The sequence below is a fragment of the Cavia porcellus genome, unplaced genomic scaffold (assembly GCF_034190915.1).
Source record: "Cavia porcellus strain 051 isolate PalLab524CR breed Dunkin Hartley unplaced genomic scaffold, mCavPor4.1 scaffold_32, whole genome shotgun sequence".
NCBI lineage: Eukaryota > Metazoa > Chordata > Mammalia > Rodentia > Caviidae > Cavia > Cavia porcellus.
Window position 1 is genome coordinate 46,420,988 of NW_026947515.1, and position 72,089 is coordinate 46,493,076.

A 72,089-nucleotide genomic window follows, 5' to 3' on the forward strand; every position below is an offset into this window, starting at 1 on the left:
AAATAAACAAAATTTCTTGTAAGTAAATCTATAAGTAAACAAAGCTATGGTGGTTAGCTCAGATGAGAAGTGTTTTAAAAGCAATTTTATTTCATTATAATTGACATATAATGAACTCACAGGTTTAAACTTCAAAATTGCATGAACCTTGACATGGGCCAGGGATATAGCTCAGTGGCAAATTGCTCCCTGGCAAGCACAGTGTCCTGAATTTGGTTCCTGTTACCAAAAGCAAAACAAAATGAAAACTAAAAAAAAAAAAAATCCTCTAGGAATCTTGACATACATGAGGCCCTTGAAAATTGTCACCCCAGTGGTGATACATACATCACCTTGACATTTTCCTTATGGCTCCTTACAGTTGCTTTCTTTCATCCTAAGCAATGCATTTGCTTTTTGTCTCTGGGAGACACTTTGTATTTTCTAGAGGTCAGAGGTCTGTAACCACCCAGGATGCAAGGTGATTTTTTTGTTGGATTTTGTTTTTGTTTTCATTTTGGGAGAGCTGGTAGGGTTTATTCAATCCCATAACCATGTTAGATTTCCAGTGTGCTGTTCCTTGTCAGTGGCTGAGCCATCACATCCCACTGTGTGGATGAATCACAGATCCTCATGTGTCCATCAGCTGAGGCCCTGTGTTGTGTTTCCAGTTCTGACCTTAAAAATAAAGTTGCTGCAGTCATTCTTGTGTTTTCTATAGCTTTAGCACTGATTTCCCAGGGGAAGATACTTAGTGTGAAGTTGAATCTTTCAGGTCTTGCATGTTTAACTCAGAAATTTTTTAGCTGTCTTTCAAAGTATTTGTTCAAAGCAGAGTTAAGATTTCTGTCTTTTCCTGTGTTTTTGAACCCTCTTCTTATAATTTTCAGTTTTTTGAGTTGATTTTATAAAATTTACCTAAGGAAAGGTTGTTTCTATTACATAAAATTCAGCATTTTTTGCCTATAGATAGACTTTTAAAGATGGAAAAACCCCAAAATACTGTATATCTGCATATATGTATATCACTTATAATTTTAACATCACAAAACGTCTGCTATGTGATGATTAATTTCATTGTCAACTTGACAGGCTTGAGAACTGTCCAAGAGCTTAGTAAAGTATACTTCTGGGCTCACCTGTACAGGTCATGGATAAGTGACCCTAGGTACTCCATCTAGTCTGTAGCCCCTTCCTCCCTGGCACTGTCCCTCTGCTCTGTTTCCTGGCCACCATGAACTGAGCAACTTTGCTCCATCACACCCTCCTGCTGTGGTGTCCCTGGCTTGGAAACAAGCAGGACTGAATCCCCTGAAAGCATAAGCCAGATTAAACATCTCCTCTTCACAGTTGTAGGTCTTGGATTCTGTGTCCTACTAATGGGCAAGCTTGACCAAGACAATTGTATTTATGTTTACATATGTGCTTCAACCTACACAGCTTTTATAGAATTTACCATAATGTCACCCTTACTTTCAGGTCAGATGTGGGAATTGCTATCATTTGTCTTTTATCCTTTTAAATGAGATGTTTACACAAACATACTGTTAAATGTATTCTTTCATGAGTTAGAACTTTTGTGACTAAAAAAATCAAATTATTATAAAATGTAATTATTTACTTATTTTTATGTTTCCATTTATATTAATATCCAGAACAGGCAAATCCTTAGAAAGCACAATAGTGGTCCATGGCTGAGCATGGGCAATGGAGAATGACAGTTTAATGAACCTAGGTTACCAATGGGCATGGTGAAGGTGTTCTTTACCAGGCATGATGAGGGTCTCACACCCTTGAGTGCATAAAATGCCACTGGACTGTGTGTCCAGGACATATGCTGAATTTTAGATAGAAAATTGCCTTAATAAAGAAAGAACCACAGATGAGGAGTCTCCTGACCCCCCACCACAGGCCTGTAGATTGGGACCACACTGAGGACAGCACTGGTCATGGAGACCTTTCCCAAATGCTTCTCTTACTCCATCCTCTGCTCAGAATGAAGCAATCAGAGATGTGTTACTGAGTATAGGTGAAGAATCAGATGTACATGGTCAGTAGGCTGGAAGTTTCAACTTTAAGTTCTGTCTTTTGAGTAATATATGGGATGTGTGTTATGATCAGGACCCAGGAGACTATCACTCATCAAAAGTGAACAGAGTGTCACAGAATTGTCGCTGAATCCACTCATCTCTTCTGTCCACTTTGTCATCTCCTATCTACTGTCTAAAATACGTTAAAATATGCACAACACAAAATCCACTGCTTTAGTCAGTGACCAGTTATGTGTCATTAATAACATTTACCTTGTGCAATTATCAGCACCATCCTGCTCCAAAACTCTGTTTCCGAACTGAAACTGTGAACTCTCGCATTAATAAGTTTGTTTCCCTTTCTTCAACTCCTGGAAACACCATTCTACTGTCTGTCTCTATGAGTTGGACTTTTCTGGGTCATCCCATACATGGAATCATATAATATTTTCCTTTTCTCTCTGTTTTGTTTCACTTAACATAATATTTTAGGACATATAGCTACCACCTTTTGTTCATCCACCTTTTGGGAGTTGTTTCCATGGTTTTTTAAAAAATTTTTTAAGAAGAAAAAAGAAAAAAAAAGAAAAAGGGTACAAGTCATACAGAATTTCAGAAAAAATAAACAGTAGGAAATCACTAGTTAATTACATATTGTCATCTTAGAAATAGTTGTTGAAGTTACAAAATTAAAGCATATAGAGGGGACTTTCAAACAGTGAGACTGCAAACAGCCTTGTACAATGATCTAACAAAACTCTGTAATATGGTTATCTATCTTATACACTTAAATATATATGCAGTTATATCTTTTAGAGAACTTTCTTTTCTTTTCTTTTGTACAATGACAATTGCACATTTTAGGTTTTATTACTCCCACAGTTCTTACTACATTTTTCTTGAAGAAAGTAAAACCAAATGTGACATACCAGGACAGAGTCAGTCAAATCAAAAGAATGGACATAATACATAATGTAAAAACAAAATACAAAGTGATCAACAATGGTTACCATAATGCTCCTTGTTCTCTTAAAAAGAATTTCCTATATCATCAGTTATAATAAAATTGAACAAAACAGTAAAGAATAAGACCAACAAATCCAAAACATTGGAGACATTAGAGGACTTCAAAAGAAGATAGTAATCAACCAGAATGGGTGTCACAATGAATCTTATTGTCTTCATAGTTGTTGCCTATACTTTCAAACTTGGTACTATCAAGCATAACAGAAGAGAGGAAAATCAGACAAAACACGATGGTGAGAGCAATACAGAGTTTCAAATCAACTTAATAGGAAATTAAAGTGGGTTACCATAATATATCCTGCTATTTTTATTTATTTTTCCCTTAATTAAAAGGATAAAAATGAAAAAGTAGATAATAAAAAGGAGATTGAAATAAAAAAGAGGCCATAACAACAAAACAGTGCAGGTCAAAACATAGCCATTTAAGAAAAATAGTGTTTCACCACAAGATAATCTCGACATAATAGTAGTTATCATAGTGTCTCTACCCTTAAAACTTTGGGTATAACTTCGTATACTGTAGCTTCAAACATACCAAGAAAATGTAAAACTGTTCAAGAGAATGACAGTACCACAGGGTATTTAGAATCAACTAACAGAAAATGAACAATGGTTTCTGTATAATCTCCTTGTCTATAAAAGCTTTTTTTTTACATTATCACATTAATAAAATCCAATAAGATACAACATGTTAAAACTGATGGAGACAGAAGAACAAAAGCTTGATGGGACTTCAAAACAAGAGGATATTAAATCAGCACTACCTATTATGATGTCTTCTTTTCTCCAAAATGGCTGTTCCTACCATCCAACCTTCTCTGGCTCATTTCTGTTGAGATCATTTTCTGTCATTAGTTGTCAGTTTGTCCTCTTCATTTCGCTTTCTGCTCCATTCATTGTGGCTGCTCTGCCACTATTTTTGGAATCTTGGTATTTTTCATTTTTAGAATATCCTGCAGTAATCTCGGTAGAGTTGAATTGGTGGTTGCAAATTCCCCTAGTTTCTCTTTATCCTGGAAGCACCTTGTTTTTCCATCAATTTCTAGGGACAGTTGTGCAGGATATATGAATCTTGGTTGGAGGTTATTATCTTTCAAAGCTGGAATTATTTCCCCCCACACACTTTGTGATTTGATGGTTTGTGCCGAGAAGTCTGCTGTAATTCTGATGGATGTTCCCTTGTAAGTGATCTGTTTCTTGTCTTTGACGGCTTTTAATATTCTATTCTTATATTGGATTTCTGGAATTTTGATTATTATATGCCTGTGTGTAGCTCTGTTTGGGTTGTAGGTGGCTGGGGTCCTGTATGCCTCGTACATCTGAGAATCTTTACCTTTTGATAAATTAGGGAAATTTTCCTGGATTATTTCTGTGAATACCTTTTGTAGTTCATTTGTTTGAATCCCTACTTCTTCTTTTATGTTCTTAATTCTTAAGTTACAGATCCTCTTATTATGTTCTAGTCTTTGTATTATTGCTGTTTGTTTTCTTGTTATTTTTAAGAAGTTTTTTATTTCATGCTCCCACCTTACAAATCTTTCCTCCAGTTCTGATAATCTATCCTTAGTTTCTTTCAAGCTGTTATGCCAGCTTTCAATAGAGTTTTTAGTTTACTGGTAATCTGTGTGAACCCGCTTCACATATTCTATGTTTTCTCTATTTTCTCCATCATACAGTTCTTCCCTTTTTTTCTGTTCTTCCATTCCACCATCTGTTTTTTCTTGGGCGGTGCTTAGCATTTCTCTAACTATTCTACTTATTTTTGGCTTTATTTCATTAAATACTTCATTTTTGAACTCGTTTATGAGGCTCTGGAAATATCAATTTATGTCTATAGGTGCCGTGTTTGATATTGCATGTTTTCTGTCTTCATTCTCTTTTGAATTTACCTTTCCTGGATCAGTGTTCTCAGGATTGGGGACTGAGGACCCTTTCTTCTCGCTCCCTTTTCCCATACTTTTTGTTCCTTCCATACAAGCATATGTAGGAGGCCCAGTTTTTTTTTCCTCTTTGTCTGTTACAGTTTGTTTGAATCTGCCAGCTAGGTGTTTCCACCCACTGCAGTGTACTAGGGAGACACAGACCTGGACAGCCTCTGCTGGGCCTGCCCCTCCAGGTCAACCTACTGAATCCTTCACTGCTAGGGTGCACCACCGGGCACAGGGACCTGATTTGGGCTAGCCTACTGGATCTTAGTCCACAGCATCACCAGGCCAAGCGCTCCCCACCACTCCCGCTTGAGAGAGGGATATGCGACTAAAGTCACTGCAGGGCCCTGTTCCAGCTATTCTGCTCATTCCCAGAATGTCCTCTGTTGGAGCCTCCTAGTCTATTAAAGGGTCCCCATTTCTCTAAATCACCACAGGTCGATGCAGAGTTCCCTGCCAGTCTCACTCTCAATGCCATTTGGTTCATGGATTCCAGCTCTCAGAGCTTTTGTGCTTCTCTCTCCCTGCTGTGCGGATTGGGACGCAGTAGCAGCAGCAGGAAATTCAAATCACGGCTTCCAATGGCACAGAATCCAGCTTCCGCACTGAGATTTTATCTGTTCTGTTATAGCATCAGGATTGCATTTCCAGTTGGTTTCTCTCAGCTTAGTTCATTCCTGGGTCAGCAGGATACATCTCCCCTCACATAGGACTCCTCATATGGCACTGCTCCTGGATTCTAAACTGGTAATATCAGAGAGCCTCTGTGGCTGCTGTTATTTGTCCACCATGTTCTCCCAGAAATCCTGTTTCCATGTTTTGATTCATGGGAATAATCCTGTCGTGAACATGGGAATGCAAATGTCTGCTTGAGCTGCTGATTTCTTTTAAGGTCTATAAGCAGGTGTAGAATTGTTGAATCACAGGATAATTCTATAGAATTTGGAGAAGAAAGCTATGCTGTTCCCTACAGCAACCAGACCATTTTACAACTCCACCAACAGGACATGATGTGTGGGTTTCTCACTTTAATCCTCCAGAACAAAGTGTGGACAGAATCTAATCAAGTTGCTGGCACTGATCATAGGCCTTGAGAGCCTCAGACTAACACTTCACCTCACTGATTAGTGTGGCACATGGGTCAATAGGAACAGAGAGGGACTGGACCCAAGCTGCACCTAAGTTAGGGTGGGTTCTGCAGTGATGTGAACTCTTTCAGGACTGTCCCCTTCTGCACTACAGTAACCAGTAGTTTGTGAACCACACCTTGCAGCTCCCCACTCCCCAGTGAAGCCCGGATACCCCACCAACCTTGCCTTTGCAAGTTGAGTGTATGGATGCTCCACTTTCTGTGTTTTAGAGGAAAGAGTTAGATGAATCAGATGTTGCTCCTACTCAGTCAGTAGAGCACTGATTGGCTGAGTCCCAAACTTAGTTCCTGACTCTCACAGTTCCCAGGGAACTGATGTTTCAGCCTGTGTTCTGCCTTGCGTGAGCTGGGGGAACCAGACCCTGTTTAAATGCCCTGTCCATGCCTGAGACCAGATGTCTAGAGGCCTGATGGGAGAGCTGTGAATGGAATCCTTGCCCCTCCAGCCTCCTCAATTAGTGATGGGAAACCTTTTAGAGACCAAGGGCCCAAAACCAACTTAATTATTGCAGTGACAACACTGCAGTTAAATCTAAATACTGAACTTAGGTTTTAGTTTAGAAAAAACAACTCATCCATTGACATATTTTGTCTTGAGAGAAAAACAATCACAAAGCTTTCAATGATACAAACAACCTTATATTGAAAAGTGAAAGTGTGCATTTGGTATGCTTTCACACAATATTATCTTTGCTGGTGTATGCACACTGGTAATTTGTCAGAGGTTGGCTCATACTGCATTAGTTTCAGAGCAACACATGCATTACTCAAGTCATCTGTTAGTCTGTTTCATATATCAGATTTAATATAATTCAAAGCTGAAAACAGCTGCCCACAGCGTAAGATGATCCAAAGTAACACAAGCAATCCTCAATGCTTTCATTGAATTAATTTTTTTGTCTTTTTGAGACAGGGTCTCATGGTACAGTTCAAGCTGGCATTGAGCTCACTTTGCAACCCAGGCTGGTCTCAGATTTGCACCAATCATCCTGCTTCATCTTCCCAAGTGCTGGGATTAAAGGTCTGTGCCACGACCATGGCTGATTTAAATTATTTTGCAGAAAATTCCACACTTCAAGGATTTCATTTTCATTTTAAAGATAATGAAATCCAACAAAGCAAAACTAACAGAATAAACTCAATCAAAGCAAAGTAGTGAAGTTAGTACAGAACTTCAAAGCAGGAAACTAGGAAAACAACAATGGCTACCATAGTATATCTCATTATCTTCACAATAGTTGTCCGTTTCATAAGATATAGCAAAATCAAATAAAAAAACAGAATAAAACTAATCAAAACAGAAATTGAATAAAGCAAAACAATTAATCAGAACAAAACAAAATTATGAGAACAACATTGGATTTCAAAGACAAGATAGAAGAAAATCACCCATATTTGCTAGATTGCATACTCTTATCCTCACAGTAGTTGCTCAGAACTATGGTCTCAGAAATGCAAAGTCAACCAAACAATACAAGCATTCAGGTGCTTTTTGGACCTCAGTTGCTATCCACTAAGACTGTCCTCCCAACCAGCCGCTTGCTTATGGGAGAGAGAGGTGTTGGTTCTCAGCCCACATGCCTGTGGGCTCACAGGAGGAGCTGAATTTTTCCCTCCTGGTCCCTGCATGGCTTGCACAACTTAGCAAAAAGCCTGGCTGGCTGGGTTCTTGGTTGGTTCCTCCCAGTAACAGCATGGCCCATTCTATGGAGGCACTGAGTTTTCTCTCAGGATTTCATTTACAGAACTACCAAATGTGCTGTCCTTTATCATCATTTCAGACTCTGTCTTTTCAAGTGTTTCTCATATGTCATAGAGTTTACTTTCCAAAAAGGTTTTCTTGAAATTCCAATAACTCCATTTCCATATTTCAAAAATCTAACCCATGTTACCATAAACAATCAAGTTCTTCAAATTTGGCTTTTTCTGGAGAAGAAAAAAACCATAGTGTTAGCTGGGTGTAGTGGCTCATGTCTATAATCCCTGCAGTGAGGAGGTGAGGCAAAAGGATCCTTGCAAATTCGAGGCCAGCCTGGGCTACAAAGTGATCTCAAGGCTAGCCTGAATGACACAGCAAGACACAGTGTCAAAAAATGAAAACAAACAAACAAACCCAGTTGCTGTCTCCATCTCACAGAACTGTGAAAGTCTGTTACTAAAATTCTCCTTTGGGACTACTACAATGATAGCAAATTGTTTATAGGTTTCCTGAAGGTTTGTAGGATTGTCAGCAAGTGCTGTAGAATTTTCTAAATGCATGTTTAGATTTGGAGAATAATTCAGCTGACTACTTTCAAGATCTCTTTGAAAAATCTAAAGTGTAGCATAAAATCTATGACAACACTGAGATTGTTATGCCAGGCCACATCACTGACCTGTGGATATTTCTGTCCTTTTTCATTCATAAACAGGCTTTCTTCATCTAAGCAGCTGCAAATCTTCCCAGACTCATCCTATGCTCAGCCCTGGAGCACCATTATACCTAAGTAAATCATTACACTGGACCATATTTTGCTGTGCACAGTGAAATCTAAAATCAGGCAGCTGTCAGATTATTGTTTTAGAATGATGATTATGAGAACTAAGATACCGGGAATGGTTTCACAGTTTTTCTTCAAGAAAACTCTCACCTTTCAGTTTCACCAAGTTTAGCAATACTTTTCTGGCTGGTGTCAAAGTGCCATCTGACACTTGATGTACAGCACCCAGCACTTTCACCACACAAGAGTGCACAGTGCTGTCCCACTGTGTGCAGTCACTCCAGGGACTCTCTTCTGGCCATCCTGGGGTGATCTTCCACTATCCATTATCAGGTTTTTTTCCCCCTTGTACACATATTTTGCTTTATAAGGCTTGGTGTCTACAAACACATAAAATTTTTTAAAAAATGAAGACCAAATAAAAACTTACCCCTACACCAAAAATAGCTAACACTATTAGTTAACACTAAATAATTGGGTGTTGCCTGAATGAATAATCTATGGCAGTGATTTTCAGCTGGGCTTTCTCTGAAATTTTCTGGCCATCAGCACAAGGAAGCAATGTTTTTCTGACCACCATCTTTTGGCTTGCTCTGAGTGCATTTCCTACCTTATGGAGCTTTGGCTAACATCACAGAGAGGACAAGCAAATACATATGTACATGAAAGGAGCCAGTCTCTTAATTAGAACCTCCCTTCACTAAATTTTAGATATTAAATTTCAACTTTTCATAAGAAGACTCAAAGCTAAAATCTTCCATTAGTAAAAACAGATGTACTGAAACTCACACTCAGTGTGAGTGAAGTCACAGACCAAGCTTAAAGTGCCCCCTGGCAACAGGCAAAGAAAGAAATTGGACAGGTATAAGTCAAGAGCTGCCCAGTAGACCAGCAGTCACCAGAAGAACAGAACAAGTCTCCTTTTGTGACTTCAAAGGGAGAATGACCACCTTAACACCTTGATTCTGATTTTGAGTCCCCAACCTTTAAAAAACACATTTCTGCTGTTTTACACCATTTGGTTTGTGGTTCTTTAAGCTATTTCTGGAAAGCGACTATCACAATTCATGGGGTGTTAGGCACTGTACCAAGTACTACAGGCAACAGTAGAAAGTAACCAAGACCCTTCATTGGGGGAGGCAGACCTGTCCCCATCCATCCTTGGTGTGAAGACAAAGCTCTTTTCCCAGGGAGTGCATGGTCAGGCATCATAGCTCAGCCCTCTGCTCATCTCCCTGTCAGGTTTTGTGCTTTGACATCCCTCTACCCCACTTATAGTTAAAAATTCAGAAAACCTGAGATCTTTTGTGTCACCACACAGGGCATGGTGCTCAGTGCCTGTGCTGAGTTAGGATTACAGTGGTCAGGTACACACCCACACACCGACCTTCCCTCTAAACTGTGATTACCAGATGTCATGGCTTACTAAGCCAAGCACCCTGCACATGCTAGGCAAGAGCTCTGCCACCAAGCAATGTGCCCATCACTGTCAGGGATTTTTAACATCACTTGTATTACTTAGCAAGGTGCCTGACACAAGTGCCTAAAGACTACTGAAGAAAGAGGTTAAGGGCAAATCTAACTTGGCATGCTACTGCATGCCTGGAGGCCCAGCTGCTCAGAAAACTGAGGCAGGAATATAACTCAAGCTTAGGAGTAAAGCTTGCCTCTCAAAAAACAATAAATCTCAAATAATCACAAGAGATCTTTCTGAGGTCATGAATATACTCTATGGTATGGGAAATATACAGGCAATATCAGATAATATAGAAGAAATATGTATAACCTGAATGCCACTCAGATATATATATATATATATATATATATATATATATATATAGGTGTGTGTGTATGTATGTATATATATATATATATATATATATGTGTGTGTGTGTGTGTGTGTGTGTGTGTGTGTGTGTGTGTGTATGTATGTATATATATATTCACTAAAAAGACATGTAGGAGTTCATCACCACAGAACTTATACTTGACCCAAACTAGCAATTACCCTAAAACCCATCAACCAGTGGGTAGAAGAGACCAGCCAAGAGAAGAAACAAATCAAGGTGAGAAACACAGAGCCATCAGAAGAAAGACATCCACAACTACATGAAACAGGTCATAATGTAATGGCTTTGTGAATGAATTGATGTGTAAAACTCACAAATACAAAGATAAGTGAAAAAGTCAGACCCTCAAAAAACACAAATTGTAAGAGCACATACACAGATATAAATGCACATGCATATGTATAACTGATGAAACAGAACAAATTAAACTCTGGATAAGATTTATCTGAGGGGATGAGAGAGGAAGCAGCCGAAAAGAGCATAAGAGGTGGGTGTTCATTTCATTTATGAAAATTCATTGAATTCAACATTTTTCTTTATTATTCCTTGTTACCAAAGCTTCACTTTCCTTGTTGCCCTTTCTACAAACTTCCCAAAATTGACTCACTTCTCCCTCTACACCTCCTGCCCATCTGTGAACTGCAGTGCTGGACTAGAGGGCTCCTGATGCAGCTGGGCTGAGTGAGAGGGATGGATGCTGGTTAATACTTTTGGAAGAAACAAAGCCAGCCAACAAGCTGAACCTTTTCAGGGTGCAAAAACCACTTTAGGGGCCTTTTGTTCAAGCACACAGCATCTCTCAGACCCAAAACCTGCATGTGGACTCAAATAGAGTGGGACAAAGTCAACAACCTAGTCACCACCCTCTGGTCACCATCTCTCTGAGGCACCCTAAATCCCACCTAAAACCCTAGTTTAGAGCCATCAATGTGATAAGATGTCTTCCTCACATCCTACATTTTAAAAAAACCTTACAACCTTATAAAAAGAGATGTATTTAATATACCTGAGATTAGCAATCATTAATTTCAACACCATTTAAAAACTTTGCATGCATTTACTTAGATTTGACACTTAAGGAAAAATTTTGATTTTTTAACAGACATCTCTAGAAATCTAATAAGTATAGAGTACAATTTAGAGAGAGAGAGAGAGAGAGAGAGAGAGAGAGAGAGACTCATTAACCAATCCAATTGTATCTTATTTATGCAATAACAAAATGCTTATTTAACAAATTCCAGTACATGTAGATCAAGCTTTAAGTACTAGGACCAACTTTAAAGAGATGTAAAAATATTTTACCACTCTTTAACCTTTTGATGTACACTGTGTGACAGAGAGTACCTGTTATTTTTGTATGCACTAAATGTATGCAATCTTAAATGTACCTGAGATTCTCCTGATCTCAACAAAAACTGTCCTGGGATGGGGACAGAACATTCAACCACCAAAGCAGTAGGCAGCTGCTCCCAGGGCTTTTCTTGCATTAGTTCAGTCAAGAAGTTCCCACAGTCCTCTTTGCCTCCATTTGCATCCTGTTTCTGTTGTCAGGAAGTTTCTAACAATATGGGGACCATCCTGAGAGAGCCAGGTCCCACTGCAGGGGTTGAACAGTGGAGGACAGAGAACTCCACAGGCACCTAGGAAATTTACGGGTGCACAGCTGCAGAGCAAGGCCAAGTCAGGGAGCTGACAACACTAAGAGTGAGTAGCAGATGGAAGGCAGCTGCTTCCTAATGCAGCCTAATAGGATGGCAGGCCAGGCTGGACAGGAGTGAGCTGTGGGATGGTAGAGGATGAGCCAATTGGATACGAAGGGTAATCAGACCTCAGGGATGGAGGCTTCAGCCAACTGCCTTAGCAGAACACTTGATAAAACTGGACAATGCAGATATGAACATAGAAGCCAAAAAAGAACTCTGCATGAAGAAGACGAAATAAATATAGGTTGAAAAATTAAAACAACACTGAGATTCCATCTCATCACAGAAACAATGACTATGTCAAGAGATCAACCAATAACAAATGCTGGAGGGGCTGTGGGGAAAAGGAACCTTCTCCACTGCTGGTGGGGCTGTAGACTGGTGCAGCCACTGTGAAAATCACTGTGGAGATTTCTCAAAAAACTAGAATTGCAGTTCCCATTTGACCAAGCTGTGGATGACAATTTAACTTAAACTAGTTTAACTTCTGATCATCACAGGGCCCTCATGCTATGCTAAGCCTTATCACTGTTTGTACTAGAGGAAGTATTATAGATGCATTGTGTTTAAGGTACTGAATGCAGAACCTTGAGTCTCAGTGGAATCCTGCTGGGACAGGACAACAAGCTTTGCTAAGATGTGTCCAAAGGACTAGTAAATGTGAAGGCCAGGTAGAGCCAGAGATGGTCCCTGGAAAGTTAAACAATTAGTTACCACCTATCTGACCTTTATTCTTCTGACATTTGCAGCTGTTCTTCTTAAAGAAAAGACTGATAAAAAGCCAGAGAAAACTGTACTTTGGGCTCAGTCCTACAGGCTGCTGCCCCTCCCTCATCCCATAAGTTGGTCTCTTGTTTTCTTTTCATCACCACACCTTGTTTTGGGGACTTGTCTCCTCATACAGTCCAACACCAGCTCTTACTCTTCTGAGTGTTTCCCAGAAGAATTAAAAACATCGTACCACAGTACTATATGTGTGCCCATGTTCATAAAACACAATTTTTAACAGCCAGACCTTGGAAACAACATGAATGCCAATGAAGTAAAGAATGAATTAAAAAGATGTGGAATTTTTATATAATAGAGTAGTAATCAGCCACAAAGGAGGATTAACTTGAGAACTTTATAAGTAAATGGATGCACCTAGAGACCATACTCACAAAGGAAATGAACCAGACTTGCATATGTAAACATCCAAATGTCTACCTAGTTTGAGAAGCTGAAAGAAATTATTTATATATATAAATATATATATTTATATTTGTATATGTATGTATATATATATATATATATATATGATAGCTAATAGTCATATTACTGAGTTCTTTTAGTTCACTTAGGAGAAATGTTTGTGCTAACATTGCTCAGACAGTTAAATGCAGACATATTGTATCCTGAGTAACTCATTTAAAGATGACAGTATGTAACATATTAACCGTTCTTACCATGTATTTATCATGTCTTGAAATTTTATTTTAATTTTTCCTCTTTAAAATTAAAAAAAAAGAGCGACTAGAGATTTAGCTCAGCGGCCTAAGCACCTGCCTTGCAAGCAGGCGGTTGTGAGTTCAATCCCCAGTACCGATAAAAAAAAATTTTTTTTAAAAGAAAGAAACATAGGTTAAAAGGAGACCCATCCAAAAATCATAATTTAAAAATTTCATTTATAAGAAAGAACTCCAGCTTCAGGATACAAATTTATCCAAAGTTACAATGTCTTTTTTTCCTTTCTCAGAAACTCACTCAAAAAAAAAAATCCAATGTCTTAAAGATAAAATAAAGCTTTAAACTTGGCCTTCTCTTGCCACTTACCTAGAAAATGGGCCATTACCTGTCACCTGTAAGTTGACTCCTGCTTTCTATAGATTCATAAATTCCACAGATGTCCATGCCCAGAACACAGAAGCACCCTAGACCTAGATGATAAGGTGCTTCATTCTCTGAGCACCTGCACTCTCTTCTGACTATTTGCCTCTTTGAGTCTGCTTACTAAATTTACCTGAGCCTCTCACAGGGATATATACATAGCAATTCTCCTACATGACAAGACAGGAACTTATACACCAGGCCCAGGATGAGTGGAGGTCGCCATCTCCTATTTGTGCAGACTGCTCAGACCCTGTCAGGGGACCAAAGGATCCTGATTAGGGTTTGGGCAAGGAGAGAATAGTTGTCAGACACAAATGCAAGTGACACATGTCACTACCCACTAGAAACCTTAAGAGTCAGGGCTGTGAAAGAAAATAAAATGAAATCAGGGAAGCTAAGACTTTGTGAGGAAAGTCAGGAAATGCCTACAGCAGAGTACGCTAACCTGCTGAAGGTTAAACTGCAGAATGTTCCCTAGACTTGGAGAACAACTGAAGATTTCTCCTCCTCCTCCAACACCTCACCCAAGAAGATCCTTGTTAAATTACAGTCACATGCATGTGTGACTCGTGTCTGCCTAGCCAGGGAGCTGTCTCTGAAAATAACTCTGTGGGAATCCCCTACAACAGATTTCACAGCATCTACCTTATGGAGCTGCCTTGAGGGGGTGCACCTGAATTGCAACAGGGTTTCCCATGTACTATTTATTTTGACTTCTGTTTTTTGTAGGTTACACTGAACAATTAGTAAAAATTCTTTTTGCTCTGCTGTAAGAAGGGCAGTGTCCTACTGAGGGGAAGGAAGTGCAGGCGATGTGAGTTAGACACCATTGTTGGCCCCTGAGGGCCACACACGTGACATGTTTTTTTTGGGGGGTGTCTGATGGTTTGGATTGTAATTGTCCCTCAGAGATCCTTGTGGTAGAGGCGTGGTCATCAGCCTGTGGCACCACTGGGAGGCCAGCATGCAAGAATGTAAACATAACAACACATACAGAGGCTGGACGATAAAGACACAATTGCTCTCTCTGCTTGCTGCCTGCTGCTGCTGTGCTGATGTCTGTCTCCCTGCTGTCTCTGGGGACCTCACAAGCAATTTAGCCCTTAGCTTTCTCAATTCTGATAGATATGAATGCAAGGGAGTAAAGTTCCCACCAGCAAGGAGGAGGTTCTGAGTAGGATGCCTATGAGGGAGTATTTATCTAAAGTTTTTAATGGGTTTAGAAAAGAGCTACCCTATGGAAGACTGCCTACTTTTCAGGGTTCAATCTATGTAGTGTTGTGGGGAAACATTCAGACTGCTTCACAGTTCAGAGACATCTAAAGACAACTGAGGACATGACCTGCTTGTCTGCACAGGCACACAGTGGGGGTACAGTTATGTAACCATGACTTAACACAGGTGAACTCCCATGTGCTGGTGAGAGCACTACACAAGAATGTAAATATGAGATAACAACCTGTGTAAGAATTATACAACAAAAACATTGGCTTTCTGCTCTGCTCCTTGCTGCCTACCACTGTTGCTGATGTCTTGAAAATGTACATTCTCTAACCTTGGGACCTCACCCATGATAATCTTCCTTGAGTCCCCAAAACAGGCCAAAAAGTGCTCACATAGTGCCCATGTACAGCCCATGTACCCTTCAGCCAATGGCCTGCCTGGTCATGTTCTGGAAAGGTCCTGAACAGCTGAAGGACAGTCAGCAGATGTTTTTGTAAGGTTCCTGTAGGGTCACAACTCAGCAGGCTCAGTTTTGAACATACTGACTCCATTTTGGAGCTGCCATCCTTAATGCCTGGTAGAATCCTAACTCTGTCTTCAATGACTCCTGTTAAAATAATGTAAACCTAATTAATCACTCTGGAACCATGTCTACACTAAATTATTTAAAGGAAACTGGAGGCTAATAATGTACCAATGATAGTTACCTGTCTACATAGAAAAAGAGCAAATATTTCTAATTTTTCTCCTTGTTTGCTGCACTTTTTGAAATATATAAATATTATCATAATTACTTAAAGAATGATTGAGGGGCAAACAGAAAAAGAAAAACTAGAAGATGGGGAGAGGATTGAGTGATGAAACTTTCAAAGCTCCCTTGTGAGGTGACCTGATTTAGGCCTCTGCTGCCTCCCACTGCAGGACAAGACCTTGTACTATTGTTTTCCTTAGGGAACCACAAGAGCCTTTTCCTTCATCTTTGAAGGCCAGAGATGCAAGTTTGAAGGAGCAGCTGCAAAATGGTTTCCTCTGGCCACTTCTCACTCATGAACTCCATGGAAATTCTATTTCTTACCTCCATTCTCTACACAGCTGCTAACATAAGTGATCATTTTTAAGTGAGAAAACTAAGTGTGGAAAAGTGACTGGATCTGTTCAAGGTCATTTCTGCAATAGGAGAGTCAGCATGCAGACCCTGTTCCTGGTGTCTGACAGCCCCCTTCCTGCCATCTGAAGTTAGGGGGTCATTCTGCTAGAGTACATTGCTTGGGTACAAAAGAAAACTTCTGTCAGTGATAACAAGATTCTTAGCCTTGGGCCTCTTGATTCATTTCCCACTTGCCAGAGTCTGAGCCTTGAATACAGCCAGTGATGTTTTCCCAGCAATCTAGGCTCTCCTTATGCATGCAAACCCCCAAAGGGGCAAGAAATTAGTAAGGGAATAAGCAAAGTCTACATTAGCATGTAACTGCACACATGCTTTAAAATTTGTTCAATCTCCTTTCCATAAAAAAAATAATTATTGACACATACTAGTTGTATAGAGTAAGGAGATTCATTATGATATTTTCATATGTGCATATACTGTGCATTGATAAGTTTGTCAACCCTGCTCCTACCTTCTCCCTCTCTCCTAACTGTCTTCTCAGGCCTGTGTAGACCCTCTTCTATTTTTTTTCTATTTTCCACATATTGGAGAAAACATGCAATATTGGTCTGTGTCTGAATAATTTTGTTTAACATGATATCCTCCACTTCCTTGAATTTTTCTGCACATGTCCAGATTTCATTCTTTTTTATGGTTGAACAGGATGTGTGTGTGTGTGTGTGTGCGTGTGTGCATCTGTGTGTGTGCATGTATGCACAAGTGCATGCCATGTTTGCTTTGCCCATTCTCCTGCACACAGATACCTAGACTGATTGCTTGCCATGGTTATTGTGAATAGTGCCTCTCTTGCTCCTTTCTTGCTCATTGGCCATTGTTGTAAAACAAAGCCTCATTGCAAAATTTTATAATTATTACTCAATTTTCTGGTTTGATTAGGCTCAGTTGGGTAGTTCTTGATTACAGTAGACTGTTGTATAACTTCATTGAGCTTGTGGCTAAAACTGCAATTCCCTGGTGAGTCATTTGGGCTGGACATCCACCATAGTACATTCCCATGGCCTAAACTCCAGGAATAAGGAAGGGAGGGTTGGAATGTATCTTGAGGTACAGCACTTGCCTAGCATGCAGGAGGTCCTGAGTTCCATGCCCAGCATAAGATTGTATAAAAGCTCACAATTGATTTCTAAAACCATATGGTGAATGAAAACTGGATAAAGGAGAATTATTTGCTATAATAAAGCAAAAGAAATGACAAGTTTAGTGCCTTCAGAGAGGAGAACTGATGAGACCATATTTCACTGCAGAGCCTTGGAAGTAGTGAAATTCTGTGTGCCACAAATCTATAATTGTATACTGTTTTTTTTTCTGTCAACAAGAGCACACTATTCTTTTGTCAGGCATTGAGTTGGGTACTCAGAAACACTGATTATCAGTTATCTTAGTTACTTTTCACTGGTTGTTAGGACAAAATGCCTGACACTCAGTATGAAAGATGGAAAAGGTTTATTTCTTACAGGTTGCAGGTTTCAGTCCAAAATCAGCTGGCTCCAAGGAAAAATGACATAGCTAAGGAGCAGCAGTTTATTCTGGCTGCAAACAGCAAGCATGAACAACAAAAGTGAAAGAAACACCTTCTTCTCTCAGGTACACTGTAGGCTGGCTCCACCTGGGCAGGTATAGCAGACATACCACCAATCTGAGCACTAGACAATGAAGCAATCAGAAATACTGGATTTGGCCACATCCATGATTGCATGAGGCTTGGGAGGGGCACTGAGATAAACAATGACACCCGTAGAGGCAAAGAGCCTGCTTTCATACTCTCACCATAAAACTTAGTCTACTGAGGTAGAGGGGATATTTATCAAATCACTATCCAAATATAGGCTGAGCATTCCTAATCTGAAATTTGAAGTCTGAAATGCTTCAAAGTCCAAACGGTTTGGATACTGCTGTAGTGCCAAAAGTGGTAAATGCCTCAACAAGAAATTTTTTCAAATACAAAATGTTTTTTAATTAAGAATATTGGCACAGTTTAGGTGTAAATAATGATCATGTTAATCATGGGAAATTTGCAACATACATGATATAATTTTTTTCTCCATTCCCCTACCTTTCCTTCAACTCCCTTCCCCTCCTTATTTATGAAAGCTTTGTTTCCCTCATTTCTCATCCTTTTTAATCTTTTTCCATTGTTCCTTTCTCCCTCCTCCTTCCCTACCTCCCAATCTCATTAGATAATATTCACAATATCTATTTTATTTTAGTCCTTTTCTACATTTCAGAGTCCCACACCAGAGAAACAACACACTACACATGTCAAACACAAAATTATGAAAAATATTGTATAAAATTGTTTTCAGGCTATGAGTATGAAGTATATATGAACTATAAATAAATTTCAGGTTTAGACATGGGTCCCACCCTCTAGACAACTTATTATGTCTGCGCAATTTCTCAAATAAATGAAAAAATCAGAAATTCCAAACACTTCTGGTCCCAATCATTTTGTATAAGGGACAGTGAATATGCAGATGTTTAATTAACAACTTCAAGGAAGAAGTACAAGGGCAGATCAAAATATACAGCTAATATTCAAACTTGTTAAATTTACTAAAATAAAAGATATGTGTCCATTAATCTTCCTTAAAAAATCTCCTCCTTAAAAATGAATTAATAAAATGCACCTCCTTGCTTCAAACACACTTCTCCATTTGTTCTTGCAAATTTGAAAGCAGTTTTGGAAGTCCTCTTTTGTGAGTGTCCTTACAAATTGAGATAAAATATAGTGAGTGTTGCTGCTGAGTGCCATCCAATGGAAATGAAAGCTCATAAATACATTATGGTGTGTAGTAGTCAGGGGTTGTACACAGAGAACAACTAGGATTAGGACATGGAGTTTATATTTTTTATAATTGTCACCGGAAGTTAACACAGGAAAATGTAGGAAATCTATCCACAACACCAAAGACACAGATTATGTAGTCAAGAGCCTAAACCCCATAGCACATGTCCCACATAAGTCCATATAAAACCCAGAGCTCAGGACAATGCCTCCCATGAGGCCAAGTGGAGTTCGAGAGCCCACAAGAAGGACTCACCCCAGTCTTTTTTACGGATCCATGCCAGGATGACCCAAGGGTCAGTGGTGGAAGCCAGAGTCTATGCCAGCAGGATGAAGGAGCTGTGCTAGTGGGATGAGGGTTCTATGCTGAAGTGGAGGAGTCACACTCACAACAAAGACCAGGGCTATCCTGAAAGTCACCGCAGCTGTCCTCAGTGACAGGGAGGCCCCGAGCTCCTCCAATGACAAGCATAGTAAGGTACGTACCAGGAAGCAGTGTGAGGAGTTGATCCTGGAGATAAAGCAGCACATGTCTTCCTCTCCAGAGACAGGAAGCAATGCTCAATATGAGGACCAAACCCCTTCCAAGAGAACCAGCAGCTCAGACAGCAACTCCTAGGAAAACCCACAATGCCTCCTTAATGCCTCAACCTTCAACATCTCCCTTCTTGTCCACCTACGTATCCTGGCAACTTTCCTCAGGTGGAGCATCGTCACTAATGCTGATGTAATCCAGCTGGTGTTAAGTTGACCACCAGTTCTTAATCCATAACATGGTGTGCCCTTATTTACCTGTTTCACCAGTTCTGGACCCTTGTGACTTCTGATTCTTCCCCAAAATCAAAATTACCATGAAAGTTAAATAGTTTGAACTAATTAAAAACAGTGAGGCAGCCACAACAACAAAACTAAAGACCCATATAAGAGGACTTCCAGAATTGATTCAGAAGAAAATGGCATGAATGATGGAATAAGTGTATTTAAAGGAAGAAGGAACTGGGTGTGGTGGTGCATACCTGTAAACACAGCACTTGGGAGGCTGAGGCATAAAAATCTCTGGGTTTGAGACTAGCTTGGGAAACACAGTGAGTTCAAGGCCAGCCTGAATTTCATAGCAAAACCCTGTCTCACAAAACAAAGAACACCTATCTGATTGGTTCAGCACAGTTTTGAATTTGTATGAAAATTACTGACTCGCTGAAGATGGAAGACCTTCCCTGAGTGTGGTGGGGAACCAATAGGCCTGCATCCTGGAGGCAGTAAAAAGGGAAAGGAGAAAGTCTGGCTTCTGCCTGTTCAGAAGAGTTTGAGTTCTTGCCATCACCTTATGTGTCATTTCCAGGCTCCTAGCACAGGTTCTGCTTCCTGCCAGGGACTCTACAGTGACTCTGCAGTGAGCTCCAGGCCTCAGGCTTGTGAGTAGATGTTTTGCATGTCCAATGAGCACCTGGCCATTTTGAGTTCTTCACCTGACTCTGCAGATGGCCATCTTAAGCTCCTTTGTAAATCCTTTATGTAGCCTTTATGTACACAAATTACATAAGTATCCTTTATGTACACAAATTATGTACAGAACTCCTTATGTACACAAATTAAATCTGATTCTCTAGTGAACCCTGACACAAACTGCCTCTAGCTACCTGTGCAACCTTCCAGGAACAATTTCATGCCTCACTCATGTGAAAAATCCAAAGCAGAACTGCAGTGGTGCTGTGCTAAAGTATGGTTTAATTAATGGAAATGTTGGTGCCAGGCCCACTGGCTTAAAATTTTGTACGCTGCTTTGTCAGTGGAAAAAGTATTTAATGTTGGTGTCTAGACTCACACAGCTATGAAAATGAAGATAATTCCTAACTCACACTCTTGTAAGAATTAACATATGTGAATCAACTCAGAGAGGCCCCGGCCTGACTCCAGTAAGTGCTACATATGCTTGTTAGTGTATTATATTAACATGTAAACATAGTTTTAAGATATAAAGAAATCAGAGGGCAGTACTGAAAACCCTCATTTCTCTGTAATAAAAGAAGGATAACAACACCAATAACAATGGTAATAGAACACTTGGCATATGCTAGGAAAAATGGGAAAAGCTCTTAAGGTTTTTATTGGATCTTCACAGCAGTGCCAAGAGATGAGTATTGCCATTCATCATGGTTTGTGTTTTTAATGGAAAAAAAACCACAATATTTCAAAGCGAAATAATAGGAGAATAACAATAGTGGAAATTGAGGCTCCCAGAAGAGAAGCAGTGTGCCTAAGGTGCCAGGCCCGGGAAGATTTGAGTCCAGACATCTTATAAATTCCAAGCCTAAGACTCAGTCCTCTTCTCTGCTTCCTCTCATAGTGGGCCTGGGGCTGGGTCTCCCAAAAGCCTTATCAGAGACCTCCAACTGCAGCCAAACCCTGCCTCAGGGGGACCTTAATCCCCCACTGTCACGCCCACTGCTTCATTGTTGCCTCACAGGAGGGCTCTGCACCTACTGGGTCCCAGCTTCTGGCCCCGCCCCTTGCCCCGCCCCTCAGACTGCTTGGCCTCACCCCTGGCCTCAAAGGAAGGTTACACTCCTCCTGGACCAACCTGGGCAGGCCACACACATGGACATCCCTGAGCCACGCGCCTCCATATCCCAGCTCAGTCCTGCCCTGCCCTGGCCTGCTTGTCAGTGGATGCTGGTCTTGTGCATGGAGTCGCCATTTTGGCGCTAGCGACTGTCGACTGTCTAGAGATCAGAGCACTCTTCCTTTGGCGGCCTAGGCTGTGGAGTTGCCAGGGCTGGGGTCTGGGCCAGGTAGGCGAGGGAGAGCAGGCAGAGAGTGGCAGCACAGGCCGGTGGCCCTGACATTACAGCTGCAAGTGCCCCTGGTGGGGTATCCAGGCAGGGTGCCCAGGGTCATGGGCCTGGGAGACAGAGGGCGTGGCCCTGGGGCGACCTGGCCGCGTGTCCACAGGGCCCTTCTCCCTTCCTCCCTGCTTTCTGTTGATGGTCTGCGTGGCCAGTCCTAGGTCGTTTCCCGAATTCCTTGGCCCTGCCAGGCACTGCTGAGAGCCTAGCCCTCATGTGGGACCTGTGGCAGGGTGGCTCTGGGTCTCACATGGCCTCTGCTGTCAGTGAGCCTGGCCATGCTGAGCTGCGGATATTTACCTCCAAAATGACGATTTCATTCCACTCGGAGCTCCTCCTGCAGAGACTGAGAGAGGACCCAGAAGTTACAGTTAAGATAGCAGTTATTATTCTACCTGCACATGCTTTGGCTCCAGTCCCACATTGATAAGGGGGTTCTGCTTCTTTAAATATTGGTGCCACTTGGGTGTTTAGTTTTGTGAGCAGACTGAATGCAGCATGGGGCTTTGACAAGGCGAAATGTGACCATTAGGGTTTAAAAATATAAATCCACAAATAAAAATAATTCAGCCACATTGCTGAACCCTGCTGCAGAATACCCATCTTGCCCATATTCAGCTGTCTCTAATGATTACTACCCTGTTCTGCTCATATCATATATTTGCAGGGTGTTGAATATTTATATGACATGCATAGGTAGACTTGTACTTTGTTGTCCTGTTACTGACCGTGTACACAAGTCTAGTTCCTCTTGGAAAAACTGCATTGAGCATATATCTTCTTTTTCTTGGGAAGAATTCCAGAAATTGAAAATACTAAATCAAAGTTCTTTATTCTTTCCCTGGCACTTGATATGAATTGGTTCTTAAACGGCATGTTTACAGTAGACATTTTCAAAACCTAGGTATTTGCCCAGTTATCTGGAGAAATTTGGAGTTCAGCATGGCGTTGTCATTTTCTGTGCAGGCTGAGAGACAGGCCACACATCCTACTATTACATTTTGTTTTTATGTCATGTACCATGTTCATCCTTTTGTTTTGATTGACTCTATTCTGCTTGATTTCATTTGGTTTTATCCTCTTTACAATAAAAAATTTAAAAAAAACCACTTTCTTGCAAGGTATGGTGGTGCATGCCTGTAATCCCAGCACTCGGGAGGGTTAGACATGAAGATCACAGATAGTTGGAGGCTAGCCTGAAATACATGGTGAGTTCAAGGTCAGCCTGCAGTACATAGCAAGACCTTGTCTCATAACAAAACGAATAAACCCTTTTTCTTTTCTTCTTTTAATGTAGCACAAGTAGATATTAATAAAGAAAATATGAAAACATAAATAAAGTTTTCATACTATGCAGTTTATATACTATGAAACTATAGTATACATTATGTACTATAATATATATTATATAACTTTATATACTATGAAACTGCATAGTATATACCTGCATAAGCTATATACCTGCGCACTTTTAAAATTTGTTTTGATTTAAATTTGTTTTTTTTTAATTTTTGGGATAGGGTCTAAATAATTTACTCAATTCCCCAATTTGGGTTTAATCTTGTGTTCCTCGTTCCTTAGACTCCCAGAGTGCTGGGAGTACAGGTACAGGCTATCCTCACTTAGAAATTCACAATGGTTATGTATGTTTATGGGATAAAATGTGCTTCTGATCTGTGACTCCTTTGTAAAACGAATGAGTCTAGTTAATTTATCTACCACCTTCCTAATCTACAAATTCTTTCACAGTGACTGGGACTACAAATCCCGTTGTTTAGCAGTTTTGAAAGCTATCCTCCTTATTAACTGTGATCATCATGCAGTTTAGTAGAGAACTGAAAATTTGTTCTCCACCGTGACTGAGATTTTGTATTCTTAGTTGAACATCCTTCTTTCCTCTTCCCTCATGGAACTGATCATTTCTAAAATCAAAGTGACGAAGAAAGGTGTGGAGATTGAATCTACTTGGGGCACACAGCTCTTCAGAAAGACCAGGCAATGGTACTCTGCAGCCCCTCACATTGCTCCCTGGTTTTTGTTTTTTGTTTTTTTTTTCCTTAACAGAATTCTGGGAATTGAATGCAGGACTGTCTTAGGTACTTTTTACTGGTTGCTGAGAAAAAATACCTGATGCCAAAAGTTGGGAAAGAAAACATTTATTTCTTACAATTTTGGGACATTTCAGTCCATACTTAGTTGGCTCCAAGGCAGGCTGGCATGGTGGGGTTATAGTTCATGGTAGCTGCAAACAGCAAGGAGGAAACAGGCAAAAGAGAAAGACAAGCCTTCTTCCTGCCATTACATCAGATGCTGTCTCCACCCCTAGACCAGTGTAGCACTCACACCCCTAATCCAAGTGCTACAGAATGAACCAATCACAAATGCATAATGTAAATGCATTGTAAGGCCGGTGTCACAGGGAAGAAGACCCCAAGGACCCACGTCTCTAAGGGGAAAAAAGCTTTATTTCCATGTGCATGGGGTCCGTCCAGCAAACTAGTGCGGAGGACCCCGAAGGGAAGTTACACAGGGTTTTGAAAGGCATAAACCGCAAAGCAGGCGAGGTTACAGAAGCAGATCGCATTGGTTAGTTTTGAACGGTGCAGGGCTTGGCAGGAGCTGATTGGAGGGCCTCAGGGTTGGGTAACTTTGGTGCCCGGGGGTCGTAGCCCGGTCACTGTGTTCCCAGAACAGTAGTCTTATCTTGCCTAACCCACTGAGACAGAACATTCTGCGGACCCGCAGAAAGTCCCTTCCTGTTTTGTACAGATAGCTCGGGGGTTGCAGCTGTAAAGTTAACTCTTTCATTTCCCCCTTTTCTTGTGAATAACCTTTAATCTTAAAGGTCCTGTTGAGGGAGGGGGTTAAGCAGTGCAGCTTTAGCTTCAGGGGGTTATCAGACCGTTTGAGTTCCCAGTGACCGTCCTCTGGTGCCGAAGCCGGTTTCAGATGCGACGCATGGATCCAAGAGGCGATGCCGTCAACCTTTACCGCTGTGGGGGTGGTTAGTAGGATCTGGTATGGTCCTTTCCAGCGAGGTTGTAGGGTCTCTTGTTGGTGGCGCTGGACGAGCATGAAGTCTCCCGCCTGGTATGGATGTGGTATGGGAGATTCGCTGGGAGCGTAGGCTGAGGCTAGCTGTGTCCACAAATCCCTTTGTAGGAGGTCAAGGGTGATGAGCCTGTCAGACAAGGAGGTTGGTAACAGGGTGGAATGTTTAGTCAAGGGAGTGAGATCCCGAATGTGGGGTGGAGTGCCAAAGAGGATCTCAAAGGGAGTGAGGTTAGGAGGTTTGACTGATGGAATATTCCGCGCGCGAAAAAGAGCATAAGGCAGGAGCATCGTCCAATCTTTTAAGCCAGTCTCATGAGCTAATTTAGTGAGGGTCTCCTTAATAGTTCTATTCATCCTTTCTACCTGTCCTGAACTTTGCGGTCTATAAGCACAATGTAATTTCCAATCAATCCCCAATATGTTGGCCAATCCCTGACTTTCCAATCAATCCCCAATATGTTGGCCAATCCCTGACAACGCCGGCCCATTATCAGACCCTATTACCTTTGGTAGTCCAAACCAGGGAAAAATTTCTTCTATCAACTTCTTCGTGACTATGGCAGCAGTTTCCTTTTTGGTAGGAAAGGCCTCAATCCATCTGGAAAAGGTGTCCACAAAGACTAACAGATATTTTAGTCCATACCGGGCAGGTTTAACTTCAGTAAAGTCTACTTCCCAGTGTTGTCCAGGCCTGGAACCGCATAGTCTTTTGCCTGGGGCCAGCTTAGTAGGATAGGCATTGGTTAATTGACAAGCCTTGCAGTTAGTCACAACCCGTGTGGCAACCTGATGTATGGCAGTGGGAGATACCCCAGGAAAATCTTGGCATTGGGCCAATAGACATAGCTTCTTAACCCCCAGGTGGGTGAGCTGGTGGGCCTGTTGAATGTAAGCAGTCAGGTCTGACACCTCAGAGGTTTGGTTAATTTGAGCTTCCTCTTTAGGAGGATTTTTGATATCAGTCACCAACATCTGTGAGCTACCCATAGCTGCAGATTTCGCTGCCTGGTCGGCCAGGTTGTTTCCCTTTGTAATGGGATCAGTTCCTTTTTGATGGCTGTTACAGTGTGTTATTGCCACCTTCTGGGGTAACATGACTGCAGCCAACAGTTGAAGAATCTCCTGTTTGTGTTTTATCTCTTTGCCTGCAGAGGTCAGGAGTCCCCGCTGGCGGTATATGGCCCCATGGATGTGGGCCGTTGCAAAAGCATATCGGCTGTCCATGTAGATGTTTGCCCACTTTCACGTGGCGAGCTCTAGAGCCTTAGTAAGAGCGATCAGTTCGGCCTTCTGGGCCGAGGACCCATCTTCTAGTCTGGCTGTCCAGATAACATTGGAATGATCAGTCACGGCCGCCCCAAAAGCATATCGCTTACCTTGAATCAAGAAGCTACTCCCGTCAGTGAAGTAGGTCACCTTAGCATCGGGCAAGGGGTAATCCAACAGGTCTGATCGCACCCCGGTTTCCTCTGCCAGGATATCTTGGTAGGTATGAAGAATTGGTTCTGGAGTTTCTTCTGGTAGTAGGGTTGCTGGATTGAGGGTCACCGGGGGCCCAAAGGTTATTTTGTCTTTGTTGAGTAAGAGGCTTTGGTAACGTGTGATCCAGGCATTTGAGAGCCACCTATCGGGAGGTTGGCGGATGACGCTTTCTAGCGTGTGTGGGGCAATAATTGTTAATTTTTGTCCCAAAGTCAGTTTGTCAGCGTCCTTAGTGAGCAGGGCCGCTGCTGCAATGGCCTTTAAGCATGGTGGCCATCCGTTTGCCACGGTATCTAGTCTCTTTGAGAGGTAAGCCACCGGTCGTTTCCATGGCCCAATGGTCTGGGTCAGCACTCCTCTAGCTATTCCCTTTTTCTCTTCGATGAAGACAGTGAAGGGCTTATTTATATCAGGTAGGGCTAGGGCCGGGGCAGATAGGAGGGCTCGCTTGATGGCATCGAAGGCCTGTTGGTGATCCTTCCCCCAGACAAAGGGTGATCCTCCCTTAAGCAATGGGTAAAGGGGAGCTGCCAAGGATGCGAATCCTGGGATCCACAGCCGACAAAACCCCGCCGTACCCAGAAATTCTCGAAGCTGTTTTTGGCTTTTGGGGGTGGGGATCTGGACCACAGTCTGTTTTCTAGCCTCAGTGAGCCATCTCTTTCCCTCCCTTAGGGTGTAGCCCAGGAAGATTACCTCTCACTTGCAGATTTGAGCCTTTTTTGCCAATGCCCTGTATCCTAGAGCGGCCAACTCATGTAGGAGATCTTGGGTCCCGTTGTTGCAGTCCTTCTCTGTATCTGCCACCAGAAGCAAGTGGTCCACATATTGAAGTAGAGTGAGGTCCGGGTGTTGAGCCCGGAATGGAGCTAGATCTTTGTGGAGAGCCTCATCAAAGATAGTTGGGCTGTTCTTGAATCCCTGGGGGAGGCGCATCCACATCAACTGTCTATTTATTTTGGAGTCTGGGTCTGTCCATTCAAACGCAAGCAGAGATTGGCTGTCCTTATGAAGGGGTAAGCAGAAAAAGGCATCTTTCAAATCTAGGACAGTGTACCAGGTTCTGGATGGGTTTAAGCCACTGAGGAGATTATAGGGGTTTGGCACAGTGGGGTGGATGTCTTCCACCCTTTTGTTGACCTCTCTCAAATCCTGTACTGGCCTATAATCATTGGTTCCTGGCTTTTTAACAGGGAGTAGTGGTGTATTCCATGCAGATCGACAGGGGGTTAATACCCCCTGATCTAAAAGTCTCTGTATATGTACCTTGATTCCTTGGTGGGCTTCTCTGCCAATGGGGTACTGTCTAACTCGGACGGGGGAGGCAGTGGCCTTTAGAGTGATCACCACAGGTGGCTGTTGGTTGGCTAGTCCCAATCCAGCCGTTTCAGCTCAGGAGTCTTTGAAATTAGCTAACCAAGCAGGAGGAACAGGCTGAAGACTCTGATCATTATAGAGCCTATATTCATCTTCCAACTTCAGAGTCAATATTGTGACTATGGGCTGTTCAACCTTCGGGTTGCGGAATGTCACCTGAGGTCCCTGGGGCTCAAAGGAAATCTTTGCCCCTAATTTAGTTAACAGGTCCCTTCCTAACAGGGGAGCAGGGCATTCTGGGATGACCAGGAAGGAATGTTTTACTTTTCCTTTTCCCAGGTCGACTGTGCGTTCGGTGGTCCATGAGCAGTATTTGCTTCCGTTAGCCCCTTGAACTAGCGATTTCTTGGTTGAAAGGGCTCCCAAGGGGGCCTGAAGGGCTGAGTAAACAGCTCCCGTGTCGACCTCAAATTCCACGGGAGTCCCCTCCACCTTAAACATTACCCGGAGCTCGGGGAGGGGAACCGAGCCCTGAAGTCCCTATTCCTCTTCATCTAAGGCGAGCATGGGGGCTCACTGCCACTGTGAGGACTGCCTTTCTCGTTCTTCTTTGGCTCTCTTTCTTTTAAGCTTCTCACAGTCTTTAATTAGGTGTCCTTTCTCCTTGCAATATGCACATTGGTCAGGGTCTAATGGGGGGCGATTGGGCTTTCCCTTTCCAGTCTCAGGCTTACCCTGAATAACTGTGGCCAACACCTTTGCCAATTCCTTGTTTCGTCTTTTGTCTCTAGCTAACTCCTTTTCTTCCTCTGTCTCTCATTTATAGTAGACTTTCTCAGCTTCCTTAACGAGATCCCTCAGAGTTAGGTCTTGTAGACCATCTAGCCTTTGGAGCTTACGTCTTATATCAGGAGTTGATTGCCCTATGAAGGCCATGGCGATTGAGCCCTGTTGGCCTTCATCTTCAGGGTCAAAAGGCGTGTACCATTGGTAAGCCTCTATCAAGCGTTCTAGAAAAACTGAGGGAGTCTCTGTGGGCCCTTGAGTTATTTCTCTTACCTTGGCCAAATTGGTAGGGCGCCTAGTGGCCACCCGGAGACCCACCATTAGAGTCTGGCGATAGATGGAAAGATGCTGCCTACCGTCAGGAGAGTTGGGGTCCCAGTCGGGGCGCTTTAGTGGGAAAAGATCGTCAATTTGATCAGGTCTCTGGGTGGGTCTGCCGTCATCTCCTGGAACATTTTTTTGGGCCTCGAGAAGGATTCGATCTCTTTCCTCAGTGGTGAACAGGACCCCCAATAGTTGTTGGCAGTCATCCCATGTGGGTTGGTGTGAGAACATGAGCGAGTCCATTAGGCCTGTTAACTTAGAGGGGTCGTCAGAGAAAGAGGGGTTATTATTTTTCCAGTTGTATAAATCTGAGGATGAGAATGGCCAGTACTGAAGGGCCAGCATTTCTCCCTCCGCTGTCCCATCACTTATAGTGGGCCCATAGGGACGGAGAGGGAGAGTGACGACCGGGTCCTCCGGCCGCTGTCTACTGCGGGTGTTCCGAGCTGGGCCTTAGGCTCAGGGGGACTGGTCTCAGAGCAGGCCACAGAGGGAGGTGAGGAGCACAGAGAGAGAGTTGGAGCTGAGGGAAGAGAGGCCTCTGACTCCAGCGGGGAGACGGGTGGTGGAAGTGCATAAGGAGGAGGCAAAGTAGGCCGAGGAGGAGGGTGATCACAATCGAGCAGAGGGAGGTCAGGTTGGGAGTCAGGCAGGACCGGGGCAGGGGGCCCTTTTAGAGCCAGGAGTTTGGGTATGGAAGAGTCGGGCGGAGGAAGGAAGGGTTTTACCCATGGTGGGGGTTCCTCCCTGAGGTCCTGCCATACCAAGATGTAGGCGACCTGGTCGGGGTGGCCCTCTCATCCGGGGTGGAAGATGATGTCTTTAACTGCTAAAATGAGGGGAAGGTGGAAGGTCCCCTCCGGTGGCCAACCCACGGAGAATGTGGGCCACTCAGACGAGCAGAAAGTCTGCCATTTACCTTTCTTAACCTGTAAGGTGAGATTGTGAGCTCTCTCTCGAACCTCCAACCAATGGTCGAGGGTGAGGGACAATGGGGATGATGTCGTCTGCCCATGATGTTCTGAAGACAAAGAGTGGTTAGCATATGCACGACACAACAAATAACCAATCACAACAGCCACAACACACAGGACAAACAGGCTGGCCACCTCACTCTCACGCATTAGTCTCACACCAAATGAGTCACCTTAAGAGGTGCCTCCAGATTGGCCTGGACGGACCACAGATTGGGAATGAAATTCCCCAGACTGATAGAAAAATCCTATCGCAGATGGTGAGTCACGGAAAACCGTGTGGGGCATCCCCCGATCACCAAGGAACAGAGATTGCCCCTGGAGTAGAGCTGGAGTTCGGCCTGGGGCGAAAAGAAAACAGCGGATCGATCCAAAATGAAAGTAAAAATATGGCCGGTCTTACTCACCCGAAGAGGGACGCTGAGCCGTTGAGATCGTCTCCCGTGAGACGTACGATCTCGCTGGGGCCTCCAAATGTAAGGCCGGTGTCGCAGGGAAGAAGACCCCAAGGACCCACGTCTCTAAGGGGAAAAAAGCTTTATTTCCATGCACATGGGGTCCGTCCAGCAAACTAGTGCGGAGGACCCCGAAGGGAAGTTACACAGGGTTTTTAAAGGCATAAACCGCAAAGCAGGCGAGGTTACAGAAGCAGATCACATTGGTTAGTTTTGAACAGCGCAGGGCTTGGCAGGAGCTGATTGGAGGGCCTCAGGGTTGGGTAACTTTGGTGCCTGGGGGTCATAGCCCGGTCACTGTGTTCCCGGAACAGTAGTCTTATCTTGCCTAACCCACTGAGACAGAACATTCTGTGGACCCGCAGAAAGTCCCTTCCTGTTTTGTACAGATAGCTCGGGGGTTGCAGCTGTAAAGTTAACTCTTTCAGCATGAGGCCTGGGGGCGACAGACATAAACCATGACATTCCACCCCTGGACCCCAGGACTATGTATACCCTTTATACAAAAAAAAAATTTATTTCATCTCCAAGAGTTGGCAAAGTCTCAGCATTGATGTTGCAGAATTGATGAAAATTCCAGGTCCCAATTCTCCTCCAAGATCTATGACAAACTGTTAACTGTAACACCCTGTACAAATGAAACAAGGTTAAACATTTCTGAAATACAAAGGCACAAGATAAACATTACCATTCCAAAAGTTACAAGAAGGGGAATATAAAGCATTGGAAACAAAGCAAGTCCAACATGCAGCTTGGCGAACATTAAGTCATGCTCAGCATTTGAAGCAATCTGGTTGGAAGCTCCAAAAGGCTTGGATGGTTTCACTCTCATGTCACTTTCAGGGATATCAGTTCCTGCAGCTTTGCTCTTAAATGTTCTCTGCTCAGTTTTTGCAGCTTTTCTTGGATGATCCATGTTCCTGGATTTTCCAAACTTCTGGGGTCTCCACTGCACATTTGATTTTACCCTTACATCTTTATGTACTGCCCTCTCAGGGACATATTGCTTGGCCTCCCAGGCACTTTGCAAATGGTGCAAGCTGTTTACCCTCAGAATTTGTGCATTTGCCTTGCACCTAAAATCAACACCTTGTGGATGCCCCCAAAGTTTGCTGTCAACTGGAGCAGTAGCCAGGCTTTTTTTCTCTCTTGGCTGTAGGGGTTAATTGCCTGAATCACTGGACTCTGTGAATCTGACTGTGAAGAAAAGCTTCTCTATGTTGCCACCATTCTGGAATGTCACATGGCCTCCATTGCCATTTTGGAGCATAATTCTCTGCAACTTTCTCCTCTGAGCAAATTCTTTCGCTTTTGTGGTTTTGAAGCTGCAAAGTGTGGGGACCCGGTGCTTCCCATGACCATCTTTCTTGTCTCTCTGTTTCTCCTCAGCAATCAAAGTCTCAACCCTGTCTTTACAATCCACAGCTTTCCTGGAATTTTCCTTCTGGCTAACTTCACAGAGTTGTAAATTATCCTGCTGAGCTCTTTGCTTTGATTTGCAACATAAAGCAGTCTAAAGCCCCCAACAATAGCCATGCCACAACCTCAGCATTACATTCCACTGCTTTGAAATTTCCTTTTGCAGATTAATCAGTTCATTGTGATTTGATTCATTCTCAGGTTAAATCACTGGGCATGAACAAAATGCAGACAAACTTTCTCTACACCATAACACACATCGTGGGGAGTCCTACAACCAGTGCAATCCTCAGCAGAAACCTCACAAGCCAGGTCTTTACCATCAGACTATCAGCCTTCTGGTCTCCTGAGCTCTGACCAGAATCTTCTCTACAGAACAGTCTAAGCTGCTCCAGCTCTATGCATCCAGGTGACATGTCTGAACTGAAGAGACCAAGAAAGCTCATTCCATCTGCTGCTTCCCTTCCCCTTCTCCCTTCAAATCCAACTAGGTTAAGTTTTAACTTCCTAAAGGCCATAAAACAAAGGCCTGAGGTAATAGCTCCTGACATCCTGGGTCTTCCCTATCCAGAAGCTCCATCACAAATTGTGTTAATTGCATCAGATTGTATTAGATTGTACATTCTTCACAAAAATAGCTTCGTTTATATCATAGTAATACCTGTAACTGTAAATGTGTGTCTTCCTTTTCCCCTGGGTAAAAGATTGATATGTTAATCAATGCTCTCTGTAAAGAATTGTAAAATCTTACCTAATTGATATGCTAACCATTATTGCCCTCTACAAATAGAACGGTTGTGGTGCTAAAGTATGTACAGCTCCACCCCTACAGGAACCAGTGTTCTTAAACAGTTAAGACAAACAGTCTTAACCTAAGACAGATCTCTCAGTCATGAGACAAACGCCCATTCCTAAGAAATGCCACCCCTTCTAGGGAGACACTCCCTTGCCCCACTAAAAAACCTAATCCCTTAAGGACAGCTCACCATCAGCTCTGCTCTAATCGCTATGATTGGCTTCTGTAACAATGCTTGCTTGCTTTGTGGTTTTAGGCCTTAAAAGGCACAGCCCTGCTCGAGTAAGGTGTTCTCTGTTTCCACCTGTTTGGAGGACCCCGTGTACACGGAATAATAAAAACCCCATTGTTTTTACATGAGAGCGAGGCCCTTGGAGTCTTCCTTGCGACACCAGTCTAACAGAACCATTCCAAACTCTGCCCATGAGCCATTTCCAAAGTCTCGCAAATAACACGGTCAGGTATAGTCATAGCAAATGAACCCACTACTAGGTACCAAAATCTGTGTTAGGGTTTTACTAGAGAAAACCAATATAACACAAGATATACAAAAGTAAATGAAACAACAAGATTGTCTTGAGAGAATCGACTCCCCGTTTGTAATGTAACCCCCCACCCCGAGCTATAGAACAGAGCAGTAAGGAATGTTCCACTCCCTAATTCCTCCTTGAGATATCGGGGCAGGACAGGAAGGAATACATCTGCTAGTCATTAACCACAAGGTGATCTGTCCTCTGTAAAGATAAAGATAAGTAAAGGAATGTGCTATTCAAAGGAGACCGAGTTGTACCTGGCACTCTGAGATCAGACCAGGACCCTCAGTCTCCATGGTTACACAGCCCCAGACCCCTCGAATCAGCATCTGCCAAGTCCTGCGCCGTTCAAAATTAACCAATGCGATCTGCTTCTGTAAACCTGCTTGCTTCCCGCTTGTGCCCTTAAAAACCCTGCACAAATTCCCTTGGGGCCCTCTGCACTCGTTTGCCTGGGGGACCCCATGCGCATGGAAATAAACTTTTTTGCCTCACCAAGAGTTGAGTCCTTGGGGTCTCTTTCCCTGTGGCATTGGCCCTAACAGTCTTAAGATGGTAAGTCACAGTCAGATGAGGAAGCTTGCAGAGGGTGTCTACACACTGGAGGCTGAAGGATTCAATCCAAAGTCTGGAGTTCACCCCAGTGTCTCATGCAAGTCCACACCAGCAGGGTGATGGGTCTGTTACAGAAGGCCAAAGGCTCTAAGATGAAAGGCTGAAAAGTCTATGATGGAAAGCTGAAGAGTTTACACTAGAAGCCAGGAGACAACCTCCAAAACAAAGGTGAAGACTGGAGCTTCTCCCAAGAATGGAATGCATTTGTCCTTCCTTCTTCCCTTTTATACCTCTAGGTGATGAGCCACCCTAGGGTGGGTCTTCTCCATTCTTGGGTGTAGAGCTGTTAAACTCATTCAGTTAAGCTCCTAAATGTCTCAAAATGACACAATCAATCAACCACTACAGTCTTGCAAATAAATCTTGAAGTAATCCAGCTCTCTGTGTGGGATAATCCTCTATTCTTAGCTTTGCCAGATCCAGGGACCCCTGTTTAGAATTCTGTTGGGAGCTGTGGGACAGTGCTCTGCTCTCCCACCTTGATCTCCACAGTGCTGTTCAGCACCTGCTTTGTAACCTGCCATAAGGTGGGCGCATAGAATACTTAAGAGATGTGTTCCTGCGTAAATCAGCATTAAGAAGCTGAGTGTTCTCTGCATTTGTGGATCATGGGTGGTGATTCTCTTTTGAATTACATGAATTTATCATATGTCTCACAAAGTGGACACATGAGACCTCTTTTATACCTGTAATACAAATCATCTATCTCAATACTACTTGTAAGGAAAGATTTTCTGTTGTGGTTTCTACATTATTATTGTTTCTGTTTTTAAAACATGAAGAATCAGCCCCTCCTATCTTCCTTTATTACTGAAATCATGGACAAGCTTGTCTGACATAGAAGGATGAGTAGATCGACAATGCTCTCTATATTTTCCCTGTAGATTTTGTCTATCTGGGGTTTTCTCTTCTAACAAGGGGCAATAGCAGCTAGTCTTCTCCAGTAATGTTTGGCCAAACAGAATCTGATGCACTGACATGAAAGACCCAAAGTAGCAATTCACAGGAAGAGAAAGGTCAAAGGTGGGTGGGGACTAGCAGGAGAGTGCAGGGGTATGGATGGGTCCAACACTGATCAGAAAGCTGAAACTTGACAGATGTGAAGATTCTACAAAGCTGATGTACTTAGGTACTACTGAACTGAACATGTTGAAACTAGGGAAATCTTAAGTTTTAATTAACATTATCTTAGAATTTAATGTTGGAGTTGGAATTCAGAATATCTACTGTGAAGCCAGAAGCAGCCCCAGCTCTAGAATTAATTATGACAGGGTACATGACCATAGTTTTCACAATGATCCTAGAGCTGATAAGGTCACTGGAGGAGGAGCTGGAACAAGACCTGCAAAGAGGACTTGAGCTCAGTCAGGTGGCAGCCCTGCACCAGCAAAAAGAGAAAAGATCACCAACTATCCTTGTTCCTTGCAGGCCCCAGAAAGCCCAGAGCCTGTCAGAGACAACTGTGTGCACAAATCCACCCCAGCAAAACTTCCCATTCTGCCTCACCCCACTCACTTCTGCATGCTTCAGAGTTGCAGGAGGCCCCACATATGGGAGTCTTTCTCTGTCTAAAGTGCTCTGTGCCCTCCCAGAGACCCACAGACCTAGAGTACTGTAGTTCTCAGCTTCAGTGAACTCAGGTTGGTCTGACACAGCCAGGTAGGTTGAGCGGGATGTCCTAGCTCTCTCAGCAGCACCTGCTGGTAGCCAAAATGCGAAGATCTGTTCCTGGGAGGACAGGAGTAAGCAGCAGTGCAGGCCTGGCCTCCCTCCAAACTGCCCACCTGGGACATCCTGTGAAGTTGGACACCAGACTCCTGCTCCAACTGCAGAAAGCTCAGCCCCAGCCTTTTCCTTGCCTTCTTTAAGGCTGGTCCAGGCAGCCCTCACCTGCTGACAAGTCGCTGGATACTGCTGTGACCACCTGCCCTCCATTACTCAGGGAAGCCTGAAATACATCTCCCTGTTGAGCCCTCATGGAATGTTGCCTCTGTGAGAAAGAGAGTGGAGTCTGCAGTGTTACTCTAATCATGGGTGCTCCACAGGGTGCTGCTCTATAACTATCTGAGAAGTGAGTGGACAGTGGGAGTGCATCCTGCTTGCCTTTCCTCCACCTTCAGTTCATACACTGATGAATCACCCCATTCTGTGTGCCTTCTGGGGACTCCCCGTCCCTATTATGTGTCCACATGTACAGAGTCCAGGAACTTAGGCACATTCACCATAATGTGGGTAGTACCTGGTCTGCTCTCCAGGGTGACTGTGTGGTCTGAATAAAATGAAGTCACAAGAGAGAAGTGGTTCTTTCTGCACTGGTCATTGCATCATGGTCAGTGCCTGCTACACTGATGATTAAAGGCAACAATCGGCTCCCTCCATGATGTCTGTGTGGAACTGGGTCCTTGGTTTCCCCGAGAGATTCTTGCTCTGGGTACCGTGGAAGCCCATGGAATGAATCTCCAGTGTACAGTTGTCAACCGTGTAGTGCTATAAGCACAACTATTGAAATTGATAGTTTTTCATTAAAAAGCTCAATGTTTCTTTTGTCATCTATGAAGTATCTACAAATAACATGGTAAATACAGTGAGTAATAAACTGTGCACTATATCATTGCTATTTGCTGAGAGCTGCTTTTATTTTTTCCCCACATAGTTGAAAGATGAAAATCATTGGTGATGATAGATAGAGAAACTGTAATAATATTTTTTTCAGTTTTATGGGATATTTCACTGCATCCATTAAGTACATTTTATTTGCTACAATTATGCTAAGTGAAATAGATAAATAATTCTTAATGTTACAGGGATCTGTGATACTTAGAAATATAGGCAGTCAGATAGTGATATAATGGAATGAAACTCCAGACCTACTGTGTCTGGTAGGAGTTTGTATTCTATAAAATAGAAGAATGAATTTTAGGAACAATGGAGGTGAAGAGCAGAATATAACTATTGAGAGAAAAAAGTGAAAGCTTTTTGCTCTAGATAGGATATTACAGCAGTGGGAAGCAGGCCAGGGCACATTTACCCTGAGCTCACATACCCCTCCCTTAGGCAACTTACCTGTGGCATGAAAAGAGTCCCAATCAGCTACTGGCACATCAGCAATGCCAATTTTATGCATCACCCCAGTCAGAAAGTAGATATAATCCCCCTCACCACCTATCCAGCAGAAAAAGGCAGATGTCTAGTGGTTATGCTGTACTCTCCACCTTCTTAGAATAAAGGCCAATTTTAATTTATATTCTCTCTTTTACCACAGTGAAAACACTCTCATAAAGCTTCTGTCTGAGAGAACAGGAGTGGTCATAAGTGGGTTGTCAAGGACTCTGTATCTTCTAGGGACTTTATAGGATAAAATCATGGGGTGAGATGGGTTTAAGGTGGGGAAACTTGGGAACTCACAAGGCAGATGGGCAAAACTTTGGACAGAGATATCTTTAGCCAATATAATTAATAGTTCAGGTAAAATCATTTACACTTCAGAAAAATGGGGAAGCGAGGTCATAGAAAGCAGGCATTTTACAGAGCAGTAACTCTCCTCTATGGGACTGGGAGGGTGACTACTGACTTCAGCAGGGTGACAGGGAACTATTTAGAAAATCAATTCTTAGGATATGGACACATTTGCTTGGTATTTTCTCTTGAGGCCTGTCCCACTTCTAGGACCTGATTCTGTCTCCCTGGCTATATATTTCTAACTAACTCAGCTGCCTATAACAACAGGGCTTGGCCCTCAAAGGAGCCAGAAAATAAGTTCAGATTGCTTGCAGGACTGAAAGAGACAATCACCTCCTGCTGTGGGCCAAATCTCAAAACAAAAGGTAAATTAAATACAATCAAGTGCTAAGGATCCACAGTCCAAATAGTTCTCTGATCACCCTGAGGAGCACAAGAGTCACCTTCCCAATCCTCTACAAGAAGAGTCTCTGCTCTTAAACCTGCCCACTTACTATGACTTGCTCTCCCATTTGATCCCAATTTAATCAATTTTACCTGAGCAATTAACCTTATTGGTTGACCATATTTCTACTCCGCCTTATGCTTAAATTTCAGATTCCCATTTTCCCCTCCTCTGGACCCATCTAAACTCATGATTTCGCTCTATACAAGTTCCTCAAAGAGACAAAGTCTTTGGTAACCCATTGAGACCCTTCCTGTCTCTCAGACAGCAGCTTTCCTTCTCCCAATAAATATATTCCACTCTTAAACTATATCATTCCTAAAATTCATTCTTTAATTTTAGAGAACACAAACTCATTCTGGATATATAGTAGGTAAGGGCGTTTCATTCCCCTATACCATTAACATGAGCCAAATTAACATGACCATACTTTTATAATGTCTGAAATTTGTTCCTTTTTCTGTAGTTTCAAGTGATTAATACAACTCACAGTGATTATAGTACTGGCAATATCGTAAATTTTATAAAACAGTCATTATAAGTGTAAAATAATTGCTTTGATTGTATTATTTAGTAAGACCTAGACTTTGCCATGACACTAGGTTATATCTTATAAAAGAGAAGGTTCACCTATAATTGTTCACAAAAATTTCTACATCACTGGTTGCTTGAACAATTTTTAGTTAGATAAACTGTGTATTTTTTTCAGTTTCTTGAAGGCTTCTATTATATTATTGAAACCAGTCCATAGGCCTCTAGGACCTTGGCTATATTTTGATGCATAATTCTGTTTTGAAACTTATATGAAGATTTATTTTTATTTTAGGAGTAAAGCCACTGCATTGACACTGATAGAGTGAAGCAAAAGCCCACTGCATTTATTTCCAATGGATACTTGCGGAATAGAGCATGTGAATTACTGAGGAGGTAAATTACCTTCATACATAGACAAAAATCAGTACTGTTAGGATTTTATGGCCCAATAGAGAAGCAGAATGATTGTATTATTTCCAAAAGATGAAAAATATTTCCAAAAGATGAGAAGTATAAGACACAAAGAGGCTTTTATTCTGAGAACATGGAGAAAGATGACCGGCACCCCCCACTGCTGGAGTCCAATGATGTCTCTGGCAGACACATAGGGTAGAGGTATGTAAGTAGCCTCCATGTGGGGTGGAACCTAAGGAGGACTTTAGGGATGCACAGGTAGCCCATTGGTCTTAGGTTTGGCGCCATAGGTAAATTTGCAGAGGTGGGGAATATGGCCTCACAGATAAATTCCTAGGGGTGGGGGAGATAGGGTCTTCCTGCTTCTGATTGAGGCTTTCCTGGCTACAGAGTCCTGTCTGGGCCAAAACCATTTCACAGAATATAAGAAAAAGTAGCAGTGTCCTTTCTATTTAAAGAATGTGGAGAGGAGCCTACAGCCACCAAGGGTTTGCCTTCTTTTCTGACTGATTATTGGATTATAGGCTATATACAAAATTTAGTGGTGCTGGCACTGACATTGATATCATGTAAGGAGCTGATTTGAATTATCTTTTGGCACTTGGGAAAGGAATGAGGAAGTTGTATTCAGGAAAACAAGAGGAAGTAGCCTGATTTGACCTTTCACCCTGATCAACTACAACATGATATCCTGTAATTTATTCTAGGGCAAAACTCTTTAAAGTACATCCTTCAGTTTAAATTAAGAAATGAAAATAAAGAATTTTTGCTATGTGTCTTCTCCCATGGTTAGTGGTAAACAATTCACAAGGAAAGTTCCAGTCATTTCCTTAAGGCGTTATGGATAGCATAAACAAAACTACAGATCAATTCACTTTCAGAAAACAGAAGCAGCACTAAAAGGCAGGGATAATGTCCTTCAATGCAAATGTCCCTTAAGAGGTGAGATCAACATTTAAGAATACAATCATCTACTGATTTCTCTGACTTAAAGAAAGACAAAAATTTACACTGTTATTGCTATAGGGTAATGAAACTCCAGGTCTACTATGTCTGGTATGAGCTTGTGTTCTCTGAGGTCAAAAAATGAATTTTAGAAAAAAACAGAAGTCAAGATAATATAATTATTGGGAGAAAGAAAGTTTGTGTGAGAGAGAGCAAATGTGTCCTGACTGGGTTGGCAAGACTGTCTTTTCCAAGGACTTCTATAGAGTAAAATCATGTGGTGAGATGGGTTGAAGGTGGGGAAAACTGGGAACTCACAATGCAGATTGGTATAAGATGGGATAGATGGTAGCCAATAAGATAAATAGTTCAGGTAAAGTTGATTAAATTGGGAACAAAGGGGGAAGGGAGTCACATAGAAAGCAGGCATTCTTAGTCAGCAGTGAATCTTCCCTTAGGGGTTTGGGAGGGTGATTCCTTAGTTCATCAGGATGATATGGACTATTTAGAATGTCAGTCTTTAGGATAAGGATACATTTCTTTGAATGGTGACTCCTGACTTCCTCAGAGTGCTAGGGAACTATTTAGAATATCGGTCCTTAGGATATGGATGAATTAGTTGATCTTCTGTCTTGAGGCTTAGCCCATAGCAGTTGTCCATCTTCTCCATAGTTGCAAGGTATCTGGGTTTCTGGACGGGCTCCTCGGAGGACCTAGCCCTGTCTCATTGCTAATCATAATTAACTAATTCAGGTCCACATAACAGTATTTTTAAGAAAATTGAATAAAATGTCTTGTGCTCTGGGTGAATGATCTGGGATGACAGTGTGCAATGTATATACCAGTGTTGCCCCCTGATTCACATGTTATGAAATTTAGTTTTAGTGTATTTTTTCTTTTTATCCTTGAAATGAAATGGATTTGGAAATGAAAAGCCTGAGGTAACGCACTTTTGTACACATATTTCTCTGTGTAGCTGAGATCTACACTGTTGAAGACAACCAGCTGGAGAAGTCTCTGACTATTGTCTATCATTTGGGATCCTCTTTGCAGGAAGAAGTTTCTTTTCCTGTTTATTTTTGACTTAGAAGGAGGATAGTAGAGCAGCAGTCAATCAGTGATGAAGAGGCGGGCTATATGAAATGTCCAATCAGGTGAGCTGTGGCAGGCTGTCTCTTCCGGTGTGTAGACATTGTTTACCTGTTTGGAACACAAAACTGGGAGCAGAATGCTTGCTGGATCTCATTTACTCATTCTACGTCCTGTGGCCTGATTATCAAAGAACCTGGGAAACCCACTAGCCACGGCATGGTGAGGCTTTGGATGGGAGACCAGAAATAGGGTGGAATTGGGAGAAACCAGTTATAAGTTTTTAGAAGCTGTTCTGGTGACTGTAGATTCAGGTATTTAGTTAGCTTCAGCTCCTGAGGTCTTCTAGCATTGACCTTGGGTCGTCCACTTTCCCTTTTTTCTCCTGCTGGGAGCAAGGATGATTCTGTGTCCTCAGAACCCTGAATTAACTATGATAGCAACAGACTGGAGTATCATCTTTGAAATTCTCTACTGTCCTGGCACCTCCACCATAGGGAGCAGAGGAAGGAGCTTGGGAAGCCCCTGACTCTGATGCATTTTGTAGCTGGATCAGCAGTGGTGAGATTGGTCTCTGCTCTCATTCCTGGGATCAGCAATCTTGATGTTCTAAAGTTTCTAAATGTATGTAACGCAGGGCCTCATATCCACAATGGCACTCCTTAAATTTGTACTTTTTTGTATTTATAGGGATTGACTAAATTTATCATATGTTCTCACATTTCCAACCCCATGACAGGTGTTGGCAAAGATTATGAGAATTCAGAGATGTGTAGTGATGTGCTTCAATGGAGGAAGGCTTTCCAAACACCCAGTGAAATCCTGTGTATGATAATTAACAATGAAAATAATTTCTGAACATACTTTATGTGACACATGTGCTCGTAGACCATGTTTGTGAGAACAGCCATATAGGTTTGAATTTTGAGAAAAATGAAGCAGATATAAAAGTGTCATCAAAGGTAAGGTAAAGCGTTCTTGCTAAGGACAAATTCCAGAAAGGGCTGCCTGTTAAATTCTCACTGAAAAATGCCTAAATGTAGTCATTTGCATGAACATATACACGTGATATCCTTCTGAATGGAAAGGAATATGGGTGTCATCTCTGAATTAAGAGCTGATTTAATAGCTTGGTTGATCATATACATTGTTTAAACATGGAAATGCTCTGTAATGGACTTTACTAATTCATGTAAAGAGATGCCCTAAATTGAAATTGTGCATGGATATCATTAGTTAAGGCATGAAGGGTTTTCTGCTTAGGGTGAATCAGACAAGCTTGGAAAGGATGTGGAAGTGACTGGCAGGACACAGTGTGCAAATATCTGGTCATACAACAGAGAGGGTCTTCACTGAAATTCAGGTAGTTCTTAGGATAAGCATGCAGTTAAAGTTGAATTGTGATATCTTCCTTGAGGTGAATAACACCAGCTCTGGTAACAATCAGTATTCCACATCCCTGTCAACCCATGAATTCTGTGTTATTCACTTGAAATCTAGTTTTGATTATCTTGCATTATGACCCAGTATCATGAAGGTGAAATTTGAATTTTTTTGTTTTTTGTACCAAGGATGGAACTCAAGATCTCAAGCTTGCAAGTTAGGTTTTCATGCTGCTAGCTAAATACCCAGCTCTGAAAGTGTTTTCTGTATATTATGGATGATATCAACCTTGTTCCTCAGAAAATGTTGAATATTGTGGAATTTTTCTATATTGTATGGCTATAACTTTTTAAAGCAAACCAAAGGTGTCTTATGCAGTCACTTTTCAAGTTTCACATTGTCTGTGGGGTGTCTCAGTCAGGGTTTCTCTATTTCAGACAGCTCTGTAACTTAGGCTAGCCCCAAACTCAAGGAAGTTCTCCTGCATCACCTCCCAAGAAATATTTTTTATATCTGAATGAAAAGTGATCACTTGTTGACACTGAGGTATAATTTGAAGCTTGCACCTGGTTTCATTGTTTATACATTTTTTACCTACAGCACTTTTCCATGAACATTTGAGTTATCATTTATGTACCATATTTGATGTTATTTATGCTTTGTTCTGTGAAACCAAATTCAAATATCAAAATGCTGCTTAAGTATATTAAGAACAAAGGACTTAGTGGCCTAATTGAGATTTGAAGACATATCATTGGTCTTACATCAAAGTGATTGATGAGATATTTGTCTGCCTCTGTCTTTTATTGATGCTGGTCCTGCAGGCTCTCACTATGAGCTCTGCATTAGAGACAATGCACAGCGACTCTTTTTTTTTTTTTTTTTTGTCTTTTTTGAGACGGGGTCTCACTACGCAGTTCAGGCTGGCCTTGAGCTCACTTTTCAGCCCAGGCTGGTCTCAAACTTGCAAGGATCCTCCCAACTCAGCCTCCTGAGTGCTGAGATTACAGTCTTGAGCCACCAAGCCCAGCACACAGCGACACTTGTAGTGACTCAGCATAAGAATCAGTGCTCCTATTTGGCTGTTACATTAGCTGTGAGTTGCAGTATAGCATCAAATTAGCTGTCTCAAAATATGTGTATGTACAAGCAATTAATCCCCAAGATTTGGAATTAAGGTTTTAAGAAATCAGTCTCGATTCAGCTGTTATGTGGGTTTTATTTGTTTAGTTTAGTTTGTTTTATTGAGACAGGTTTTCTCTACGTACATCAGCTAGATTTGAACACTTTATGGAGTGCAGAATTGCCCTAAGCTCAAAGCAGCCATCCTGCATCAGCCTTTTGAGTGCTGGGATTATAGATATGTGTGGTTTTACCCTAGAAAATATTGAGGCTTGTAACTTAGCTGTGTTGTAGATTGGCATAATAGATGCCATCTTGAGCTTTGCATTTAACTTGTGCCCTGTATTTCACCCAGAAAATGGAAAAATCACTCAGGGTAGAAGACCCAGGAGAAAAGCAAAATGAGCTGTACCCAAAGAAAAAAATTAACCTGCTCAACAAAAGAAGCAGAATACAGTTGTTATCCAAAAATTATTATAAGATTCTAGCTAAATGATTTCCAACAGGATCTTTTTGTGATTCTATCTTTTAAAATATCTGTAACTTTCCAGTTCAAAGCCTCTTCTTTAGATCCTGAAATGGGGATAGGGGTTTTTATACAAGTGGTCCTGAGACCAGCTAATGAAATTCCACATTTCTCAATTGGTTTGCTTGTCTTCCTATATTGTTGTTCACAAACGTAACTCAAGCTGCGGAAACCTTTACTGACACAAGCAAACAACAGGATTAAATGACATTGCCACTGAAATGAAAGAATAATAGTGAAAAGGAGAGGAGAAAAAAAAACAACTGCCATGGGTTATAATGCCCACCTCTTTTCCCTAGTGATGAAGAGACTGAAACAGGAGAATGGCCATGTATTCAAAGACAGGCTAACCTACATAGTGAGTAGGCTGGCCAGAATTCCTAAGTGAGACTATGTCTTTAAATCAAAAAACTAAAATGAAAAACATAAACAACCAAGGTGACAAAAAGACTACTAAAAGAATTATAGAGCTGAGTGAAAGTTGACTTATGCAAAATGAGATTTATTGAATGATGCTGCAGAAGAAGGAAGGCTATGTAGTGGCATCCAGGAGGCAGTGACAAAAACAGATTTAGGAATGGCACCTACTGTGCTACAGCACAACAATGACCTCCTTCCTCCAATACATTTGCAGTTCACTAGAATGAGGACTTTTAAAAGCTCATGGAAATCTTAAATTCATGGCAAACAAGCAGCTTGAAATCCAGCCTTTGGAACATGGCCTTTAGCCAAATTTCATATTTAAATTGAAATAAGAAAAATATAATCCTGCCCTGTTTGATGTCAAATGCACCAAATTAATGTCTCACAACATTGAGAAAGGAAGTCACAAACAAAAAGAGGTTCAAAAATTTTCTTAGAAAAAAAGAGAGAAGAATAGCCTTGAATTTTCAGGAGTGGTCTTCAGTGTTTTGGCCACAGAGCTATTGTCAGGTGTCATTTATACAGGAAAGCCACAATGTGTGTACAGTGTGGGTCTCAGAATACATTCAACCTATAAACTTATGGCTGCTTAACTAATATTATTCATCAGGAGAACAAGTCAGCTAGAAAAGGTATGTGGGAAGAGCCAAGGCATTTTGTGGGAACAATAGTCCAGTTGTTCTGGTCATTGATTATGGTAATTGACGCCCATCTGAACTTCCTGGAGGAGGTGGTGGTAACTGTAGTACATTTCAAGCTGTTGTTTTTCTCTTCAGGAGCATGTAGACCTGGTCACTTCATCTTCACCTTCAGGTCTGGCTTTCTTCAACTGTGCCTGTAGCAGTGATTTTTGTATTTATTTTTTTGCATTGACTCTTGAAGGTTCCAGTTCCTCTATGATTGTATATCAATTTCTGTCTACATTGACATCCTTTGCTAAAATCACAATAGTATTTGAATGGATAAAGTGATGTTTATACATTTAAAATATTCATTAATACAGGCCAGGGCTTTAAACTCAGCAGGCAGAAACGTCTGCCTGGAAAGTGCTAGGTTGTAACTTTGATCCCTGGTACCTATAAACAAAAGTAATTTAAACTGCAAGGAAAGAAAATAATTTCATTTGTGAAAATGTAAGTTTACAAAATTTACAACTAAATATGTCAAGGGCTGTGGGGGATGAGGTGTCACTTTGTAGGCCCAACCCCCTCTAACCTGCAATTTACAATAGCCGCCCTGGTATGCGAGAAGGAGGTAGAACGGGAATGCCCGTTCTCAGTGAGCCCTCACCCTCTGGAATCCATACTGTGAGCTGGCTTTGTTTTGCAGAAGTCTTGAGGAAGTGGCTGGCCACCCTTTGTGACACTAACAGCAGACAAATTAACAACATTCTTGAGCTAATGAATTTCTTCCTGGGCTAGAGAAGTTGTGAGAACTGGTTGTGATTATTTACTTCACTTAGATAGTTTTAGAATAAACATTGTAGTCTGTCACGTTGTAGCTTGCCACAAAAAATGCCTTTTCACTACTTAATTATCTGGGCTCTGTGAATTGATCGGGTTTACTATATATGAATCCTAAAATAAAGATTGTGCGTACAGTGCAGTGCAGTGCAGTGTAACGCGGTGCAGACAGCAAAGGTGTCTCTCCTGTCTTTCTTTTCCAAGCGCTGTACCCCCCGTGTCCCGACAAGGCGTGCGTGTTTACCTTGCCCGGAGTTCAGAGTGCTCTAGACACTCACGACAAGTGGCGCCCGAATTCAGGGACTCCGAAGGTCGCTTAGGAAGGTAAGTATAATTTTATTACGGGGAAATGGGACAATCTGCTTCCTCTCCTTTCTTAAAAATTCTTAAACATTTATTATCTATATATGGCATATCGCTCAGGTCAGCTGACTTGGATATGTGTATTGATACAATTAAAGAATATAATCCTTGGTTTCCAGATGAAGGAACTTTGGATGTAGAAGTATGGAGGAAGGCAAGGGTTAGTATAGAAAGGGCTATGCAACAGGAGGAAAAGATTCCTTTACGTTTTTGGGCTATTTGGTCGGTTGTGTACTCTTTATTAAAAGCTATGGAAGATGAACATATTGTAGAAAATCTTCAACTAGAAATTAAGCCAGTTATTCAGGAATTGCCCCTCACAGAGGAGGAGCAGAATGTAGTTCAAAATGACGCTATCGCTTTAAGTAGTGAAAAGGCGTCCAAACCAAAAGTAAAATCCGCTACAGCCGACTCAGCTTTAGCTGCCGCAGCAATATCAAATTATGACAATCGCCCAATTTTACAGGCTATACAGCATTTAACACAAGAGGTGAAACAACTCTCCGTTAAGCAGAACCCGCCTGTAGTTCCCTCTGCACCTCCTCCATCTAACCCTAATTGGAGTAAAGCCAAGCTAGCTTTGGCTGATTTACCAAAATTAGGGGATTCTGATGAGGAAAAGCCTGCCTTTGCTTTCCCTGTAATCAGGCCTCAGCCAATAGATGGAGAGGCAGTTCCCCCTAGATGGGAAGCATTTAATATGGATGATTTAGCAAAATTAAAAAAGGCTGTAACCCTTTATGGCCCTCAGGCTCATTACACTAGAGAATTAATAACATCAGTAGCAGATCACTATGGTAATCTTGCTCCTTATGATTGGAAAGCCTTGGCCAAAATTCTTTTAAAGGAGCCAGAATATTTACAGTGGCACATGTGGTTTATGGAAGGTTGTGCGGAAAAGGCAAGACAAAATGCTGACGATCGAGATCCGAATATTAGACTCCTTTCTTATCCCATGCTCTCTGGTACAGGTTTCTTTGATACTGTTGAGCATCAGGCAGGAGCTCCAAGAGAGATTCATGCTCAATTAAAAGATATTGCTTTAAAAGCTTGGGATAAAATACGGCCTAAAGGATCAGAATATGGATCTTGGGCTAAAGTTCTGCAAGGAGCCAATGAACCGTATGTTGAGTTCGTTGCAAGACTTCAAAATGTTATAGAAAAAACAGTAGTGGGACAAGACTTACAAGAGCATCTCTTAAAAATGTTAGCTTTTGAAAATGCTAATGATGAATGCAAAAGGGCTTTAATTCCAATAAAAGATACTGGAACGATTGACAATTTTATAAAACAATGTAAAGATTTAAATTCAGAATCTAGGAAAATGCAACTGTTTGCTGAGACCATGGCAACCACGTGGACTAATTGGCAATCTAAAAAGGAACAGTCTTTAAAATGTTTTAATTGTGGTCAGATAGGACATGTAAAGAGGGCCTGTCCAAAACTTGTAGGCAATGATCAAAAAAAGAGATCTAGAGCTCCTGGCTTATGTCCAAAATGCAAGAAGGGAAATCATTGGGCTCGTGAATGCAGGAGTAAACAAGTTAATTCAGCTGAACAAAAGGGAAACGGGAGAACGGGCCCTACCCCGGGCCCCGGACAAATCAATGGGGTAACTCTACCGTATTCTCCCTACAGCCAGCCACCCAACACAGTGCCGCAGTGGACATACCAGCCTTAAAAGATGTAGAATTAAGAGGAGGACAATCTCCCGTGAGAATTCCTACAGGAATTTTTGGTCCTCTGCCTGCGGGAACTTTTGGCTTGCTCACGGGTAGATCTAGTTTAAATCAAAAAGGCATTACTGTTCACTTAGAAATTATAGATGCAGATTATACTGGAGAAATTCAGATTCTGATGTCCTCACTTACAGATTATAAATTATTAAAGGGAGAACGTATAGCTCAACTCATTTTACTGCCTTATATCCCAATAGGATCCTCTGTTGTTCAGCGAACAGGAGGGTTCGGCAGCACTAACCCTATTAATGTAATGTGGACAGCTAAATTATCTCAACAACAACCTCTTATTAATATTTTTATTGAGCATAAGAAAATTCAGGCTCTTATAGATACAGGCTCGGATATTACTATTGTTAAACCTACTGATTGGCCTTCTCATATTACTTATACTATTATTCCATGTAATATAAAAGGAGTAAGTAAAACTCCAGTAAATACAATTGGACAAGCCACAATGCATATACATATAAAAAATGAAGAGGGTCAAGTTGCTGTTATTAAACCTTATATCTTAGAGGTACCAGTTTCTATTTTAGGAAGAGATGTATTAGAACAATGGGGAGCTTATATACATTTTTAATATTTTGCATGTTTCTACAGCCTAGGGAAATGAATCCTTTAAAGCTTAATTGGAAAAATGATGACCCAATTTGGATAGATCAGTGGCCTATGACTACTCAAAAGTTACAGGCAGCGCAGGAATTGATTGATCAACAGCTTTTTCTACATCACATAGAACCATCCACATCTCCTTGGAATTCTCCAATATTTGTGATAAAAAAGAAATCAGGCAAGTGGAGACTTTTAACGGACTTACGTGCTGTAAATTCATCCTTAATTCAAATGGGAGCCCTTCAGCCCGGTATTCCTTTACCCTCAGCGCTCCCTGCTGGTTGGTTTGTATATGTTATAGATTTGCAAGATTGTTTTTTTAACATCCCATTACATCCAGAAGATAGAAAACGGTTTGCTTTTTCAATTCCTCAAACAAATTATCAAAGACCTTATCAAAGATATCAATGGAGGACTTTACCCCAAGGAATGAAAAATTCCCCAACTATATGTCAAATTTATGTTGATGCAGCATTAAAACCAGTGCGTGCACGATGGCCTCAGGTTTATACGGCTCATTTCATGGATGATATTTTATTCTCATATAGTGATAGAAATGTTTTAGAAGATATTTTAAAAACTTTACCTCAATATTTTTCTCCGTTTGGACTTGTAATAGCACAGGATAAAATTCAAAAGGAAGAAGTTAGTCATTATTTGGGATATATTCTTACTAGACAAAAGGTGATTCCACAAAAAATGTCTATTAGGAGAGATAAGTTATCCACTTTAAATGATTTTCAAAAATTATTAGGGGATATTAATTGGCTTCGTCCCACACTAGGTATTCCTACCCATGCATTACAACATTTGTTTGCTACTCTACAGGGCTCTTCAGATCCATCCAGCCCTCGTTCTTTAACAACAAAAGCCGAGCAAGAATTACAGTTTGTAGAACAACGAATTAAGGATGCATTTTTAATTAGGATTGATCCTAAATTGCCTCTAACTTTATATATTATTAATACTTTTCAATATCCCTCTGCAGTTTTAGGTCAAAATGCTATGCCAGTAGAATGGGTATTCACTAAAACTAAGCAATCTAAAAATGTTATGCCTTATATTGACATGGTTGCAGCTTTAATTATGAATGGTAGAGCTCGTTCTATAACTTTGATAGGAGAAGATATAAACAATATAGTTATCCCTTTAACTAAGGAACAATGGGAATATTTGTTGTCAATTACTGAAACCTTACAAATTGCTTTAGCAGATTTCATGGGAACTTTTTCATATCATTTTCCTAAAAGTAAATTATGGGATTTTTTTAGACGTCAACAATTTGTGGTTAATACCTTATTAGCTGTACAGCCAATTCCACAAGCTTTGACTATATTTACAGATGGATCTAAAAATAAAGCTGCATATTGGACTCAAAAATCTTACTGGGTACGTCAGACAAATTTTAACTCTGTACAACAAAATGAACTTTTTGCTATATTACAAGTGTTTTTAGATTTTCATAACCAACCTATTAATATTATAGCCGATTCGGCCTATTCTGTTGGAGTAGTGACAAATATCTATTCAGCTGTGTTATATTCTAATAAGCCTGCTTTATTGTCTTTATTTCAAAATTTACAAATACATGTTCAAAAAAGAAATCATTCTTATTTTATTACTCATTTACGTTCTCATTCTCAGTTACCCGGACCATTAGTATCAGGTAACAATACAGTGGATTCCTTAGTTATGTTCACCACACCCGTTGAAGAACATCAATTTAATCATGCAAATGCAGGACATTTGCATCTTAAATATAAGATACCTTTTACAAAAGCTAAACAAATTGTAAAAGCCTGCCCTATTTGTAGACCATTACATTTAAGAATTATTCCCGCAGGTGTCAACCCTCGAGGAACTCAACCTAATGAATTATGGCAAATGGATATTACACATGTACCTTCTTTTGGTCGGCTTTCTTATGTACATGTAGTTATTGATACCTATTCTTCATTTCTATGGGCTACTGCTCAACAGGGAGAATCCACTAAAAATGTTATTGTACATTTATTGGAGACTTTTGCAGTTATGGGAATTCCTTCTAAAATCAAAACAGATAATGGACCTGCTTATACTAGCAGAACATTTAAACAATTTTGTGATCTCCATAATATTATTCATATTACAGGGATTGAATATAACCCCCAGGGTCAAGCTATTGTTGAAAGAGCACATGGCACTCTTAAGTTGCAAATTAAAAAATTAAAAAGGAGGAGTCAGGAGGATATTCAGATACCAATACTGTTTAAATTGCAAAACAGTCCAAAAACATTACTGCATCAAGCATTGTTTATTTTAAATTTTCTCAATTTACCACAAGGTGAAATATTAACAAGAGCTGAAAAACATTTTGAACAGCAACAACAGCCTTTTGTGATTAATGAACCTATTTGGACTAAAACAGCTCCAGAGGCTGAATGGGAGAGGGGCACATTGCTCTATAGGGGGAAAGGTTTTGGTTATATCTCCACAGAAAATGGAATTCAGCAGTGGGTCCCTGGACGATGGATCAGGACCCGCGTCTCCAGATCCTGTTCACCAGCCCCGGAGACAACTCCCCAAGGAACCGGAACCGTGCCTTCAGAAGCGAGCGCGAAACCAGCTAGAAGCTGAGGATGCTGAGTTTGTTCCTATCGCAGCCATGGCCAGATTACAGCTAAGAAAATCCCGCCGCTCACAGCGACCAAATTTAAATCCCCTCCCTACATGGGGACAATTAAAGAAATTGACCATAGAAGGGCAACGGCTTGTCCTTCAAGCAGGAAAGCCTTTAAACCCTGAAAACTTGTTTTTAGCTTTATGTGCCTTGCTCACCGTTGCATCGGGGAATGAGGTACCTCCGCATTCGTACTGGGCATATATTCCAAACCCCCCTTTATTAGAACCTGTAAAATGGGGAACTAGTGATATTTTACTTTATACCACACCTAGAGAAATTTTGTCAGCACCGTGGGCTGATTTAACCCCCCACAATCAAGATGATGGGACACTATTCAATTTTACTTATTATGGTAATCAAAGGCCTATTTGCATTGGGGAACCGCCTTGCATCCCTCTGGGATGGCAGTATTGGATTCAACATGGAATAAAAGCAGGCAACAAAAGGACAAGGCTTCAAGCCTTGGCTGCTCAAACCTTTAATGTTACCTGGAGAAATTTAACAGCACCTGATACAAATACATTTCCTGTATGCCCTGAATTTACTTATAAAAATATTTCTTATAATCCCATAATTTGGCAACTATGTATGGGAAAATTTGCTAAAAATATTGATGGGTATATTATTTGGGGACCATTTGGAAAATTCGTTAATGGATGTGCTGAATGGAATGAGACAAGATGTAATCTCTCTGTTGTGTATAGTCTTCCAGATCCAAAGAAAATAACTGACGGAGCTCCTATATTTCAACAAAAGACGGCTCTCTTGTGGTGGGGAGATGGTGGAATCGCTAACCCTGCTGTTGCAGCCGAAGAATACCCTCATCACCTTCAAAATCATATTTGGAAGATCCCAGCCGCTATGCAACCTGTAACCTTGTACAATGTTTCATATTCAGGGACTAGTCGATCTGTATCTACTACTTATAATTTTACTAGGTTTAAAATGTATAATATTACTGTTTGTGCACCTCTGCCTTATGTCTTTTTAGTGGGAACTTTTAATTTTACACATTTTTCTTGTACTTGTTTAAATTGTCAATTGTTTACATGCTTAAATAACACACTAAATTTCACTAAGCCTTATACAGTTATGCTGTTACAACAAAAAACTCATATTTGGTTGCCTGTAAATTTAACTCGACCTTGGTCTCAAGACCCGGTAATTTCTGTTACTACTGAATTTTTTAAACATCTGTTAAAACGTACAAAAAGATTTATTGGAATAGTGGTTGCTGTACTGTTAAGTCTGATAACTGTAGCCTCTCTAGCAGCAGTCTCAGGAGTAGCTTTACAAACCTCTTTGCAAGAAAAACATGTTGTCGAATTATGGCATGAGAATTCTCATGAACTTTGGTTAACTCAGTGGCAGATAAACGCCAGACTACAACAACAAATAGACCTCCTTAAACAAACAGTTGAATGGATGGGTAGAAAAATATTGGCTCTTCAGCATCAAGTGTTTTTAAAATGTGATTGGAATTCAACTACTTTCTGTATAACCCAACGACCTTATAATCAGACAGAACATGAATGGGAAATGATTAGAATGTATTTAAATGGAAACACCTCTGCCCAGGAGGAAATAGAATCTTTGCATAATCAAATTGACAAGGATTTTGCAAAGCAAAATGATGATGAATCTCTAGCACAATTCGCGCAATTGCTTGCTCAATCTTTGAAAGGATTAGATTCCAAAGGAATCTGGCAGAGCATTACCCACACTTTTAGTGGCATGGGACTTAGTTTAATTATAGTTCTCATTGCCATAGTTCTTGTGTATTTTTACTGCATAAGACGAAATGCTATTAATAACCTGATCTTATGGAAATTGTTGTTAAAAAATAAAAAGGAAGGAAGTGTGGGGGATGAGGTGTCACTTTGTAGGCCCAACCCCCTCTAACCTGCAATTTACAATAGCCGCCCTGGTATGCGAGAAGGAGGTAGAACGGGAATGCCCGTTCTCAGTGAGCCCTCACCCTCTGGAATCCATACTGTGAGCTGGCTTTGTTTTGCAGAAGTCTTGAGGAAGTGGCTGGCCACCCTTTGTGACACTAACAGCAGACAAATTAACAACATTCTTGAGCTAATGAATTTCTTCCTGGGCTAGAGAAGTTGTGAGAACTGGTTGTGATTATTTACTTCACTTAGATAGTTTTAGAATAAACATTGTAGTCTGTCACGTTGTAGCTTGCCACAAAAAATGCCTTTTCACTACTTAATTATCTGGGCTCTGTGAATTGATCGGGTTTACTATATATGAATCCTAAAATAAAGATTGTGCGTACAGTGCAGTGCAGTGCAGTGTAACGCGGTGCAGACAGCAAAGGTGTCTCTCCTGTCTTTCTTTTCCAAGCGCTGTACCCCCCGTGTCCCGACAAGGCGTGCGTGTTTACCTTGCCCGGAGTTCAGAGTGCTCTAGACACTCACGACAAAGGGCAAATTAAACATTGTTAATAGTCATATTTAGTATCTAAAGTTGTTGGTTCTGGGGATTGAGGTCAGTTATACAAGAAGCTCCCTGGAGAGCACAAGGTAATGAGTTCAATCACTCATTAAAAAAAAAAAAACTCGCAGTTGTCAGTGATGCAGTGCTATGAGCACACTTATTGAAACTGATACTTGTTAATTAATAGGCTTAATGTTTCCTTTGTGGTCTATGAAATACCTGCACATAACATGGCAATTACAGTAAATGATGTACTGTCCCCTACAGGATTGCTATTTTCTGAGTTGTTTTTATTTTTTGTTTTCCCACATACTTGAAAGTTGAAAATGTTGGCTGATGCTAGCTAGAAAAACTGTGATAATCATTTTTTTCAATTTAGTGATATATTTCCCTATATCCACTAAGAACATTTTATTTGCTACAATTACCCCAAGTCAAATTGATAAACAATTCTTAAAGTTACAGGCAGCTGAGTTAGTTAGAAATACAGGCAACCATACCATGATATTGTGGAATGAAATTCCTGAACTTCTATGTCTGGTATGAGTTTGTGTTCGCTAAAGTGCAAGAATGAATTTTAGGAACAACAGAGTTGAAGAGCAGAATATTTATTGAGAGATAGAAAGTGAAAGTACAGGGGCTGGAGGTTTAGCTCAGCGGCATAAGCACCTGCCTTGGAAGCAGGCAGTCGTGAGTTCGATCCCCGGTACCGATAAAAACGAAAAAAGCCAAAAAAAAAAAAAAAAAAAAAAAAAAAAAAAAAAAAAAGTGAAAGTATTTTGCTCTAAATAGGATATTTTGGAATTGGGAGGTGGAACCAGGGGACTTTTACCTTGAAGTCACTTTCCTCTCCCCTATTCAACCTACCTGTGGCCAGAAAAGAATCTCAATCAGCTACTTGCATATCAGCAATGCCACCTTTAATTAAGCACCACCAAAGTCAAAAACTATATGTATGCCGCCCACATATTTCCAGAAGACAAAGCGAGACCCCCAGTGGTCATGGGGTTCTCCCCATATTCTTAGAATAAAGGCCATTTTGACTTTGTATTCTCTTTTTTACTACACCAAAAATTCTATCTGAAAGCTTCTATCTGAGAAAAACAGGAGGGATTCTGAGCCTGTAGCAAAAGACTCTCTTTTCTAGAGACCTTATAGAATAAAATCATGTGATGAGATAGGTTTAAAGTGGGTTAGATTACTGAGATTACTGAGGAGTTAAATTAGCACAATAGAAAAGCAGAATATCAGAAATATAAAAGTGGCCTTTTATTTAAAGAATGTGGAGAGGAGCTCACAGCCACCAAGGGTTTGGCTCACCCCCCCCCCCCCCACTGACTATGGGTTATGGGGTATATATGACTTTTGACTGGATGTGGTGCTTGGAGGGGACATTGATGTCATGCTAGGAGCTGATGGGAATTTTCGTTAGGCCCCTGGGAAAGCAAGAGGAAGTTGTATTCAAGGATAAAAGAGGAAGTGGCCATATGAGTAAGCATCCCTGATTTCACATTCTTCTACCTTGAACTACAACCATGAGGTCCTGTAATTGTTTGAAGGGCAAAGCTCTTTCAAGTACATCCTTTGGTTTGAATGAAGAAATCAAAACAAAGAATTTTTGCTATCTGTCTTTCTCCATGGCTGTTGGTAAACCATTCATAAGAAATATTTTGAGTCAATTCCTTAATGCATTGTCAATACCATAACCAAATTTACAGATCAGTTCAGTTTCAGAAAAAGAAGCAGCACTTAAAGGCAGGGTTAAAGCCTTCAATGCAAGTATTCATGGCATGGTGAGATCAACTATGTATGATACAAACAATTACTGATTTCTTTGACTTCAAGAAAGAGAAAAGTTTATACTGATATTGTTATCCTGAAATGAATCTCCCTGTCTACTATGTCTGATATTAGGTTTTTGTCCTGTAAAGTCAAAGAATGAATTTTAGGAACAACAGAGATTAAGAGAAGATTATACTTATTCAGAGAAAAAAAGCTTCCTGAGAGAGAGAAGGTATCCTGAACAGATGGCCAAACACTGTCCTTTCTAGGGACCTTTATAGAGTAAAATCATGTGGTGAAGTGAGTTTAAGGTGGGGAAAACTAGGAACTCACAATGCAGATGGGCATAAGATGGGACAGAGTTATGGTAGCCAATAAGATTATAAGTTCAGGTAAAGTTGATTTAATTGGGAACAAAGGGGGAAGTGAGTCACATAGAAAGCAGGCATTCTTAGGCAGCTGTGTCTCTTCCCTTAGGGGTTTGGGAGGGTGAGTCCTGAGTTCCTCAGGATGATAGGAACTATTTAGAATGTCAATCTTTAGGATAAGTATATATTTCTTTAAATGGTGACTCCTGACTTCCTCAGAGTGCTAGGGAACTATTTAGAATATCAATCCTTAGGATATGGATGAACTTGCTTATCATTTGTCTTGAGCCTTGGCCCATAGCATGAGGTGTCAGTCTACCCCATAGTTGCAAGGTATCTGGTCTCCTGCATGGGCTCCTTGGGGGACCTAGCCATGTCTCATGCCAATAGTATTTAAATGACTCAGGAACTTGTTAACAGCACTGTTTATAAAGTTGAGTACAGATGTCTTGTGCTCTGGGTGAATGTTCTGGGGATGACAGTGTGCAATGTATATACCATTGTTGCCCCCTGATTGACATGTTTTGGAATTTAATTTTAGTTGATGTGTTCTTTTTTCCTTGAAATCAAATGGATTTGAAAATTAAAAGCCTGAGGAAAGCTCTTCAGTACAAACACTCCTCTGTCGAGCTGAGATCACCACTGTAGAAGAATGGCAGCTCCAGAAGTCTCTGCAATACAGTCTATTATTTGGGATCCTCTCTTGCAGGGAGGGGCTCCTTTTTCTGTTTATTCTTGACTCAGAAGGAGGGCAGTAGAGCAGGAGTCAATCAATGATGAAGGGGCAGGCTATATGAACTGTCCAATCAGGTGGGCCACTGCTGGCTGTGACTTCTGTCTGTTCTGGTGTCTCAGCATGATTTACCTGTTCTGCGTACAATAGTGGTAGCAAAATGCTTGCTGGATCTCATTTAGTACTTTTGATGTCCTGTGGCCTGCTTGGCAAAGAACCTGAGAGATCCTGTAGCCATGGAATGGTGAGGTTGTGGATAGGTGCCCAGAAATAGCGTGGATTGGGCAAAATCAGTTACAAGTGTTTAGGAGTAGTTCCAGTGTCTGGAGCCTCAGGTATTCACTTAGCTTCAGCTCCTGAGGTCCTCCAGCTTTGGCCATGGGTCATTCACTATCACTTTTGCCTCTTGCTGTTGGCAAGGGTAATTTGGGGTCCCCAGAACCCTGGCTTCACTATGATAGCAGCAGACTCAAGTATCATCTTTGAAATTCACTGCTAGCCTGTAAGTCCACCATCTTAGTCATTGGGCGGAGCTTGGGAAGACCCTGACTATGATGCTTTTGTAGCTTGTAGAGCAGTAATGATCTAGGTCTATGCTCTCTTTCCCCAGAGTAACAGATCTGGAATGTCCAGAGTTTATTAATGTATGTAATGCAGGGCCTCATAGCCACAATGGCTCAACTTAAACTTGGGCTTTTTTGTATTTATAGTGATCTCCTAAATTTATAGTATGTTCTCCTATTTCCATCCTCATGACAGGTAGTGACAAAGGTCTGAGAATTCAGAGATATGTAGTACTGTTCCTCAGCGGAGAAAGGCTTCCCAAACAACTGGTGAACTCCTATGTATTATACAGATCAGTGCAAAATAATTTCTGAACATACTTAATTATTTAGGTGGCACCCTTGCTCACAGACTAGGTTTGTGAGAACAGCCATAGAGTTTTTAAGTCTGAGAAAAATGAAGTAAATATGAAAGTGTTATCAAGGACGGGGTAAAAATTTGTGAAGGACAAATTCCAGAAAGGGCTACCTGTTAAATTCTCATCGAAAAATGCCAAAATTTATGCATTTGCATGGTCATATACATGTGATATCCTTCCGAATGGAAAGGAATAGGGGTGTCACCTCTGAATTAAGAGCTGATTTAGTAGCTTGGTTAATAGACAGTTTAAATATGGAAATTCTCTACAATGGACTTATCTAAGTGGTGTAAATGAGAAGCCCTAAATAGAAATTTTGCAGTGATTTTGTTAGTTAGGCATGAAGGGTTTTCTGCTTAGGATGGATCAGAGGAGTGTGCAAAAGATGTGGAAGTGACTGACAGGATGCAGGCAGCAAATAGCAGGACATACAACAGAGAGCGTCTTCACTGAAAGTCAGGTAGTTCTTAGAGTAAGTATGAAGTAAACTTGGGTTCTGATTGCTTCACTGAGGTGATCAACACCAGCTCTGGCAACAATCAGTATTCCACATCCCTGCCAACCCATAATTTTTGTGTTCCATACTTGAGATCTAATTTGATTATCTCTAATTATGCCCCATTCTCATGAAGCTGAAATTTTCAATTTTTTTGTACCAAGGATCAAACGCATGACCTATGCTTTCCAGGCAGGTGTTCATGACACTGAGCTAAATATGCAACTATGAAAATATTTTCTGTGTAGTATGGACGATATCCACATTGTTTCTGAGAAAGTGTTGAATATTGTTGGAATTTTTCTCTACTGTGTGGCTATAATTTTTTTAAAACTAACCAAAGGTGTGTTATGCAGTCTCTTTTTAAGTTTCACTTTGTCTGTTCGGTGTCTCAATCAGGGTTTTCTATTTTAGACAGCTCTGTAAGTTAGGAAAGCCCCAAATTCAAGGAAGAAATCCTTCACCAGTCTCCCAAAATATATTTCTTATATTTGAATTGAAAGTGATCACTTGGTGACAGTGATGTTTAATTTACAGCTTGGGCCTGGTTTCATTTTATATATATATTTTAAAAATACAGCTGTTTTCCACTAACACTTGAGTTATTATTTATATACCATATTTGATGTTATTTATGTTTTGTTCTACGAAACCAAATTCATGTTTCAAAATGCTGCTTAAGTATATTAAGAACAAAGTACTCATTGGCCTAAATGAGATTTGAACAGACATCATCTGTAGTCTATCAAAGTGATTACTGAGATTTTTTATTTAATTTTGAAATTGGTAAAATAGAACAGAACAAGGCAGCTTAAGATCAACTAAGATCACACAGTCGAATTGGTACACAACTTCACAACAGGTTACTGGGATAACAGTAATATGTATCACAGTATATTTTGTTATCTTTATCATAGTTGTTCTTTAATCACATATATCAAAATGAGATGAAATGCAGAACATTATAGAACTTATCAAAACAGAATATTGAATAGAGCAGTACCATTAATCAGAATAGAGTGAAACAATAATAAAAACATTTTCCTTCAAGGAGATAGTAGAAGGAAGTCCCCCTTATTTGCTATGGTCTACCTCCCAGGAGATGCTCAGATTTCTGGTTCCCATTTGCTAATGTGGGGTGACAGGAGAAGAGGGGTAGGGAAGTGGGATGTTTGATTCTAGGTGGTGCATCAGTAGGTTCAGTGTTGCTTACTAGGGAGACAGGCTGGTTGTTTGGTTTCACAGCACCCTAATTTCCAACATAGAACTGATCTTAGGAGCTGCTGATGGTTATCCCCCTGGAAGGGCTGCAGTTTTCCAGACTGCCACCGCTGACCAGGAGGGGAGGTGCTTGCTTGGCTTCCCAGGCAATTGATGAGACATTTATCTGCCTCTGTGCTTTGTGGTTGCTGGTCCTGCAGGCTTCTCACTGTGAGCTCTGCTTTAGAGAAAGAGCACAGGGAATCTTGCCATGACTCAGCACAAGAATCAGTGCTCCTATTTGGCTGTTATATTAGCAGTGAGTTGCAATCTAGTATCAAATTTGCTGTCTTCAAAAATGTATATAGACACAAAATTAACTACCAAGACATGGATTTAAATTTGAACAAATCAGTCTTCATTCAGCCGTTTTGTTTGGCTTTATTTGTTGAGTTTAGTTTTGTTTTATTGAGACAAGCTTTCTGTATGTATATCAGCTGGATTTGAACACCCTATAGAGCCTATAATTGGCCTGACATCACTGATGCCTTCCTGTCTCGCCTTTTGAGTGCTGGGATTATAGATATGCACTACCACACTTTGCTTTTGATTCAGATTTGTAGGAGAGAATTTAAGATATCGCAAACCTGGGGTCTCAAGCTTCCTTTGAGAGATATATGTATGATCCTTTAGGCGGCGGTAATCTTTGAGGATGTGGTTGTGAACTTCAGCAATGAGGAGTGGAGTTTGCTGAGTCCATCCCAAAAGAATCTCTACATGGATGTGATGGGTGAAATCTTTAGGAACATGGCTGCAATAGGTAAGGATGAATTGTTTTTGGCACTCATGCTGTCAGAATATTGTTTGTTGCTCATTAGTGCTGTTTTGTTAAAAAGAATATGAAAATATTTTTAAAAATAGCTCAGACCTGGACACATTATATCATAAATCTAAACAAAATCTATTAATTTGTATGTATTACTCAACTGAGTCCTGGTATTTCTATGTCTACAATTCAGGAGGAATTGGGGATATCCAGGAAGCTGAAAAAGAATGCAAAATTTACTGGAGATACTTAAGGTAATTCACACTCACAAGGAGAGGAATGTTCTTGAGTATTTAGTGAGTCAGCAGAAAAATTACCACCAAAGAAATGAGGCACCATTCAATTTAATGTCAGTAATATTCTCCAAAGATGTATAAGCTAGTGTATATATGAGGGAATTAAATCATGAAAATGTATGACATTGCATATAGATCTGTACGAAAGGCATACACTTTGAGTTATGAAATTCTGCCTTCAGTTTTTCTACCCATGTGTACATGTGAATACAACACATTCATTATCTAACAATTGCTAAGATTGCAATAGAATTTGAAATAAAACTGAGTGCTCATGTTTCCAAGCCATGCTCTAGACAATTGGCGATTCTGACTAATATTCTTAGTAGTCTGGTAGAATGTTGGTGCACTCATTTTGAATATCAGTATGCAGTTGTCTCTAGAAATTGATCCCCTCATACTTGTCCTGGATATTTTTAAAATCTCAAAATCTGCATAAAATACTGATACATGCTTAGTCATATACAAAGCAGATCAAGTTATGACAGATCAGGCCTTGAAGCTTATCTATCTATCACTGGATTTGCGGAGAAGGAAAATTTTAATAGACTCTCTGTGATTTTACATTCTTGTAAACCCAGCACACTAGGGTTTGCAAATCTGTTTGCAGAATGGCAATTTCAAGTTCAAACTTCACAGCTTAATGATCTATGAAAATATCTTAAAATAGATTTTTAAAAAGCTATAGATTTATGCTAATATCTGTTGCTCATTCCCAGCCCAGAATGGAAAAAATGTGTTATATAATGTCAAAAATAAATAATATAGTGTCATTTGCCATAAGAATTAGATGGGTCTTTCACCCATCAATTCAGTGAAATAGCTCAGCTATAAAACCTAAAAGGTCACTGGCTTTCTTTTAGAGGAGAAACCAAAATACAAAATGTGGAAAGAAATGAAACAGAGTTGTTAGAGAAAAGTAAGACTGACCAGATGGAAAAGGGAACTACAGGTTAAGGACAGAAGGAAGATTGTGATGGGGAAACATATGAGAATAATCTGCATGTGATACATATATGTACCCATTCCCAAAGTGAAGGTAAAGATTATGCATTTCAAAGTACCAACTTTTAAGATTTCCAAATGTGTACCAGTCTTGGGGATGGTTGTTTTCAACATATCTTACAAGGCTATTCTGTTGCTTCTTGGTCAGAATTTCTTAGCAGGCATTAAAAACAGAACTTGATATTAATGCAGTCATTAAATGGAGACCAATTTCACAGTGAATTTTTCTTTTTTTAAATTTAATATAAGGAAAGATTAAATAAGACAAAATAAGTAGAAATAATACTGCTTTCAAAGTGAAAAAAAAAACAGTAACAAATAGCAATATGATGATTACGAATGCTGATCATAGAAATAGTTATGAAATACAAAAGTGAAACATATCAAGTGGGGATTCAAACAATGAGACTGCAAACAGTTTTGTTCAACTCTCGAAAAAACCTTAGTGATATGGTTATAAATCCTATATGTGATTTATTCTTTCCAGAAATGACAAGCTAGGGAAATCTTATGGACATACATCTTGGAAGCAGTGTAAAGAAGTATTTCTTTGTAATGCAGAAGGTAATGTGAATGTGAAAGAAACAGAAACACACCACGATGTTCAGATCCATGAAAAATATTGCAGTGGAGAGAAACCCTATGTATGTAAGCAATGTGGGAAAGCTTTTACCAGACCTGGACGTTGTAAGGCACATGAAAGAATTCACACTGGAGAGAAACCCTATGTATGTAAGCAATGTGGGAAAGCTTTTACCAGACCTGAATGTTGTAAGCAACATGAAAGAATTCACACTGGAGATAAACCATATGTATGTAAGCAATGTGGGAAAGCTTTTAACACATGGGGAGACTGTAAGAAACATGAAAGAATTCACACTGGAGAGAAACCATATGTATGTAAGCAATGTGGGAAAGCTTTTAACAAACATGCAAATTGTAAGGTTCATGAAAGAATTCACACTGGAGAGAAACCCTATGTATGTAAGCAATGTGGGAAAGCTTTTAAAACACAGGGAGATTGTAAGAATCATGAAAGAATTCACACTGGAGAGAAACCCTATGTATGTAAGGAATGTGGGAAAGCTTTTACCAGACCTGGATGTTGTAAGAAACATGAAAGAATTCACACTGGAGAGAAACCCTCTGTATGTAAGCAATGTGGGAAAGCTTTTACCAGACTTGGATTTTGTAAGGAACATGAAAGAATTCACACTGGAGAGAAACCATATGTATGTAAGCAATGTGGGAAAGCTTTTAACACATGGGGATACTGTAAGCAACATGAAAGAATTCACACTGGAGAGAAACCCTATGTATGTAAGCAATGTGGGAAAGCTTTTAACACACGTGCAAATTGTAAGGTTCATGAAAGAATTCACACAGGAGAGAAACCCTATGTATGTAAGCAATGTGGGAAAGCTTTTACCAGACTTGATCATTGTAAGGAACATGAAAGAATTCACACTGGAGAGAAAGTATATGCATGTAAGCAATGTGGGAAAGCTTTTAACACACGTGCACATTGTAAGGTTCATGCAAGAATTCACACTGGAGAGAAACCATATGTATGTAAGCAATGTGGGAAAGCTTTTACCAGACCTGGACGTTGTAAGGAACATGAAAGAATTCACACTGGAGAGAAACCATATGTAAGTAAGCAATATGGGAAAGCTTTTAACACACGTGCAAATTGTAAGGTTCATGAAAGAATTCACACTGGAGAGAAACCATATGTGTGTAATCAATGTGGGAAAGCTTTTAAAACACAGGGAGATTGTAAGAAAAACGAAAGTTCACATTCAATATAAAACCAGTGTATATAGGCATCATGAGAATGGTTTCAGCACATGTACATATTGCATAATGCATGAAAATCTTCACACTGGGCAGAAAACTTACATATGATAGGAATGTGGGAAAGGTTTCTGCAGAAATGCTCATTGTCCAATACATTATAAAATTTGCATGGTTGAGAAACCCTGTGTGTATGTGAAGAATGTGGGAAAGCTTTCACCACACATGGGTTTTGTAAAATACATCTATGACTTCACACTGGTGAGAAAGCCTATGTATATAACAATGTGGCAAAGCTTTTACTGCATATAGTCATTGCAAAACACATGAAAAAATTCACACTGGGAAGAACCACTGGCTATGTAAGCAAGTGGAGACACTTTCAGCAGCCAGATTGTAAGGGAAATACATGAAAAAAAAAACTCACACAAGAGATAAACCCTTTGTGTTATGGGAATACTCTCAGCATACTTGATCATTGTTACATATCTGAAAGAGCTCACTAGGCAGAGATGATATGTGGATTAACAATGTGAGAAATATAGCAATCCATGTTTCTTGTTAAATACATAGAAAAAGCATCACTGTTCAGACAGTTTAGATCTAAGTTTACTTTAAAAATCCCAAGGAGACCTGAAGAAATAATCGATACAGAAGTTAGATGTCAATATTTCTTCACAAATATTCCAGAAATGACAACTCTGATGTGGGTGCACATGTTGTATGGTTTTCAGTTAATCACTTGTACCTCTCTAGATTTATTAATCTAGATGTTTTTGTGCTTCAACATGGCATCTTGTAATTAAACATGCTAAACTGAAATGGGCTTTTCACTTTCAAGTATGGATAGTGCCTCCATACTTAATATTTTGTCTTTAGAACTTAAGTTTTGTATTTTCTGAATTGTAATGTTGTTTATTTAAAGAGAAAAAAAGTGTAGAAATAATACAGAATTTCAGAAAAATAAACAATAAGAAATCACTAGTTGATTAGTATTATATTGTCATCTTAGAAGTAGTTGTTCGTTACAAATTTAAAGCATACAAAGTGATATTCAAATAATGACACTGTCACGGTTCACCTCAATGATCCACCAAAAGTTATTAATATGCCTATCTGTCCTACACACTTTTTTTTTCTTAAAGAGGGTAAGATTAAACATAGCAAATCAGAGCAAAACAGTTCATAAGGAAACAAGTTAAGGAAACACAGATTTCAAAGCAAGCCCACTGGAAATGTTCACTGTCTATTTTACTGTCTCTAGTTTTTTTCCAAATAGTTGTTCCCATCCTCACACACATTGAATATATACTGAAGATTATAGAACTAATCAAATAATTACAGGATGATGCAAGCTTTTTCGATCTTCAAGACTGATTTGGGGGAAGTCGATAATGACTACAATAATGTCTGTCATGGTCTTTGTAGTAGCTGTCTTTATCTTTATGTATGCTGAAATGGAACATAAGAGACTAGACTAATATCATTCTGAACAGTGAATAATAGTATCTTGAGAAGGAGAAAGGTGAGGAATTGCCTTAAAAAAGAAGGCAGAGGACATAGTTAAAAGTGTATCAGGATTTAAAAGCTACAGTAGTCTTGTTGCTCTGTATAGTTTGGTTATATTTTGTTCTGGTCTGTCTATTCATATTAGATTTGAGGGCACAGAGAGATAACCCAAAAATAGCAGGTTATACCATGGTAATTATCCTTAATTTCCTATTAACTAAAACTGAATCCCTATATTACTTACATTGTCTTCTATGACTGATCTTCTTTCAAGCTGGATTGTTTCAATGTTATTTGGCCTTGACTGATTTTATTAACATTTGGTATGCTTGCTGGTATCAAGTTCAAGAGCAGAGGCAACTACTCTGAAGATGACAAGGTGTAAAAGATATCCATTGGTGGGCTGGGGATTTAGCTCAGTGGCTTAAGGCACCTGACTGGCAATTGTGAGGTCATGAGTTTGATCTCCAGAGCCAAAAAAATAAATAAATAAAAGATATCCATTCCAGGTTTGATTATTTTTTTTAATTAAAGAGAAGAAAGGAAATAAAAAACAAAGCAGTAAATGGGTACAAGTAATACAGAATTTCAAGAAAAAATACAGTAAGAAATCACTAGTTAATAGGTTATATATTGTCATTGCTAGGGTTATTTCCAAAAGATGAAAAATATTAACAAAAAATGAGAAATATAAAATAAAAAGTGGCCTTTATTCTGAGAACACGGAGAGAGATGACAGGCACCCCCATCGCTGGCGTCCAGTGATCTCTCTGGCGGACACGTGGCATGGGGGCCTGTAAATAGGCTTGGTTTGGGGTGGAACCTAAGGCGGGCATTAGGGATACACAGGTAGTCCATTGGTCTTAGGTTTGGCACCCTATGTAAATTTCCAGGGGTGGGAATATGGCATCACAGGTAACTTCCTAGGGCCAGGGGAGATGGGGCTTCCTGCTTCTGGTTGTGGCTCTCCTGGCTACAGTGTCCTATCTGGGCCAAAACCCTTTCAGTCATCTTAGAAACAGTTGTCCAAATTATAAAATTAAAGCATATAAAGTGGACATTCATACAGTGAGATTGCAGAAGGTTCTGTTCAGTGATCCAACAAAAGCTCAGTAATATGATTTTCCATCCTACACACTCAAGCATGCAGTTATATCCCTTAGACCACCTTCCTTTCCTCTCTTTTTTACAATAACAGTTACACGTTTTGAGTTTTTTTACTGCCACAGTTCTTATTACATTTTTTTGAAGAGAATAAATCCTAACATGACTAAATAAAACAGAGACAGTTAGAAAACAAGGATGGGCATAGTACACGATGCAAAAATAGAATATCAGGTGATCAAAAATGGTTACCATTGTGCCTCTTGCTATTTTTAAAAAGAGTTGCTATATCATCAGGTATAATAGAATTGATCAAAACTGTACAGAACAAGACCAAAAAAACCTACACTGGAAACCTTGCAAGACTTCAAAAGAAGATAATAGTCAAACTATAATGGGCCATCATAATAAATCTTATGGCCTTCAAAGTGGTTGTCTATACGCTCAAACTTGATATTATCAAACAAAATAGAATATAGTAAAATCAGACAGAACAAGATGTGGAGAGCAATACTGGGGTTCAAATCAGGTTAATAGGAAAACAAATAGTTACTATAATATATCCCAATATTTTTAAATTTAGTTTTCCCTTAATTGAAAAAAATAAAAAAAGTTTAATTTTAAAAAAGGGTGGAGATTGACATAAAAGAGGATATTGTAATAGAACAACACTGGTCAGAATGGAACAATTTAAGCATAATTGTGTTTCACTCCCAGATAATCTAACATAATAGTAGTCACCATAATGCCTCATTCCTTGAATTATTTGAGTATAACTTCGTATACGATAGCATCAAACATATCAAGACAGTGTGAAGCCATTCAACAGAATGAAAGAATTACAGGGTATTTAGAACCAGTTAACAGAAAACAAACAATGGTTTCTATATTATCTCCTTGCCTATAAAATTTTTCTTTATACTATCACATATAGTAAAATATAGTAAGATACAACATGTTAAAACCAGTGGAAATAGTTTGTTAGAGAGGGACCATTCTTGCACCACTGAGATTGAGTCCAGTGTTGATCATGTTGGTTAATTTTGAATATGCTGGTGAGATAACGTTGCAAACATTTAGCTGAACACTTTTGTTTATGTTTGGTAGGAATATTAGCCAACAGAGTGTTTTCATTTATATTGTTTTTAACACATTATTGTCTGGGTTCATTCTCAGGATAACTTTAACTTTGTCACTTAAAAGAAGTTGGTGGTGGGTTTTTCTTCAACTTCATCAAAGAACTGAAAAAAAATCAGTATTTATTCTTTATTATATACTGTATAAAATTCACCAGTGCACTTTTTGTATCCCAGCTTTGTTGTTGTTATTAAGAAGCTGTGATTTTTACCCATTGCCTGTGCTCCTTATTGCTCTGTTCATCAGACTGTTTCCTTCTGATGCATGTGGTTTGGGGACATCAATGGACACCACATATCCATTAAGGGTCACATCTCATTTTACTTACAAATGCTACCATTTATATTGTATCTTCAAACTATCTCTATAATATATAATTTTGTGAGTAACTCCTTTCAGTTACTCAGAATTAATGCACATTCTTGCATGGTGTGGTTACTGCTGGAGGAAACTGGGCCTGGTGAGGGCCTGGTCTCTAATTTAAAGCTTCATACCCTGACCTGCCTGCAGTGTACCGATCTCCTGACCTGCTCCCTGTAAACACCTGTCCTGCTCCATAACTATGGTGAGTCCACATGTGGCAGTTCAGATCTGTACCTGGGTGGAAAACATTCAGTCAAGTTGGGCTCTCTAAGAGACTGACCTCATACAGAGCTCCCCTGAGTGAGAGAGGGGGCCTCAGGCATGTAGGGAGGAGCTCTGGAACCATTCCAGCTCTCTCCTGTGCAGCGTACAGTGTGTGATGCTTTCCTCAGAACTTACTGATGGATGAGGAGGCCTGCACCAGGCTGTTTTAAGCCATGGTGTCCTACACCTCTGCCTGGACCATCTCTCTGACTTTAGATCTCCACATAGATCTGAGCAGACTCAGTCTTCCTCTACCAGGCTCTAACTTTATGCTGAGGTTTCAGGTGAAAAATCTGAGATCCTCAAATTAATCTTATATATATTTAACCTGGAAATTCCACTTCTAACAGTCATTATAAAAATGAGATTGACAGACACTGCATTCTCTTCTTAATCAGTTAAGATGTAGACTGTTAGAAACTATGAATGTTCCACAGCACAGCTGCTGTTTTAATTATAAATTACAGCCACTGAAAATGCTGAAAGAGGGCCATGTCCTAGGCCATGTCCCTGATCATTCCTGAGATTGAAGAGAGCTTGTGTCCTGGCTCTCCACCCAGCAGTTAAGAGACACAGGCCTGCACAGCAGGTGAGGACAGGAGAGAGGAGCTGGTCAATGGCAGACCTCTCATCCTGGGAGGGATGCCTTTATGGCTGTTCTATTTTATTTTTCATTCCATTATTTATAGTGTTCCACTCAATATTACTTCTCTTCTGTTCAATTCACTTAAGAATCAATAGTTGGTATTTTCTTGAATAGGTGAGTGGATTTGGATGACTTAATATTCTTTTATATGTAATGTAGGATACGCATATAGAAGAACATTAAAGCTTCACTTTATAATTACATAAAATAAGGAGTCTTTTTATTCAGAAAGGCAACACATCATTCATGACTAACTTTTAAACCCCCAACACATGAAGCCATGCAAATCCCGCTGTGGTGGGTGTCCTGCCCTCCCTACCTGAGAAGTCACTGTGCTCATCTGTGTCTGGTAGAGGACACCCAGAATCTTCTTCAGAGTCTCTTTTTCCAGCAATGAGAACTTGAATCTTCCTGTGCTGAGGTCAAGCAGGGAGTGTGCAGCATGCAGAGGAGCCCAGCACCTCCTGAATTACACACACTTCCACCACTGCATCCATGGTGCAGCCCTGCAGGCCCAATAAAGCAGAGCCATGAGGGTGCACCGAATACTCTGCCACCTCAGCCCCAGGGGCCTCAACTTCTGGGTCCGGGCCTCAGCCTCCACCAGGCTCCAGGCTCTGCTATGGATTAGACATTCATAGTGGGCCAGACACACCATCAGTGCCTTGGCACTAAGTTCGTTTTCCACAGTGACCCTTCCATTCTGCAAATTTTGATCCTTTCCTTTCTAAATGAGGCTGAGGCATTGGAGACAAAACCCCACACATTGGCATTATTTTTGTTTTTCTTTCTTTTCCTCCTCCTCCTCCTCTTCCTCCTCCTCCACCTGCTCCTACTATTTTTCTTCTTCTTCCTCTTCTTCTTCCTCTTCTTCTTCTTCTTCTTCTTCTTCTTCTTCTTCTTCTTCTTCTTCTTCTTCTTCTTCTACTTCTTCTTCTTCTTCTTCTTCTTCTTCTTCTTCCTCTTTTTCTTCGTCTTCATCTTTGTCTTCTTCTTGGTTTCTTTGATGCTTCAAATACTTATTTAGAGGTGTGTTTTGCCAAAAAACTTTCCTTGTCTTTTCACACACCAGTTAATTGAAGTTTTTATAGATTTTTGCTGCAGTTCACACCCTATGTGTTTGAACACTCAGAATCCATTCTGCAGCTTAGTAGAATGAGTGAAGCAAAGCAGAAATTGAACTTGGGGATGTTACTGTGCCTTCCAACACTCCGACTCATATCTTTTTCCCTCAAGAATATGGGCTTCAGTAGCAGCTGAGTCTGCCACAGACAAAATGAGTTTCCTGCATGTATATCACACAATATCAATTCCTCTCAAGCACATTGTATCAGGTTTCTTATGGCCAAACTTGAAGAATTATTTCCAGTACATGAGAGGCTGCCACTGGTCCTGAAATCATGATGGAACTTTTTAAACACATAGTCTGATCTTCACATAGTCTGGGGACAGAAGCTAAGAGAGGCAGAGATGGCTGTCACAGATACAAACACCTCAAAATTGTCAATCAATAGCAGTAACAAGGGGGAACCAAGTTGCTGAGCTTTCATAATTGGGTGATGGAATCATGTGGTGGATTGTGCCCTGGGTTTACTGAGGCACTTCAGTAAATCTTGGTTACTGCCTCGATCCCCCTTCCTTCAGTGCAATACAAACAGAAAGTCATGCACATGCATCATTTATGTGCAATTTTTCTATTGCAGTTACAAAATCTTTATTCCTGAGAGTCTACATCTCTGCCATAGCAGACCCACCAAGGGGCATTACCATCATGTCTTGTAAAGGATCAGTTTATTTATACAAAACGCAGAGTGGTGTTCTCAGACTTGATTTTCCAGACTTGTGCATTTTCAGTCATTTCTTGAAGGGAACCTAAACGATTTAGTTTGAGTACACTTCAAGTGTGTTGCTGTGCTTCAGTGTGACATCCTTGCTGCCAAACCTGATGAAGGCAATAAATAGAATCTGTGGGAGGTTTAGATCCAGAGGGACACACTTTGCACTGCTGTGTCAGGCAGGGCTGCCCCTCACCTGGCCACCCAGGCATCCAAATGCCCTTTCCCAGTGCTGTCCCTGGCTTTGGGAGGCACTGGATTGCTAAGGAGCTTCCCAGTGCACTGGCTCACCATGGGAAAACATTGTCATGCCATGAGTTTGTCATCCTTAACCCTGAAGCTCTGTGGCCCTGGGGCCAGGGCAAGTTTCCCACCAGCTGCAGTGAACAGCATCCTCCAGACAACTCTTCTGTGCACACTCTACGTGGAAGCTAGCAAGGGTCCCAGTTCATTCCTGCTTCAAAGAGTAATGTGAATCAAACTCTTGAATATTTGTGCAACATTCTGTGTGGGAGAAAACTCTATTCTTAGTCCTAGGAGTTCCAGGGAAGGCTGTTTATAGCTTGGATGTGAGCTACGAGATTGGGCTGTGCTCTGTCCCCCATGTCCTTCCCGTTGTTGTTCAGCATCTGCCTTAAAATGTGTCAGTGGTTGGGGAAACAGCACATTTCAGGGATGTGTGCCTGCATGTATCAGGTTTAGGAGGCTCAGTGTTGTGTGTGCTTGTTGGCCCTGGTGATTCCCTTTGAGGTAGAAGAATTTATCATTTCCCTCACAAAATGGACTCATGAGACCTCTTTCATACTTGTAATAAAAACCATCTATCTGACTACTGGTTGTAAAGAAAGGTTTCCTGTTGTGATTTTTGCATTATTGTCGTTTTTCAAATGCAATGAATCAGCCGTTTGTAGCTCCCTTTATATCACTGAAATCGTGGAAATCATTTTCTGACATGAAAAGGTGAGTACATACACAATGGTCTCTACATTTTGCCTATAGACTTTGTCTATCTGTGGTTTTGTCTTCTGTCAAACAGCAATAGCATCCAGTCTCCTCCAGGAATGTTTGGCCAAACAGAATCTGATGCACTGATATGAAAAACCCAGGTTAGTAAATCACAGTGAGAGAAAGGTCAGCGGTGGGTGGGGACTAGCAGGAGAGACCATGGGTATGGGTGGGTCCAATACTGAGCAAAAAGCTGGAAATAGACAGATGTACAGATTTAGATTGTACCAATTGACAATGTGCTTACCTGTGACTCAACTGAACATGTGGAAACTAATGAAATCTTAACTTAAAATTAAATTATCTTAGAATTTAATGTTTCAAAGAACTATAGATTTAAGAGTAGAAATCAAAACTGAGAAAAATAGAAGAGGCAAAGTGGACGGGAAATGAAGGGCTGGTACTTTGCAAGACATGAGCCCTAAGTGGAGCTGAGGACACCTGCCATGGAGCCAGTGACAGACATGCCTTTGAATTCCACCAGACTGGGTATCTGACCGTGATTTTCATATTGATCCCAGAGCTGGTTAGGTCATTGGAGGTGAGGCTGGCACAAGATCTATAAGGGGACCTTGAGCTCAGTCCGGTACCAACCCTGCCTTAGAAAAATCCCCAACTGTCCTTGCTCCTTGAAAGCCCCATAGCCTCCCAGGGCCTGTCAGGGACAGCTCGGTGCACTAATGCACCACAGGAAACCTTCCTATTTTGCCTCACTCCACTCACTTCTGGATACCTCTGTGTTGCAGGAGGCCCCATGTCTGACATTCCTTCTCCCTCTAAAGTGTCCCATGTCCTCCTCAGAAACCAACAGACCCAGGCCAATTCCTTCTCACTGTAGTTCTCATTTTCAGTGAGCTAGGCTTGGCCCGACTCAATCATATTTGGTTGGGCTGGTTGTCCCACCTTCCTCAGCAGCATCTGCCAGGAGCCAAGAAGGGAAACTCTGATCCTGAGGAGGACAGTTGTAAGCAGCACTACAGGTCTGGCCTCCCTCCCAAACTGCCCTCCCAGTGTATCCTGTGCACTAACCATAATCAGCCCTCACTTGCTGACAAAGTTCCCTGGATAGTGCTGTGAGCACCTGTCCTCCACTCTTCAGGAAGCCTCAAATGCAACTCCCTTTTCCACCCTTGTGGCATATTGCCTCTGTGAGAAAGAGGGTGCAGTCTGCAGTGTTACTTTAATCATGAGGGCTCAACAGGGTGCTGCTCTATAACTATCTGAAAAGTGAGTGGACAGTGGGAGTGCATCCTGCCTGCCTGTCCTCCAGCTTCAGTTCATATATGGATGCATCACCCCATTCTGTGTGCCTTCACTTGTCTCTCCTTCCCCTATTTTATGTCCATGTGTACAGAGGCCAAGAATTAGGGACACTCAC

General features: G+C 40.8%; 2 protein-coding genes across 2 annotated transcripts; one reads left to right on the forward strand and one right to left on the reverse strand.

Moving 5' to 3' along the window:
* Positions 1-26,334: 26,334 nt before the first annotated feature.
* On the reverse strand, positions 26,335-35,771 carry LOC134474362 (uncharacterized). The gene is given in 5 exon segments (XM_063242084.1): positions 26,335-27,178; positions 27,278-29,474; positions 29,507-30,022; positions 30,383-30,496; positions 35,684-35,771. Coding segments are annotated over 5 exon segments (3,759 nt in total).
* A 26,395-nt stretch (positions 35,772-62,166) lies between these two features.
* LOC134474369 (zinc finger protein 723-like) lies at positions 62,167-62,646 on the forward strand (the record flags this gene model as incomplete). Its single annotated transcript, XM_063242087.1, has 1 exon — positions 62,167-62,646. A coding segment is annotated over one exon (480 nt), but the record flags the coding sequence as incomplete, so codon positions are not given.
* Between the last annotated feature and the right edge of the window lie 9,443 nt (positions 62,647-72,089).